The sequence below is a fragment of the Zingiber officinale genome, chromosome 1A, assembly GCF_018446385.1.
Source record: "Zingiber officinale cultivar Zhangliang chromosome 1A, Zo_v1.1, whole genome shotgun sequence".
Classification (NCBI taxonomy): Eukaryota; Viridiplantae; Streptophyta; class Magnoliopsida; order Zingiberales; family Zingiberaceae; genus Zingiber; species Zingiber officinale.
The window spans coordinates 89544059-89616147 of NC_055987.1; the positions used below are offsets into that span (position 1 = coordinate 89544059).

Sequence of the window (72089 nt, forward strand, 5' to 3'; positions counted from 1 at the left end):
TCCTGGGAAGTATATTTCGGTTGATATATAGGCTTACCTCTTATTGAGGTATGTACCGGTCGATATTAGGCTACCTCCTTTGAGGTATGTAGATCTTCCTCCTGGGAAGCATATTTCGGTCGATATATAGACTTACCTCTTATTGAGGTATGTACCGGCCGATATTAGCCCACCTCCTTTGAGGTATATAGATCTTCCTCCTGGGAAGCATATTTCGGTCGATATATAGACTTACCTCTTATTGAGGTATGTACAGGACGATATTAGCCTACCTCCTTTGAGGTATAAAGATCTTCCTCCTGGAAAGTATATTTCGGTCGATATATAGACTTACCTCTTATTGAGGTATGTACCGGCCGATATTAGCCTACCTCCTTTGAGGTATGTAGATCTTCCTCCTGGGAAGCATATTTCGGTCGATATATAGACTTACCTCTTATTGAGGTATGTACCGACAGATATTAGCCTACCTCCTTTGAGGTATGTAGATCTTCCTCTTGGGAAGCATATTTCGGTCGATATATAGACTTACCTCTTATTGAGGTATGCCCCGGCCGATATTAACCTACCACCTTTGAGGTATATAGATCTTTCTCCTGGGAAGTATATTTCGGTCGATATATAGACTTACCTCTTATTGAGGTATGTACCGGTCGATATTAGCCTACCTCCTTTGAGGTATGTAGATCTTCCTCCTGGGAAGCATATTTCGTTCGATATATAGACTTTCCTCTTATTGAGGTATGTACCGGCCGATATTAGCCTACCTCCTTTGAGGTATGTAGATCTTCCTCCTGGGAAGCATATTTCGGTCGATATATAGATTTACCTCTTATTGAGGTATATACCAGCCGATATTAGCCTACCTCCTTTGAGGTATGTAGATCTTCCTCCTGGGAAGCATATTTCGGTCGATATATAGACTTACCTCTTATTGAGGTATGTCCCGGCCGATATTAGCCTATCCCTGATGTTTTCGTACTTCCTTTCCTTTCCTCATCGGGGGACCCACAAAACCTAACCCATATCATCATGCTTTCAGAAGATGCTATTCGAAATACATGCTAATGATCATGCTGAAAACGCTAGAACATGGCATATCAACAAATGAGTCATGCTAAACAAATACTGAACACAAGCTATTCAATGTATCGGCAAGCTAACTTATTCCTTACATAAGATAAGCTATTTGTTATCACAATAAGAACTAAACTGAAGCTAAGATGTATTCACGTATCTGGTTTGTGAAGTTTGAAAACTATTTTCATAAGTCGATAAAAATACTAAACATGCTGCTGATGGGCCCGACAACTGTACTTGCTGTGCGCGTATCCCTAGCTAGGCCCGAGGTAGCAAGTCCCGAATCTAGTAGGGTACTAGGTTATCTAAACCTATGGACGACTATGGGAGCCTAACCCAAGGACAACTGAAGTCCAGTATAGTGCCACTGATAAAAGTAAATTATTGTTTATAACTGATTTATCATATCTTGCTTTTACTAGGTTATCTTAACCTAGAGTTAGGTTATCTGAACCTAGAGGCGACTATGGGAGCCCACCCATTGGACCGTAGTCCCATATAACTGAAGTAAGGCTATGTATGCTATTTAAAATGTATCTAGGGCATTTAACTGAGCTATTAAAATGTCTACTGTAGCATTTAACTATACTAAGCATTTTATCGAGCACTTGGTGTGCTCTAATTCTGCATATGGCTAAACTGAGAACATAAATGCGAACTAAGGCATAAAAACATACAATTAGCTACTTATACTGCAAGTGAGGGGTTACTTACATCCTGCGCTAACTTTCCTTACAATCAGATCGCTAGATTTCCGGAGAAGAAGATTGTTTCGATGATCTTCTTACGTCTACGCGTTCTTCTCGCGGAGAGGAACGTCCTCGTGCCCGAGTTGTCGTCGGAAGGTGCTCCTACGATCCTAGGGATGGAACCCTAGGTTTCTTGGGCTTGTGCGCCGAGAGGATGAGGAGAAGAGGGGGCGGCGTCGGGTGAGGTTGAGGGAGAAGAGAATTGCCGATCAAAAATAACAACTCTCCACTTAATTTCCCTATTTATATTAAGTGATTAATACACCCCAACTAGACCTTAAGTATAATTGTTCTCCTCTTTTTTCAGCACACCCCTGCTGGGGCCCCTTGGTTACTAAAATCACCCTATAAAGTCGTAGGGTTCATAGGTCTCGGGTTCAATTCCCGCTTAGGCTATTTTACATATTTATTTAATTTTGCTACTTCGGCTATTCTAAAAATTCCAGAAAAATATCCTAAAATTCCAGAAAAATACTAGAATATTTCTAAAATAAATTTGAGAATTTTCGAGCGTTACAATCCCCTATACCTTATAAAAAGTTCGTCCTCGAACTTTGAATAGCTCTGGGTACTTCTGCCTCATACTAGCTTCGGTCTCCCAAGTTGCCTCTTCTGCTGTGTGATTTTGTCATATTACTTTTACTAATGGTACCTCCTTGTTCCGTAATTTCTTAACTGCTCGGTCTCTTATCTGAATAGGCCAAGTGTCATAGCTGAGGTCTCCACGGACTTGTACCGACTGGGGTCAATCACCTGGGTGGCATCTGGGATATGCTTCTTCAGCATAGAGACATGAAATACATTATGGATAGCTGACATCTCCTGGGGTAGCTCTAGCTCATATGCTACCTTGCCAACTCGTCTAGTGATAAGGTATGGTCCCACATATCTGGGACTTAATTTACCCTTCTTCCCAAAACGCATTACTCCCTTCATGGGAGCCACTCGGAGAAATACTGTATCCCCAACTAAAAACTCTAAGGGTCGACGCCGTGTATCAGCATAGCTTTTCTGGCGGCTCTGAGCTGTCTCTATCCTCTAGCGGATCTGCTGTGTAGCTGCTGTGGTATTTGCCACTAGATCTGTCTGGAGTTCTAGTTCTTTCTGTTAACCACTTTCATACCAGTAGATTGGAGATTTACACCTCCGCCCGTAGAGAGTCTCGTAGGGTGCCATACCGATAGTGGCCTGATAGCTATTGTTGTTTGCAAATTCTGCTAAACACAGATATTTGCACCAACTTCCCTTGAAGTCTAGGGCACATGCTCGGAGCATATCTTCGAGTACCTGATTTACTCATTCTGTCTGACCATCTGTCTGAGGATGGAAAACTGTGCTAAACTTTAACTTAGTGCCCAGTGCTGATTGTACACACTCCCAGAAGTGTGACGTGAACCTACTGTCTCTGTCTGAAATGATGGTTCGTGGGACTCCATGCAGTCTGACGATCTCCTTGAGATACAACTGAGCTAGCTGCTCCATGGAGTAGGATATCCTGATAGCTAAGAAGTGGGCTGACTTAGTCAATATGTCGACTATTACCCAGATGGCGTCAAAACTATTCGTGGTTCTGGGTAGCCCCACTATGAAATCCAAGGAAATATCCTCCCACTTGCATTCTGGGATCTGAATAGGCTGCAGAACTCCTCTTGGTCTCTGGTGTTCTGCCTTGACCCTCTGATAGGTCAGACAGGTACTGACATATCTAGCGATGTCTCTTTTCATCCCCAGCCACAAAAAACGTTTCTTTAGGTCTTGGTACATCTTGGTGGAGCCAGTATGCATCGCATAAGGAGTCCTGTGAGCCTCTTCTAAGATCTTCCTGCGTAGTTGTTGGGTTTTTCGGACCGCGAAAACCGCTTTTCGCGTCGCGGAAACCCCGAATCACCCAAGGCCAACGGATCCGTGCAAGGAAAACCAAAAATAAATACGAGTACGAATTTGAAAAACCTTTTAGATCTACTCCTAGATCTATGTGTTAAGAATATACCTTGAAGCATGCCCTTTCGCGTTCCCGCTCGTCCAAGGAGTTGCCGGATCTCTAGACCGTCAAGCGTCGGTCCTCTAGAAGTATCCACACGAACAATTCTTGATGGAGAAAACCTAAACAAAGGTGTGCTAGCACCTTGATAGGTCACGACAAGGAAGAGGAGGGAGAGCAAGGAGAGAACACAAGGAAGAAGAAGGAGTTACACCACTTGAATGGAAAAATGAATTCATAATTCAAAACAAAGTGGCCGGCCACTCTTCATTGTGTAACTCCCCATTAAATGCAATTAATGTGAAGTTATTATGAAAATGGCTTTGTAATTTCCATGAGGTGGCACCCATGATGATGTGGAACATCATTATTGGTCCACCTAATGCCAACTCACCAATGAGGTGGCAAAAGGTCAAGTCAAAATTGACCTTTGGTCTTCCTTCTCAAGTCAAGTCAAACTTGACCCAATCTCTACCATGGTTGATCTAATCTAACCATTTGATTCGAGTCAACTTAATATAATGAATCTAATTCATTAAATTAAATTAATTCAACGAGTCAAAATCTAAATTAGACTCATTGAACACATGAATCAACTTGAGTCGAACTCAAGTTAGCCCAATTAGGATTACTCTTAATCCAATTTGATTCATCAAATGAATCTAATCCTCTTGGTTCATCATATGAACCTAATCTCCATCTAATTGTCCTAAGGGTGTGACCCTATAGGTTCTTGTAATGTTGGCAATGCCCTAAACCCAGTTAGGAGCATAAGTAATGAGCGGTATCTAGCAACACATCATTACTACCCAAGTTACAAGAATGTCGAGATCCGACATCACCTTGTGACTACTAATTGTGACTCCTCACAATATATGTGACATTGTCCTTCTATCCTAGACATCTAGATTGATCAATATGAGGCATAGACCGTGTCATCATCTAATCAATCTAAATCTTGAACTCCAAGTAGACTCACTCGATCAAATGAGCTCAACATCTAATGTTGACTCATTTGGGCATGGCCATGCACTTAGTGGTCTCACTCTATCAAGAATACCGATGTCGCTCCCGTCATATGGGAGGGATAGATCCCATCTACATCACTCACATCCCTCTACATAATTCATTATATACCCAGTAATCGCCTTTATAGTCCACCCAGTTACGGGTGACGTTTGACGAAACCAAAGTACATAACTCCTTATGTAGGGATCCATGGTGACTTCAGGTCAAAGGACTAATAGTCATACTAATAGCCATATGAGAAAGTATATGACACTCATATAACGATGCATGATACTTTCTCATGGCGGGTCATTCAGTATACATTCTCTAATGCATACCCATGTGTCAGCTTGATATCTCTATATCCATGACTTGTGAGATCAAGTCATCGAGCTGACCTACATGCTAGTCTTATTGTATTAACATTGTCCCTGAATGTTAATACTCGACTAGGAATGATTTAGAGTAGTGTTCCCTATATCATCTCACTATCGATTCAACTAATCGATTGATATAGGTATGAACCTTCTACTCAAGGACGCTATTATACTTAGTCTATTTGGCACTAATACAAATAAGTATAATAACCAAACAAATACCTTTATTAATATACAAGAATATGATACAATGAGTCCATACAATCATCAAATGATTGGCTCTAGGGCTCTAACTAACAGTAGTTCCTCCTGATCCGGAACGCATAGTCTGTCACCAAAATGTAATACCCCACTATTGGACACTCTGAACTCTCCACTTTCTGATTCTGCTAACCCTTGCTTGATTTTTTGAATTTCAGGGTCCTGATCCTGAGCTGTCTGAATGTCACCAAGCAGGGTAAACGCTAATGTCATAATAGAGAGTTGTCCAACTAAAAGTTTGAGACCGAAATCTGTAATCTCCTTTTGTAGGGGTGGTGACATGGCTTCTAGGGATAGTAAGGTAGCACTATACTTCCTGCTAAATGTGTCTACCACCTTATTGGTCTTTCCTGGGTGGTAGAGGATGTCTATGTCATAGTCCTTGACCAGCTCGAGCCTTATGCGCTGTCGCATATTCAGATTCTTCTGAGTGAAGAAGTACTTCAGACTCTGATGATCTGTATACACTCTGCACTGAGCTCCATATAAGTAATGTCTCCAAATTTGAGGGTGAACACAACTGCTGCAAGCTCAAGGTCATGAGTAGGGTAGTCCTCTCATAGTCTTTGAGTTGTCTGGAGGCATAGGCGATCACCTTACCTTCTTGCATCAGTACTGCTCCTAATCCCAATTTAGAGGTGTCACTGTAAATATCAAAGTTGTCTGCGTTTTATGGCAGAGTTAGAATGAGAGCACTGGTCAATCTTCTTTTGAGCTCCATGAAACTATTCTCACAGTCCTCTGTCCACTGAAATTTTCTGTTCTTCCTGGTGAGAGCTGTTAGTGGGGAGGCTATCCTGGAGAAATCCTCTACGAATTTTCTGTAATAGTCTGCTAGTCCCAAAAGCTTCTGATTTCACTTGCGTTCTTAGATCTTTTCCAGTTACTCACAGCTTCTATCTTACTGGTATCTACCATGATACCATCTTTAGAGATGATGTGACCCAGAAAGCATACCTGATCGAGCCAGAATTCACATTTCGTGAACTTGGCGTACAGCTGATTCTGCCGAAGGGTCTACAGTACTATCTTTAGGTGCTCTGCGTGTTCTTCCTGAGTTTTGGAATAGATATGAATGTCGTCGATGAACACGATGACAAACTTATCTAAGTATTCTCTGAATACCCTATTCACGAGGTCCATGAAAGTAGCTGGAGCATTCGTCACGCCAAAGGGCATGACTACGAACTCATAATGTCCGTATCTGGTCCTGAAAGCTGTCTTGGGTATATCACCCTCTTTAACTCTCACTTGGTGATATCCCGATCTGAGGTCTATCTTAGAGAACACTGCTGCTCCCTTTAGCTGATCGAACAGGTTATCTATTCTGGAAAGAGGATACCTGTTCTTAATCGTGACATGGTTTAGTGCTCGGTAGTCTATACACAGGCGCATGCTCCCATCCTTCTTCTTCACGAACAATACAGGTGCTCCCCACGATGAGTGACTAGAGCGTATGAAGCCCTTGTCGAGCAGCTCCTGTAGTTGCTCCTGAAGTTCCTTCAGTTCTGATGGAGCCATGCGGTAGGGTGCTTTGGAGATGGGATTCGTACCGGGGATAAGTTCTATCTCAAATTCAATCTCCCTGTCTGGTGCTAGGCCTGGTAACTCTTCAGGGAAGATTGCTGAATAGTCACGTACGACTCAGACCTCCTCTAGCTTTTAGTCCTTGTCCTAACTGTTATTGACTACATGTGCTAAGAATCCCGTACATCCTGAATCCAATAGTTTCTGTGCTTTCAAAGCTAAGAGAAACTTCTTAGCCTTTCTCTTTGGTTCTCCGACGTACCCAAACTGTACTCCTGCTTCAGGTTGGAATACAACTTTCTGTTTACGACACTCTATGGCAGCACCGTACTTGATCAGAAAGTCCATTCCCAAGATGTCATCGTAGTCAGTCATATCTAGCACTATTAGATCACCAAAAAGCTCTCTGTCTGCTATAATGACTGCACTGCTCGGAGCTAGGGCGTGGATGCCATGATCTCTCCTGACGGTAGTGTTGTCAAAATTTGACCACTGAGTACATCTGGAGGTATTGCTAACTTTTTGGCAAATGTCCTGGATATATAAGAATGGGTTGCCCCAGTATCGAATAAAACATTTGCACTTTGCTGTAAAATACTGATTTGACCTATAACAACTGTTGAGGCATTCGCTACATCCTCTCTGGTGAGTGAGTAGATCCTCGCATTCGTCGTGGCTGAGGGGGCTTCTAGTCTGCCCTGGCTGATGTGTGGACCATCTAAAGCAGCCTGCATCTGGTGTAACTGTGCTGTCTTGTCTCCGTACTGAATTGGCTGCGGTAGAGAAATACTGGTCTTGTTCGGGCATTGCTTAGCCATATTCCCTTCCTGGCCACATTCGAAGCATCCTCGTGTGCCCTTGCGACGAACTCCGAGGTGGAATTTCCCACAAGTAGAGCACTTGGGATAGCTAGGCTGTTTACTAGCTGGTCCTCCTTTTGGGTAACTCCCTGGTTTACGTTTGTTACTGGAGTTCCCTTTCCAGTTAGAGCTGTGGCCCTGGTGTTTCTGAGTGCCTGAGCCTCCTTGGCCTTTTGACTCTAAGAAGGCTTGCTTCTACTGTTTGATGTTGTTCTGGTAATGCTCGATGGTCAGAGCACTACTTACCAGTTCTTCTGTGGTTTGCTGCCTATGAACGCCACTGGTCACATTCATTGCTATTTTCGGCCTTAGAATTTTGAGCATCATCCGGACTCGTTCTCTTTCTGGGCATAGACGAGCCAGTCTGTTGAATTTCTTCATGGCCTCGTCAACTGAAAGGTTGCCCTGACGAAATTCAGTGAACTCGTCATAGTGGCGGTTCGTGACCCGCATGTGAAAGAACTCCTCAAAGAATTCTCTCTCGAAGTCTGCCCATGTCATTTGGTTCACTGGGCGCTTCACTTTAATCCTCTCCCACCACATACGTGCATCTCCTATTAGGCAGAAAGAGGCGCATTTCACCTTCTCATGCTCTGGCTAGTCCAGAAGCTCCATCGTACTCTCCAGTGTTTTGAACCATGCTTGGGCATCCCATGGTTCACTGGTGCCTGAGAAATTCTCTGGCTTGATTTTTTGCCACTAGATCAGATAGGCTTCTCTCCTTGCCCCCGCTGCTAGGGCTACTGGTGCTGCAGGTTGGACTGGTGGGACCTCTATCACTACTGGGGTTGCTAGGTTAGGTTCCGGAGTGACGGTGGGAGTGTTCTGCTGATTAGCCCTTAGGGTGGCTATTTCCTGTTGCTGTTCATCTAGTTGCTTCTGTAACTGAGCCACTACTGCTGCAAGGTCTGGGGGAGGCACTGAGCTGCCTGCCTCATGCTGGGGCTCAATAGCTGGTGTCTTTCTAGCTGGGCGTCCTCGTACCATTTTCTAAGGAAATGAAGGACATACATAACTAATACAATCATAGGTACATGACTACTATTATCACGTTAGATGTTATCATATATCAACAAGCTTTAGTTATCTACAAACATGAAAGCAACACATAAATAAAGTGAGAGGTGTTCTTACTTGGAAGCTGCAGGTTAAATGCTGATGTGTGTGTGAGGAAGTATGAAACTTGCTCTGATAGTACTCTATAACGCCCCGCCTCCTACTGACTAGGCTGTAAGGCCGGGGGTTACAATCATTGTGCTAAGCTAAGCTATTTTGTGCGGAAAAAAACTAAACTAATTAAAAACTCTACTATTTGCTATAAAGTCTGAAATTTATATTCAGAATACACTTATGAAGTTATACATAAGCTAAGGAAGGGAACCTAAACTTTCTATTTGATCCAAAAGCTGAAAGTAGACACTTCTAGCAGAAATAAGACTTTCCAATCGATCGGCTGATCGATTGGAGTGATTTGATTTTTCCACTGGTCGACCCAAGGTGCTACTGTGCATGGAAGTCCCGTCTGGATCGATCGGCTGATCGATCCAGTCTGGCCAATCGATCCAGAGATCGATTCAGAAGCTCTCTGTTTGTGGGAGCAAATTTCCCGATCGATCGGCTGATCGATCCATGGCCGATCGATCAGCTGATCGACTCATCAGCTCTTTGTATGCGGCAGATTGCGTTTCGAACGATCGGCTGATCGATCTTGGACTCCTCAATCGATCAGCTGATCGACTCAATGGCGTTCTGTACGCGGGGACTTCTTCCAATCGATCGGCTGATCGATTGAGGACTGCTCAATCAATCGGCTGATCGATTGGGTTTCTGATTTCTGCAGAAATCAAACCCGACCTCATATAGAACCTTCAGAAATTCAACTACAAACACAACACTAATACTAGGCATGTCATTTCTCATGGTTAGATATCTAATATCCAGACAACGAGTAATCTAAACATAACTTTCGTAATTCAAGACACCCAAATAACTAAAAGTGAGGAAAAGTAACACTATAAGAAATACTGAGTTCTTAAATTTGCTAGTTTCCCCAAAGATCTTCATTCCAAGTTCCTTCTCACACACATTTGGTTACATTGCCCACCAGCCTCCGATAATCCATCTTTCCTTTACCTTTATCTGTGGTATAAGGAAAATGAAACTATAAGCTTGGGAGCTTAGTAAGAAACCATCTATCTCACAAAAACATGCATTCGAAGAAATCATGCTTTCAAAAGATGCTATTCGAAATACATGCTAATGATCATGCTGAAAACGCTAGAACATGGCATATCAACAAATGTGTCATGCTAAACAAATACTGAACACAAGCTATTCATTGTATCGGCAAGCTAACTAAATCAATACATAAGATAAGCTATTTGTTATCACAATAAGAACTAAACCGAAGCTAAGCTGTATTCACATATTTGGTTTGTGAAGTTTGAAAACTATTTTCATAAGTAGATAAAAATACTAAACATGTTGTTGATGGGCCCGACAATTGTACTTGTTGTGCGCGCATCCCTAGCTAGGCCCGAGGTAGCAAGTCCAGAATCTAGTAGGGTACTAGGTTATCTAAACCTAGGGACGACTATGGGAGCCCAACCCAAGGACAACTGAAGTCCAGTACAGTGCCACTGATAAAAATAAAATACTGTTTATAACTGATTTATCATATCTTGCTTTTACTAGATTATCTGAACCTAGAGTTAGGTTATCTGAACCTAGAGGCGACTATGGGAGCCCACCCATTGGACCGTAGTCCCATATAACTGAAGCAAGGCTATGTATGCTATTTAAAATGCATCTAGGGCATTTAACTGAGCTATTAAAATGCCTACTGTAGCATTTAACTATACTAGGCATTTTATCGAGCACTTGGTGTGCTCTAATTCTGCATATGGCTAAACTGAGAACATAAATGCGAACTAAGACATAAAAACATACAATTAGCTACTTATACTGCAGGTGAGGGGTTACTTACATCCTTCGCTAACTTTCCTTACAATCCGATCGCTAGATTTCCAGAGAAGAAGATTGTTTCGACGATCTTCTTTCGTCTACGCGTTCTTCTCGCGGAGAGGAACGCCCTCGTGCCTGAGTTGTCGTTGAAAGGTGCTCCTACGATCCTAGGGATGGAACCCTAGGTTTCTTGGGCTTGTGCGCTGAGAGGATGAGGAGAAGCGGGGGCGGCGTCGGGTGAGGGTGAGGGAGAAGAGAATTGCCGATCAAAAATAATAACTCTCCACTTAATTTCCCTATTATATTAAGTGATTAATACACCCCAACTAGACCTTAAGTATAATTGTTCTCCTCTTCTTTCAGCACACCCCTATTGGGGCCCCTTGGTTACTAAAATCACCCTATAAGTCGTAGGGTCCATAGGTCTCGGTTCAATTCCCGTTTAGGCGATTTTATATTTTTATTTAATTTTGCTATTTCGGCTATTCTAAAAATTCTAGAAAAAATATCCTAAAATTTCAGAAAAATAATAGAATATTTCTAAAATAAATTTGAGAATTTTTGGGCGTTACACGTCAACTCTTGCACACTTAGTTATGCAATTAGATCACAACACTCTAATTTTAATCCATTCATTATTCATCAAAACCTGAATTATATCATTAGTATAAATTGCATCAATAATCTCTCCTTTTTTGATGCAATAACAACCTGGGTTAAAGTTAGAAAAAAAATCATATTGAAAGAAAATATACAACATGCAAATAAATGATCTAAGTTAGTTTTGAAATTGATTTCCTTGATCAAATTGTTTGTTTTTCTACATAAACCCATACCTCCACCTTTGGCATTCATGAAAAAATAAGATAAAAAAAATACGCAAAAGGTGAGTAAAGCCAGACAGTAATGTAGAAAGAGAACTGAAGGTAAATACTTTGTATATGTCAAACTCAGGGAGAGGTTTGCAAATTTATTTATACTTTGTATTTGAATAATGTATTAAAAAACATTCTAAGTATGTTTTTTTAACCTTTTCTGAGTAAATTTATTTAAAAATTTCTAAATGAATACTATTCACAAGATTTTTCAAAAATTATTTGAGTAAACTCTTTCAAAAACTTTTAAGTAAATTTTATTTTTTTCAAAAATTACTTGAGTAAACTCTTTCAAAAATAGGTAAGTAAACTTTTTCAAAAATTTAAGTAAAAGATTTTAGTAAATTTTTTAAAAATCATTTGAGTAAATTTTTTCAAAATTTTTTGACTAATTTTTTTTTTTAAAAAAATTTATGTAAACTTTTGAAAAAAAATTTCAAAGTAAATATATGAAAAATAATTTCTAAGAAAATTTTCCAATTAAAATTTTCAAAGTAATTTTAAATAATTAATTTATAAAAAGGATTTTAAAGTTATTTTAAGGAAATAATTTTTTAAGAAAAATTTTCAAAGAAATTTTTAAGAAATAATTTTGAAAAGGATTTTCAAATTAATGTTTCAAAGAAATTTTGTATATTAATTTTAAAAATATATTTTCAGAATAAAGTAAAAATATTTTTCAAACTAATTGAACTTTTTCTCTCCCTTAAGTTAATACTCCCCCTTAATTCGTACTAGAGTTTGAGTATGTTAAATTATGCAACATATTTTCAAAGCCTTTTCTTCCCCTTAACTTATCACCTTCTAATTATTTTTATTAGCAATAGGAATTTTTTTAAAAATAATTTTTAAAAAAATTAAAAATATTTTTAAAATAATTATAAAAGGATTTTTAAAATAATTTATAAAAGGATTTTGAAAATTAATTTTAAAAGGATTTTTAAAAGAATGTAATATCTTAACTATTTTTATATTAACTTTAATTAAATTTAATTCAATTTTAAATTTAATCTTTTATTCATCTCATGTCGTCTACGTTTTTAGACAAAGGGATCCTATGATTTTGTAAGATGATTTAAGTTAAATTTCAGGATTTGGTTTAACTTGTGTTTGATCCAAGTTTAACTTTGGGTTCAACAAACAAGTATTTTTTGGATAAATTTCTAAGCTGTAGTGAGTCACTTGGACATCATTAGAGTAACCACGCTTTTAAAAATTTTCAAATAGTAGTCCTGCCTGCTAAACTTAGTACAAAACTTTGATCTAAGTAACTAGGATTGATAAAGGATAGCTTCAATTAGTTTCACTAAATCAGATACATTAGGTCGAAGTCATATCTTCCTAAATATGCATTGATAGAGTTTCCTTACCAACTATCATCCAAAAGTTCTCCAGTGTTATTTGTCAAATTAAACTGTTGTCTCTAATTAAACTAATTTTTAATTACCCAACCGGATAAACTATTATTTTGAAGGTTTCAATTAATTTTGTGTCACCTCTTGAATTATTGAACTTAGATTATGTTTTAATTAAGATTAATTAAATTTTAGTTAAGATTTAATTACTTGTAATTTACATTCAATTTAATTTTTTAATTTTAAATTAATTAAATTGATTAAATTGACCTTAAAATTTAAATTTCCTTTTTGTTTTAAATTTATTAAATTATTTGAATTATCTTTTTTAACCTATTATATTTAATATTTAAATTTTTACTAATTTTTAATTTTTAATTTTTAATTATTTAAATTGTTTAAATTATTTTTTAAAGGTTTATCTTTAATATTTAAATTTTTATTATTTGTTGATTTTGAATTAGTATGATTTAGTTTTGGTTTTATCAAATTAGTTCTATCTATATATTTATCCGTAAGATTTAAATTTTTATTAACTTTAATTTTTAAATTGATTAAATTATCTTTATTTAAGATCTTATCTTTAATATTTAAATTATTATTTTGGAAATTTCTAGGTCTATATTACAAAATACTTGACATCTTGACAATCATCTCTTACGAGGTGCGAGTCTGGAATGATTGGGTATAAGTCAATATGCCCAAAGGTGTTAATAGTCCATAGAGAATTCATCACTCCTTTATAAGGTGATGTAAACCTTATGGCCTATTGTCAGGATTATTATTTGTAAATCTTTGTTGAAAGCATTACACATCAAGAGGATGATCTTCATGGACACATGTATGAGTGATTTAAATCTGTAGGACAAGAAACTACTACTTGGGCTAGGTGTGACATAGTCAGCCTAGTGGGGACTGATACATAGGCTATTTTTTGAACCAAGTGGATATAAAATGAGTGAAAAGAACAAGACACTAATAACCATAGCTACTAAAGGATTCTGAATTATTCTAGGATCTACTGTGATTTTTTGATTAATCGAGGATCATGATATACTAGTAGTTGTCATTTATGATCAATTTATAATTAATATTTAATTATGGATGACCAATATAAACCAAGAACCTATTGATGTGCGCAGATTATATACACTTTTATGCATGTTTGGATGCACATCTACTTGTATTTTATTAGCAAAATCTATGTTTCTTGCACCCTATTTCTTTATAATATCATACTTCCATTATATTTTGTTCGGAGATCTGCTCTTTGCTTTTTTTTTTATTGATAGAATGTTATTTGGAGAGAAAATGGAGTAAAAATGCATACAAGAACAACTTTGGAAGAGATCAAGTCAAGGTCGTGTGACTCACACGGCCGTGCTCCCCCACCAGAGGCAAATCAAGCCACGACTGTGTGAGCGACATAGTCGTGTCAACTTCCTCGTGGCCAGGCATCACACGTCCATGCCAAATAGCATGACCATGCCAATGTTCCAGAGACAAAGAAGACCACAACCGTGCCAACTTTCCAAAGGCATGGAAGGCCACGACTGTGTGAATCCACACGACCGTGTGACTTTGGCAGAGAAGAAGAAGACCGCGACCATGTGACTCAACCCATGAGGAAGTTGGGTGGGGCCGTCTGGATTCCACATGGCCGTGTGACGAAGAACATGGAGCCGTGCCATGCTAAAATAGAGTTGTGCTGAATTCTGGGCAGATTGCAGACCAATCATAAAGTGACCATAACTTTACGCTCTGTTAGAGTTTTTGGCTGTTATTTATATTGAAATGTAGCTGACTTCATGATCTACAACTTTGCTTCAGATCCAAAAGAAAGATAGCACTGTATACCCGTGATAAATGGCACGACCATGCTTCCCAACCAAGGGTTCATCTGGACCTCCGCACAGACTGTAGACCAAACTTTGAACCACCATAACTTTCAACTTAGTTTGAGCCAGGGTTCGATCCAAGTATCAAATTGAAGATAATTTCAAGAGATACAACTTTGGTTCAGGGTGAATCATGAGAAAACCTAGTTTAATGGGTGAAAAATCCAATTTACCCGATCCCTGTAATCCTAGTTTTCCTGGACAGTTTAGAGGAGGTATAAAAGGGTCAAGATCCTCATTCTTTTACTCATCTTGGGTTTGGGACTTCGTCCCTCTCCTTGGGGAAGGGTTCCCCCCTTAAGGGGAACCCCTAGAGCTTCAATCACCTTCATCTTTTGACGATCCGTCCATCTCTGGAGCAAGGAGGCATCCCCAAGACATCGAAAACATCGACAAGCATCTCTTCTTCCCCTTCTTCCCGAATCTAGGATTGTAAGTATGCTTTACTTTATATTTTGGGGATGTTCTTTCTTTGCAATGGAGTAGATCTCCAGATCTAGGATGTAGGAAGTATTTATGATGTGATGGAGATGTAAAACTATGTGGATTTGCCATGTTTCTATTCAATGACTTGTTAATGCCTTGTTCATATTTGATGAAGTGTGTGTGTGTGTGTATATATATATATATCTTTTGTATATTTTATCAAATGGTTGTGTAGAATTGTTAATCCCGTAGGGGGAATACCCTAGATCGTATGATCGAGCGACGTCGTAACAGGATTGTCCCGTTAACGAACGTCTAGAATATCACCTTGAAAGGAGAAGCAAATCTCCACAAGGAAGTAGGGGATCAGACATAATCACTATGTATATCTCTATGTTATTGTGTGTTAGTGTATTTCTTTGTTGTATGACCGAGGGGTGTCGTGACAGGATTACCCCGCTAGCGGACTTCATAGGAATCACTTTCATTTAGTAGCATAGGACATGGAGTAGGAGATCATGCCGGCTTATCCACTGCAGGGGAGAGTTGGTAATGCATCTAACTTCTTATAAGAGAATTAACATCGAGGATAGGAACTAAGAAATCTATGTAACATCGCCTAGCATTACAAGGAAGCCAAAATCCTATAATCTATCATCCTCCATCCTCTTAGCTCAACTCCTCACAAGATCCATTCTCTCTCTTCCTTCTTCTCTTTCTTGTACTCTCTTTTCTCACCAACTTACGTTTGTCTAGATAATTCACCGTGCGAAGTTAACTAGTGCTTAATCAACAGTCCCTGTGGATTCGATATTCTTTTATTACTGAAAATGAAACCGTGCACTTGCGATTTGTAATAAGTTTTTGGTGTCGTTGTCGGAGACTATTTTCGATTAACATTAGTTGATTAGCATATGAGTTACTCTAGACATTTTTCTTTTTCCTTTTGTCTTTACTTTCTTGTTTTCATTATGCACTTTCTTTCTTGCAATTTAAATTCTATATTTTCTTTCTTGATTTTCATATAACATTTTATTTCTTGTCTTAAATTCTTCATTTTTATTTTTTTCTCATAACTTTTTCTTAGATATCCATGAGCACTAACATGTCAAGCAGACCCTTAAGAGATTTTTCTGCACCCATTTCTACAAGATTTTTATCTCCCATTGTGCAGTCTCATATTGAAGCAAAAAGTTTCCAAGTAGACTCAGAGTTAATTTTCATGATACAAGGTCACAAATTCGGAAGAGAAGTATCAGAAAGTCCTTACATGCACCTTGAGACATTTCTAGAATATTGTGATATGGTGAACTGTGAAGGAGTGTCAGCGGATGCAATTCGATTGATGGCATTTCCTTTCAGTATCAAGGATAAAGCAAGGACTTGGTTATATTTTTTCTGTCCTCAAAGCATCACAAGTTGGGAACAATTGGAGAAGAAATTTCTGAATCATTTTTTCCCTCCAAGTAGAACAATTTACATGAGGAATTGCATCACAAATTTTGCTCAGGCAGATGGAGAATCATTATTAGAAGCATGGGATAGATTTAAGAGTCTACAAAGATAGTGCCCTCATCATGGTTTGGAAAAATGGCTCACCTTGTACATTTTCTATAGGAGAATTTCTTTCTCAGATGAATGTTATTTGTATTCATCAGCAGAAGATTCTTTTATGAATAAAAGTGTGGACGAAACATATACATTAATTGATCAAGTGATATTGAATCTTCAAGAATGGTCAGATAAAAGTTGGATGAAATCTCCCACAAATATTCAGGAAGTGCAAGCCATAAATGCAAGAGAGTCTGTCAAACAAAATGTAGCCCAACCACCCAAGAATGTTGAAATTCACAAGTCACTGAATGAGGAGTTCAAACATTTGGAGAAAAAGATTGATAGCATAGTTTCAAAATGGTTCAAAGAAGACCTTCCTCCTACGCAGATAAGATCTAGTGTAAATGATAATGATATTAAGTTGAGAAGTGGCAAGAATCATGAAGAACTTCTGTAAAAGGATTTGTTTAGAATTGAGGAGAACAATAGAAGAGCACAAGAACTCAGTTCCATTACTCCAGGAAGTTCACAAAGGCCACAAGTACCCTTCCCTCAATAATTAATCACATCAACACTAGATAAGCAAGTTGGACTTCCTTTGCGAGCTCAAAGGGAATATGGGAAAAAGGAAGTTCCTTTCCCAAGACCTTCACTAAGGGTTCCTTTTCCACAAAGGCTAGTGAGGGTCAATGAAGATAAAGATCCTGGCAAATTCTGTGATCCAAATATGGTTGAGTGCATATTTCTTGATGTATATAAAGATTAAGACTCTTCAGATGAGGATTGAGATGATAATACAGTGGATAACAAGTTTTTAGATCTACCTCCAGGTTTTACAGGATGTATAGTGAAACTGAATTTTCAGATGAGGAAGGAGATGTGGTAAATCATCTTAAGAATGCAAATGAAGTCGGTGATCCTCATATTATTGATTCTCCTTCAGATGATATTGATCTCGGTGCATTATTCAACAGTGAATGTGATGATGATATTGATATGGAAGGAAGTGTAGGGAGTTGTGTTGTGGAAGCAGCATCTCAAAAATCACCTCCTTTATCAACACAACCTTCTGAGATTATGAGAGTTGCAAGGATTGAATATGTTGTGGACCAATGTGTAGGGACCTTATGCAGAATTAGCAGAGTCTCAAGAATCACCACTTTTGGTAGCACCAACGCGTAAGACAGAGCCACAACTATCATTGAAGTCAGAAGAGGTCACATCCACATGTTTAGAACTTTCAGGTATCTCTCAGCAAAGTAAGGGTAGTATTCTTAGTGATCCTTTGGAAAACTTCATAGAGGTACCCATCATTGATTCTATTGGATGTGTTTCATCTTTTGATATATGCACTGTTAAACTTAATATTTTTATAGTTCTTTCTTATATTTCTCTTGTATGGTAGGTGTTTTTTTCTTTGCATGTGCAGATTTTTATGGGGCCTATAATTGGAAGCTCAATCTGAAACTTCTTTGACCACCTGAAAGAACTTTAAAGAAGACGAAGATGGAGAGAGCGATATTTCACTTTTTAACTCCAATATTGAAAGCTTTCTCCATAATAAAAGCCCCTGGTAGGAGGGTTCTAAAATATCTTACGCCTCCAAGAGTGAGATTTAGATTAATCTAATGAGGCGGTCGAGCTAATGACCTTAAACAAGCGTTTCTTAGGAGGTAACCCAAGTTCATTTTCCTTGTTTCATTTATGTCTTTAGTTCTTTCTAGTTTCATTTCTTTCTTTATAATAAACATGTATCCTCTACTTAATATTTGTTGTCTATCTTCTTTTATAGGACTCAAAGATTAGGAGGCGGACAAGTACATGATGGAAAAGTTAATGACATGGGCATTTGTCACACATCATTTGGTAACTTCTCTTATTTTTAATCTCCTCCACATTGTTTTTAGTTTTCATTGGGACAATGAAAAGTTTAAATCTGGGGGATGCATTAGATGCATTAGGTTTAGTTTATCTTTTGTATATTCTTCTTTTTACATAATAAAATTTTGTTTTTGCTAGTTGCATCATTCATCATATCACGATTATTTGTTCCTTATTGCAAAATACTAGCACGTTTATTTTAGATTTTGTGTGGTTTATTGGTTACTTATGGTGCTATTATGTTTAGTGATCTATCTTTTTTTTTTATCTATGATAGTATGAAGTCAGTAATGTTTTTACTGTAAGAGTTTAAGTATTGACCTTGTTTTAGGATATCTTACACTTTGCCTAGTTTAGATGGTAAATAACTCTGAAAATAGTCATGATTCATAGAACTTAATTAGTACTAGTGTTTCTATGATGATTTCTCAAACTATATTTTGGTTACTGGATGATACTCGAATCATGTAAGTTCATTTGAAAAAATCAAAATATCTCAACATTTGCATTTATGTGTATTTGTGTTCAAGTGTTGCATATTGCAATCACTTTAAAAAAATAATGATGAAAAAAAAATTGAATGAATAAGGGATATAAAAACTAATTGTTGTGAGTTGAAACTAGTAAGTTACCCCTTTGAGACCGAGTTAGGTTACTGAGGAAATAATTGCTATGTTTCTCTTGATATTGAGCACGTCTTTGAGATATTGGGTAGATTGACAAGGATGAACCAAGCATCTGGTAGGTAAGTGCCTATCGCTAGGAGTATAAGGAATATGGTTCTATGACGACTTAACTAGGCTTCGGGATTGAAACTTGATAAACATAGATCACCATTGCACTGAGCACAAAGGACTACTACATAGGTCATACTCAAACTACTTTTGTATCTTACTCACCAATGAAATCATTTGATAGGATTAGATTGACTTGCTAGAGATTATGATACACTATTTAACCACATGAGTTTAGATGCAGTTTTACTTGAGGACAAGCAAAGGTTTAAGTCTGGGGGTGTGATGTGCGTAGATTATATACGCTTTTATGCATGTTTAGATTCACATCTACTTGTATTTCATTAGCATAATCTATATTTATTGCACCCTATTTCTTTATAATGTCATATTTCCATTATATTTTGTTCAAAAATTTGCTCTTTGCTTGTTTTTATTGACATGATGTTATTTGGAGCAAAAATAGAGCAAAAATGCACATAAGAACAACTTTAGAAGAAATCAAGCCAAGGCTGTGTGACCCACACAGGCATGCTCCCCCACCAGAGGCAAATAAAGCCACGACCGTGTGAGTCACACGGTCGTGTCAACTTCCCTGTGGCTAAGCAGCACATGGTTATGCCTAATAGCACGACCGTGTCAATGTTCCAGAGACAAAGAAAACCACGACCGTGTGACCCACACGACTGTGCCAACTTTCCAAAGGCGAGGAAGGCCACGGCCGTGTGAATCCACACGACCGTGTGACTTTGGTAGAGAAGAAGGCCACAACCTTGTGAGCCACATGGCCGTGTAACTCAACCCGTGAGGAAGTCGGGTGAGGCCATATGGATTCCACACTGTCGTGTGACGAAGAACATGGAGCCATGCCATGCCAAAACAGAGCTGTGCTGAATTCTAGGCAGATTGCAGATCGATCATAAAACGACCATAACTTTACGCTCCATTGGAGTTTCAGGCTGTTCTTTATACCGAAACGTGGCTGACTTCATGATCTACAACTTTTCTTTAAATACAACAGAAAGATAGCACTGTATACTAGTGCTAAATAGCACGGTCGTGCTTCCCAACCATGGGTTCAATTGGACCTTCGCCCATACTACAGACGAAAGTTTTAACCGCCATAACTTTTGGCTCGGTTTATGCCAGGGCTCGATCCAACTATCAAATTGAGATAATTTCAAGAGCTACAACTTTTGTTCAGGGTGAATCACAAGAAAACTTGGTTTAATGGGTGAAAAATCTAGTTTACTTGACCCCTGTAATCCTAGTTTTCTTGGACAGTTTGGAGGAGGTATAAAAGGGTCAAGATCCTCATTCTTTGACTCATCTTGGGTTTGGGACTTTGTCCCTCTCCTTGGGGAAGGGTTCTCACCTTAGGGGGAAATCCTAGAGCTTCATTCACCTCCATCCTTTGACGATCCGTCCATCTCCGGAGCAAGGAGGCATCCCCAAGACATCGGAAACATCGGCAAGCATCTCTTCTTCCCCTTCTTCTCGAATTTAGGGTTGTAAGTATGCTTTACTTTATGTTTTGGGGATGTTCTTCCTTTGCAATGGAGTAGATCTCCAGATCTAGGATGTAGGAAGTATTCGTGATGTGATGGAGATGTAAAACTATGTGGATTTGCCATGTTTATATTCAATGACTTGTTAATGCCTTGTTCATGTTTGATGAAGTGTGTGTGTGAAGTTTATATATATATATCTTTTGTATATTTTATCAAATGGTTATATAGAATTGTTAATCCCGTAGGGGGGATACCCTAGATCGTATGATCGAGGGGCGTCGTAACTGGGCTACCCCGCTAACAGACGTCTAGGGTATCACCTTGAAAGGAGAAGCAAATCTCCACAAGTAGGGGATCAGACATAATCACTTTTTCTATCTCTATGTTATTGTGTGTTAGTGTATTTCTATGTTGTATGATCGAGGGGCGTCGTGACAGGACTACTATTCCATTTAGTAGCATAGGACATGGAGTAGGAGATCATGCCGGCTTATCCACTGCAGGGGAGAGTCGGTAATGCATCTAACCTCCTATAAGAGCATTAAAATAGAGGATAGGAACTAAGAAATCTATGTAACATCGCCTAGCATTACAAGGATATCGAAATCCTAGAATCTATCATCCTCCATCCTCTTAGCTCAACACCTATCAAGTCACATACACTATGAGTATATTTGAAAGACATAAGAAAAGTTTGACAATTAGATTCTCAAATTGAGAGAGATTAAGTCTTGTTGGACTAGACAAGGAAAAAATATGGAAGATATTTATTAGACTAGAAGTGATGGTGAGTCAAGCCTCTTTTAGACAAGGTCAGATCCCTTTTGGTCTAGTTATGCACCAAAATTAGATTAGTTTAATAATGAACCAAGAGTAGTTTGGTTTTGAACCAAGTTGGTTTGATTTTGAACTAAACTTAATGATAGTGAATCATGTTGCTATTGGATTTTATGATTAGGAGATGACTTACTTCCCAAGTCATTGTGTGTTTGTATGTGTGTGTGTGTGTATATATATATATATCCCTCCATGAGAAAAAGAGATTAATTAATTATTGATTGGAAAAAGCCTAATAGCGATTAGGTTTCCTCTCCTATCTTCCTCTCTCACTCTCTCTCACTATCACTGGCTACACAAGATGTAACAACCCAATTTTCCCTATCTCGAGTCTCAAATGTCCATAAAAATATTTAAAAATACTTTTAAAATATTCTAGAGATTTTTAGAAATTTTTAGAGTATTTTTACGCAATTTTTGGAGGTCGTTTAGTATGTTTACAAAAAGAAAGAAATTTTGACAAAAACTGTTGAAGATGAGGTTCGAACCCATGACCTCGGGTCGGACTGACCCAAGCAAAACTGGCCCAACCAGCTGAGCTACACGGTTTTATTAACCTTATATGGAGAGAATTAAGTTTATAGCATAGTTTTGATTAAGCCGGATATAAGAAAGGAATTAGGTTTTGATTTTTTCGGAAAAAAAACAAAACAATACCTCTCAACATTCCTCACCTCTCTCTCTCGCGCGACAGCGGCGGCTCGGGAGGAAAACACACCAAGAGACGGCGGCTTCTCTCTCGGCGGAAAATCGAAGAAGCAAGCATTAGGGTTTGATTTCCGGTGGCCGGCCAAGGTCCAACCCGAGGAGCTCTATCCATCTTCACGGGTTCTTCGTCGAGGAGGGCACGGGGACGCAAGGGAATCGCCGGAGGATTGAGCTGCCCGAACCCTGGAAGCCTCCTTCCTCTCCTTTCCGATTGTAAGTGCAAGAATAAGGGGTAAGTACTACTCACCTGTGGTAGGAGTTGTTCTGAGCTTCGATTTTCTTCCTTGCTCCGAATTTAGGGTTTCCGTTTCCTTTTGTTGCGGATTTTGCTGTGCCGAGTGGATTTATAAGCTAGGGCTTTTATTCTATGCTCTGTTTATCTAGCCGAATTGCTAAGGTTGGTTTGAGTTGTACAGGGTGCTTGCTTAGACTTGTTGATTTCGGTATGAATTGTAGGTTGTTTATTCTGTTCGGATTTTCTTCCTATGGTTTCCGGATCATGCTTTACAGAATAGGGTAGCTAGGGAATCAGCTTTCTTGTTTCTGTTTTGGATTAAGCTATGTAGAAAAGAGAAGTTGCCTGCTTAAGTTCGGTTATAGCATGCTTAAGGGATTTATTGGCTAGCTGGTTGTGTTATGTTATAACATGCATGTCCTGAATTTAGTCCTGTACATGTGCAGATTGATACGTCGTTTATATCATTGAAACAAGCGTTATAAGGGTTTTAATTTCAGCAGGTATTAGGGTTTTAATTTCAGCAAGTATTAGTCTTGTTTGTGTTAATTTGCTGGTTATGAATAAGCATGTTCTTAGCAAATGCAGAATTTAGTTTGAGTACCTTTCATTACCGTTTAGTATTCTCTGATGAAGCATGATTAAAGAGATTAGTTAGCTTCTATGTAATCCTGTTATAGCATGATTAAGGGAATTAGCTGGTTGCTATGTATTTCTGTTGTAACAGGTGTAGAGTTTATAGAAATATGTTCGGAACCATAGAAGCTTGGGACCTTGTTAGAGGATTTAAATGGATTCTTATTAAGAATTTTTTAAGAGTTTATTAGGAGTCTTTCTTTTAATTGCTAGAGAAATTAGAGATTTCACATGATATTTATATTGCTAGGTTTGAGTTAGTTGCCTTTTCTTTAAGCATGTGCAGAATTTCACAGCTTTGCTTTAGGTAGGAAAGTTCTTAAATAAGCATGAGTAGCTCCTTATCCAAGAACATCCCTTTTATTTAGTTAGAATAGGGGTAGCATTGTCCTTTGCTACTCAAAAGAAGACAAGAACAACCCTTTAATTAGTTAGAATGGTTTAGCATGAATAGTTTTCTTTGTTTTGCTGTTTATAAGCATGAGAAATTAGTAGTTTTATAATCTACCTTTGCTGTTTCGTCTTCCTTGCCGTTTACCAGCATGAGAAATCCATAAGCAGTATTGAATTATAGTTCAGTTTCTAGTTCCTTATTTTGATACACATGCATATATGTGTTAGTTAGCTTTTAACAGCCCCTTTATTTTACAGCATGTTTAGTAAGTCCAAATTAGCTCTCTTTTGCTCTATTTTACAGCATGATTAGTAAGTTTGAATTAGCTTCCTTTTGCTCTATTTTATAGCACGATTAGAAAGTTTGAATTAGCTTTCTTTTGCTCTATTTTACAGCATGTTTAGAAAGTCCAAGTTAGCTTTCTTTTGCTCTATTTTACAGCATGTTTATAAAGTTTGAATTAGCTTTCTTTTGCTCTATTTTACAGCATGTTTAGAAAGTCCGAATTAGCTCTCTTTCGCTATATTTTATAACATGATTAGTAAGTTCAAAGACGCTTTCCTTTGCTTTGTTTAATAACATGCTTAGAGAGTTCAGATCTGCATCCCTTGTGTATTTTCATATAGCATGCTTGGTTAGTTGTAATCCTACACTTGTTGGATATATCTACAAGATTCTAATAACCTCTAATAAAGGATTATGAGAAGTGTGAGTAAAGAAAAAGACTAAAGTCTAGTTAAAAAGAGATAACAAGTAAATTAAAGTAAGAGGCTAGTACCCGACTTCCGAGGTTGTCGTTAAACAAATACAGGTGACCAATTCCGAGTTCTTGGCCCTGGTAATACCGAGGTCTTTATCCTCATAGGGCTGGAGGCTCGCTACCCCAGTCACTATTAGAGAGCGCGCAAAACAAAGATGGTACTAGCCCGGGCCCAAAGAAGAAGAAAAGAAAGAAGAAAATAAGAAAAAAGTAAAAGAGAAATTAAAAGATTAATTTCTAGTATAAGAAAAGTTAAGAAAAAAGAAGAAAGAAAGAAGAAGAAAGTAAAAGATAGAAATTAAAAGATTAATTTCTGTTACAAGGATATAGGAAATTGATACAAGTTTTATGCTTAGATTAAATAAAAAGTTAGTTTCTTTAATTCTAAGCTTACTGTGTTAATTTCTTATTATCCTGTTAGATAGTGAGCATGTTTAGTATCCAGTTTCATTTTCTGTATACCATGAGCACATGCAGATTTGCTTTAGCATTTCAGTTTCAGTATTATTGCATTACTTTTTATGCACTTCGAGTTTTTGTGAGATAGATTAGTACTTACTAAGCGTTTCGCTTATAGATCTATTTTCTTTCCTCCAACTGCAGATAAAGGAAAAGCTAAGATATGAAGGGAGACGATAGGATGGTGGTGGTGATGAAGGTGTGTGATGACTGGGACTATGGAGAGATCCAGAGAGTGCTAGCAAACTTGCAGGACCTAATGATTAGAGTTTATGCTTTAGTTCTTTTCTTTAAATACTGTTATGAAGTTTATGTGATTGTGATTGAGTTTGATTCATATTGTAGCTTATTTATGTCCTATTCTGGGAGTTGTGTTTAGTTCTGGTTGCTAGTCTAGTCTTTTGGTTATAGTATGAATTTATTACTGCGTGGTTGTGAATAAAATGTGTCCCAGCCACATGTGGCTGCGTATATATCTTGTGTATTATAGATTTGGTCACCGGTACAGGAGAGACTTTGTCGAAATTTTTCGGTAGGAATTCCTCTGAACCGTGATAAATCTAAGTATTGTTAGTAATAGCTTCAGTGACACTAGTAAGTAGAGTAGTAGTTAGGTAACGGTCGCCCTTAGAGAGTAGTAGTAAGAAGGGTGGGTTGTTACAGTTGATATCAGAGCAGTGTTCCATTCTCCAGCATCACACACACATCAGCATCATCCTCGCCGTCTCCAAGTAAGAAAGTATTTAAATCATTTCTTTATTCTGCTTTCCTTATTATTAACTGCAGTATAGAGTACTTGTTTTTTTTAGTACTAAAGTAAGATAGAAGATTTAGTTTCCCTTTTCTTTATTCATATTTATGTATGATTAGAAGAGTTAGAGAGAGGATACCAAGTCTTTTTCTTTGCATAATTAGATGTTAAGAAAAAGGATGTCCCCGTACCGTTCGTACTGAGAACCAAGATCAGGAGAACGAAGAGCTTAGATCAACTGAGCCCAATCTCTCTGAAGTTGTTGCCTAACTCCAGAGACAAGTAGCAGAACAGCAGCAAGTGATTGCCAATCTGATGGCAAACCAGCAAGCAGTTCCTCCCCCTCCTCCAACTATCACTGCAGAGGCTCCAGTGGTAATTGAGACTCCACCAGCTACCCAGGGAGCCGTCACAGCACCCCAGAGACCAGAAGCTTATCTTATACAGTGGCTGAAGCTGAAACCAGAGAGCTTCTCAGGCACGACTGAGCCCTGGGATGCCCAGGCTTGGTTTAAAACACTAGAGAGCACTATGGAGCTTCTTGACTGGCCAGAAGTCGAGAAGGTCAAGTGCGCCTCTTTCTGCCTGTCTGGAGATGCTCGTATGTGGTGGGAGAGGATAAAGACCAAGAGAGCAGCCGATCAGATGAGCTGGGCAGATTTTCAGTTAGAGTTCTATGAAGAGTTCTATCACCAACAAGCACTATAGTCAAGATAGAAGACAAGACAGTGGGGAGCCAGAGCCCCAGTCAAGTAAGTAGAATGGAAGGAAGAAAGAAAGAAAGAGGGTTCGGGTGGTCTGTGAATATCCCGAGGTATTCCCAGCAGATCTACCTGGACTACCTCCCAATAAATGAGTGGATTTGAGATTGAATTGGTTCCTGGAACCGGTCCAATTTCAAAAGCTCCGTATCGCATGTCTCCAACAGAGCTGAAGGAGTTACAAGAACAACTACAGGATTTACTTGACAAAGGCTTCATTCGCCCTAGTCATTCACCCCGGGGAGCTCTAGAGTTGTTTGTTAAGAAGAAAGACGGATCCGTGCTAATGTTCATAGATTTCAGAACACTGAGCAAAGTAGCAGTTAAGGACAAGTACCCCCTTCCCAGGATCGATGACTTATTTGATCAGTAAAGAGGAGCAACAGTGTTCTCAAAGATAGACCTACGCTCTGGGTACCATCAGCTGAAGGTGAAAGAAAGAGATATACCCAGAACGACGTTCAGGACCAGATACGAGCACTACTAGTTTGTAGTCATGCCTTTTGGTGTGACTAATGCACCAGCGGTCTTCATGGACTTAATGAACAGAGTGTTCAGAGAATACCTTGACAAGTTTGTCATTGTATTCATCGACGACATTCTGGTCTATTCAAGGACCCCAGAGGAGCATGACACGTACTTGAGGATGGTACTGCAGACTCTGCAGCAAAAGTAGCTTTATGCTAAATTCTCAAAGTGCGAGTTCTGGTTAAATCAGGTGGCGTTTTTAGGCCACATTATTTCTAAAGAAGGTATTCAAGTGGATCCAGCCAAAGTGGAAGCGGTCAATAACTGGAGTAGACCCAAGAACGTCAGAGAGATCAGAAACTTCCTTGGTTTAGCTGGGTACTACAAGAAGTTCGTGGAGGACTTTTCCAGGATAGCCTCTCCACTAACAGCCCTCGCCAGAAAGAACAAGAGATTCAAATGGTCAGATAAATGTGAGCAGAGTTTCCAAGAGCTAAAGAAGAGATTGATCAGTGTTCCCATTCTGACTGTTCCATAGAGCGACAAGAGTTTCGACATATATAGTGATGCTTCCAAGATGGGCTTAGGAGCTGTACTCATGCAAGAAGGAAAAGTCATAGCTTATGCTTCCAGACTACTCAAAGATTATGAGAAGAACTACCCTACTCATAATCTTGAGCTGGCAACTGTGGTTTTTGCACTGAAACTCTGGTGACATTATTTGTATGGAGTTCAGTGTAGAATCTTCACAGATCATCAGAGTCTTAAGTACTTCTTCACTCAGAAGTACTTAAACATGAGATAGCACAGGTGGTTGGAGTTGGTCAAAGATTACGACTGTGAAAACCTCTACCACCCAAGCAAAGCTAACAAAGTGGCAGATTCACAAAGCAGAAAGTCCAGTGCATCCCTGATGTCTCTGTCATCATTAGCCCTGCCACTGCAGAAGGAGTTGTCAAATTTTGGACTTGAAATTATTTACGGACAGCTCTCCGCATTGACCTTAGAGTCTACCTTGCTTGAGGACATATAGAGAGAGCAAAGTGAAGATCAGACAGAGGATTGAGACTGCCCAGAGTAGACAGAAGAGCTATGCTGACACACGCCGTAGGCCATTGGAATTCCAAGTAGGAGATTCAGTTTTCCTCCAGGTCGCTCCTATGAAGGGAGTGATGAGATTTGGCAAGAAGGGCAAATTAAGTCCTCGCTATGTAGGACCTTACCTGATCATGGAGAGGATTGGGAAAGTAGCTTACAGGCTGGACTTACCACAAGACATGTCAGCAATACACAATGTATTTCATGTCTCAATGCTAAAGAAGTGTCTCCATGACCCGAGCCAAGTGATTCAGCCTCAGTCAGTGCAGATCCAAGAGGATCTTAGTTATGAGAGCAGACCTACACAGATAGTGGACATAGCAGTCAAGAGATTGAGAAACAAAGAAGTACCATTAGTGAAGGTCGTCTGGTAGAGCCAGAAGCACGAGGAAATCACTTTGGGAGCGGGAGGACAGTATGAGACAGAAGTATTCAGAGCTATTCTAAGTTCGAGGACGAACTTTTTATAAGGTATGGAGGATTGTAACGACCCAATTTTCCCTATCTCGAGTTTCAAATGTCCATAAAAATATTTAGAAATGCTTTTAAAATATTCTAGAGATTTTTAGAAATTTTTAGAGTATTTTTACTCAATTTTTGGAGGTCGTTTAGTATGTTTACAAAAAGAAAATTTTTTTGACAAAAACTGTTGAAGATGAGGTTCGAACCCACGACCTCGGGTCGGACTGACCCAAGAAAAATCGGCCCAACCAGCTGAGCTACACGCTTTTATTAACCTTATATGGAGAGAATTAAGTTTATAGCAAAGTTTTGATTAAGCCGGATATAAGAAAGGAATTAGGTTTTGATTTTTTCGGAAAAAAAAAAAATACCTCTCAAAATTCCTCACATCTCTCTCTCGCGTGACAGCGGCGGCTCGGGCGGAAAACACACCAAGCGACAGCGGCTTCTCTCTCGGCGGAAAATCGAAGAAGCAAGCATTAGGGTTTGATTTCCGGTGGCCGGCCAAAGTCCAACCCGAGGAGCTCTATCCATCTTCACGGGTTCTTCGTCGAGGAGGGCATGGGGACGGAAGGGAATCGCCGGAGGATTGAGCTGCCCGAACCCTGGAAGCCTCCTTCCTCTCCTTTCCGGTTGTAAGTGCAAGAACAAGGGGTAAGTACTACTCACCTGTGGTAGGAGTTGTTCCGAGCTTCGATTTTCTTCCTTGCTCCGAATTTAGGGTTTCCGTTTCCTTTTGTTGCGGATTTTGCTGTGCCGAGTGGATTTATAAGCTAGGGCTTTTTTTCTATGCTCTGTTTATCTAGCCGAATTGCTAAGGTTGGTTTGAGTTGTACAGGGTGCTTGCTAAGACCTGTTGATTTCGGTATGAATTGTAGGTTTTTTATTCTGTTCGGATTTTCTTCCTATGGTTTCCGGATCATGCTTTACAGAATAGGGTAGCTAGGGAATCAGCTTTCTTGTTTCTGTTTTGGATTAAGCTGTGTAGAAAAGAGAAGTTGCCTGCTTAAGTTCGGTTATAGCATGCTTAAGGGATTTATTGGCTAGCTGGTTGTGTTTTATTATAGCATGCATGTCCTGAATTTAGTCCTGTACATGTGAAGATTGATATGTCGTTTATATCATTGAAACAAGCGTTATAAGGGTTTTAATTTCAGCAGGTATTAGGGTTTTAATTTCAGCAAGTATTAGTCTTGTTTGTGTTAATTTGATGGTTATGAATAAGCATGTTCTTAGCAAATGCAGAATTTAGTTTGAGTACCTTTCATTACCGTTTAGTATTCTCTGATGAAGCATGATTAAAGAGATTAGTTAGCTTCTATGTAATCCTGTTATAGCATGATTAAGGGAATTAGCTGGTTGCTATGTATTTCTGTTGTAACAGGTGTAGAGTTTATAGAAATATGTTCGGAACCATAGAAGCTTGGGACCTTGTTAGAGGATTTAAATGGATTCTTATTAAGAATTTTTTAAGAGTTTATTAGGAGTCTTTCTTTTAATTGCTAGAGAAATTAGAGATTTCACATGATATTTATATTGCTAGGTTTGAGTTAGTTGCCTTTTCTTTAAGCATGTGCAGAATTTCACAGCTTTGCTTTAGGTAGGAAAGTTCTTAAATAAGCATGAGTAGCTCCTTATCCAAGAACATCCCTTTTATTTAGTTAGAATAGGGGTAGCATTGTCCTTTGCTACTCAAAAGAAGGCAAGAACCCTTTAATTAGTTAGAATGGTTTAGCATGAATAGTTTTCTTTGTTTTGCTGTTTACAAGCATGAGAAATTAGTAGTTTTATAATCTCCCTTTGCTGTTTCCTCTTCCTTGCCGTTTACCAGCATGAGAAATCCATAAGCAGTATTGAATTATAGTTCAGTTTCTAGTTCCTTATTTTGATACACATGCATATATGTGTTAGTTAGCTTTTAACAACCCCTTTATTTTAAAGCATGTTTAGTAAGTCCAAATTAGCTCTCTTTTGCTCAATTTTACAGCATGATTAGTAAGTTTGAATTAGCTTCCTTTTGCTCTATTTTATAGCATGATTAGAAAGTTTGAATTAGCTTTCTTTTGCTCTATTTTACAGCATGTTTAGAAAGTCCAAGTTAGCTTTCTTTTGCTCTATTTTACAGCATGTTTAGAAAGTTTGAATTAGCTTTCTTTTGCTCTATTTTACAGCATGTTTAGAAAGTCCGAATTAGCTCTCTTTTGCTCTATTTTATAACATGATTAGTAAGTTCAAAGTCGCTTTCCTTTGCTTTGTTTAATAACATGCTTAGAGAGTTCAGATCTGCTTCCCTTGTGTATTTTCATATAGCATGCTTGGTTAGTTGTAATCCTACACTTGTTGGATATATCTACAAGATTCTAATAACCTCTAATAAAGGATTATGAGAAGTGTGAGTAAAGAAAAAGACTAAAGTCTAGTTAAAAAGAGATAACAAGTAAATTAATGTAAGAGGCTAGTACCCGACTTCCGAGGTTGTCGTTAAACAAATCCAGGTGACCAATTCCGAGGTCTTGGCCATGGTAAGATCGAGGTCTTTATCCTCATAGGGCTGGAGGCTCGCTACCCCAGTCACTATTAGAGAGCGCGCAAAACAAAGATGGTACTAGCCTGGGCCCAAAGAAGAAGAAAAGAAAGAAGAAAAGAAGAAGAAAGTAAAAGAGAAATTAAAAGATTAATTTCTAGTATAAGAAAAGTTAAGAAAAAAGAAGAAAGAAAGAAGAAGAAAGTAAAAGATAGAAATTAAAAGATTAATTTCTATTACAAGGATATAGGAAATTGAAACAAGTTTTATGCTTAGATTAAATAAAAAGTTAGTTTCTTTAATTCTAAGCTTATAGTGTTAATTTCTTATTATCCTGTTAGATAGTGAGCATGTTTAGTATCCAGTTTCAGTTTCTGTATACCATGAGCACATGCAGATTTGCTTTAGCATTTCAATTTCAGTATTATTGCATTACTTTTTATGCACTTCGAGTTTTTGTGAGATAGATTAGTACTTACTAAGCGTTTCGCTTATAGATCTATTTTCTTTCCTCCTACTACAGATAAAGGAAAAGCTAAGATATGAAGGGAGACGACAGGATGGTGGTGGTGATGAAGGTGTGTGATGACTGCGACAATGGAGAGATCCAGAGAGTGCTAGCAAACTTGCAGGACCTAATGATTAGAGTTTATGCTTTAGTTCTTTTCTTTAAATACTGTTATGAAGTTTATGTGATTGTGATTGAGTTTGATTCGTATTGTAGCTTATTTATGCCCTATTCTGGGAGTTGTGTTTAGTTCTGGTTGCTAGTCTAGTCTTTTGGTTATAGTATGAATTTATTACTGCGTGGTTGTGAATAGAATGTGTCCCAGCCGCATGTGGCTGCGTATATATCTTGTGTATTATAGATTTGGTCACCGGTACAGGGGAGACTCTGCCAAAATTTTTCGGTAGGAATTCCTCTGAACCGTGATAAATCTAAGTATTGCTAGTAATAGCGTTAGTGACACTAGTAAGTAGAGTAGTAGTTAGGTAACGGTCGCCCTTAGAGAGTAGTAGTAAGAAGGGTGGGTTGTTACACAATAGGCTGCCACCTCTTGTGTTGCCACAAGGACCCATCACTGGACTTGCTGCCATTGATTAGCCTCCCACCATCAACCTTCCCTCTGGCATCCTTGTTGTCAACCTCCAAGCAACTAGACAAAAGTAGAACTGCCCGAATAGAAACTCTAAGTTACTATCCCCAAGCTTGATGTCGTCTTCCTCCTGACCACAGACCACCCAACCATCAGATAGCTCTAGCTGCTTGCCTCACAGCTACTAATAGTAGCTATTGTACCATAGGGTAGCAAGCTGAAAGGTTGATTCTTTTCTCATTTTGTGCCATTGGGTTGCCCTCGCTGTCGGGCACAAAAGTGAGCCAGGGTTCTCTCTCGGATTCTATCGTCTCTTCATTTAGCTAGTACTAAATTAGAGAGAAAAACTTGTGGTTTAGCTAAGTCATCTCGAAGATATCTCGGTATGAATATCAATAGAGGCAGTCCTTGTGATGATTGCTAACTGATGCCATTTCCTCTACACGCCATCCGATAGGTGTAATTTCTTTAAGAAATTATGTTCTACAGCTATATATCCGCATGTGTGTATCCTATATGTGTGTGATACTTGTGCTATAATAATTTATAAAATTATTTTTCTTCCTTTGCATTTTTTACGAAAACAAATTTAAAATGCACATAGAGACACCCAATAGAGGCATCGTCTATCTACTATTACCTCACTGTCTTTATTCAGCTACGACAGCTTATAAGGCCTAAAATGATGTTCCATTATCAATTGTAATTTCTGGATGACCTCCTTGGATACTACATTGTCACAACTATCGTTATCGATGATCAACTTGCAGACTTTATTTGCGATGGTGTAGATAGTGTGAAAAATATTAGTTCTCAACCACTCATCCCTTGAATTGACATTGGGAGTCAACAGACTCTTGCGAATGACCAAATTCTCATAGCCATCACCATAAAGCATGTCATCAGCTTCATACACTGGCTTGCCAATTGTTATTACCTCTTCTTCCCTGTCTCCTTTGATCAACAAATTTTTACCTTTATGTTTTATAGTATCAGGTTTCCTGCATTGGTTTACCCTATGTCATTGTTCACCACAACGATAACACTTAAAATGGGCATTACAATTAGCCTATGGTACTTTATGAATGCTACTAAGGTGGACAATGGGGTGAGTTGGCCAGCTGTTCTTGTCGCCTCTACCCACTGATTTTCAATTCTGCTAATTTTTGGCCTGCCAGTTTACATAGTAGTGTTGGTGAAGAGAGCACCATAATCGAACCTATATTTTGATGATGCCAAAGGTTTAAGTTAAGTCTTGTTTTGATCTAATGGATTGATCAAGCTTGTTGGATGCTCAACTTAGAAAAGTCCTAGTAGGTCATCTAAACTAGATACTAGGTAGCAGAAGTCTCGAAAGATCGTGGAAGTAAGTTATAAAGCCTAGATAGGTTAGTAGACCAAACATCTTGCAAGGTGAATTTGATAGGTTAGGAAACCTTGATAGACTCATCAAATGCTAAGCAGATAAAGTCCAAATACGTCTAGACAATTAGATGTTTGGCTGGTAAGTTAAGGTAAACTACTTTACTGGAGTTGTGAGTTTATATTCTAGTCAGGACAAACCTTAGACGTTGATCCAACTAAAGAAACCAATGGAGATTTCGCAGTCAGGATAAACCTTAGAAGTTAATCCAATTGAAGAAACCAATAGAGGTTTCTAAGTTGATATCAAGATAGTCTTAACTGATATACTCGTGCCTCTATTTCATCTCTTATCTAACTCTATTTTGTAGGACTTCTATTATTATATATTATCTATGCTAATTTTGTTTTGTAGATAAACAAAGTTCTAGAATTGACCAAAGGTTCAATCAACTGATAGTTGAGATTTGTTGATTGATACAACCAACTTGGCATTGATCAGATCGAAGTCTAACAAATATGCACTACAACAAAAACCTTCATAGACATCGGTTTTCCACCGGTGTCTATTTGATTTTCGACCGATGTCTATGAAGCCGATGTTAAAAGTCTGCCATTTTAGACATCGGGTTAAAACCGGTGTAGTATCATTTAATGACACCGGTTTTTGAATCGGTTATTAACCGGTGTAGTATCACTTAACGACACCGTTTCATCAACGGTGTAAAACCGATGTAATATTGTATGTTAATAACACCAGTTTTGACAGCGGTAAATGACCGATGTAATATTACTTTATAACACCGGTTTTACATCGGTGGAAAACCGATGTAATATGTATATTTTTTAACAGCACAGATTTGATTTTAAAACCGATAATAACAAAAAAAAACACAAATATTCACAAATTGTACAAATATTCTTCATTCAATAATATCCATAAAATACACAAATATTCACAAATTATATAAATAATCTTCTTACAACAATATCCATAAAATACCCAAACATTCTTTTTACATCAAAAGCTAGCTAATAGATATCAAAATCAAGGTAGAACATTCTTTTAACACATCAAGGTAGAACCGCACTTCAAATGTAATCTAGCATGCATTCAGCCCACTCGAACTGCACTTCATCAATTTCAACTCTGGAGTACTTGAGATTTGTAAACTGTAAAAACACATAAATCCACCCTATGTCAAATAACTAAAACAAATGTGTACATGTATCAAATAAAAAATATAAGATCACAAGTGCTTGTCATAAACATGCTTACCAGTGTGTTGAAACCTATTCTGTGAATGGTGGCTTCGAATGAACTTCACGAGCAAGGCCAAAATTTGCTATCTTCACAAAGTCCTTGGTTACCAATAAGTTCTCTGCAAAGGTCATAATCTAGTTTAATAGAATGCTAACTTCACCAGAATAATTATAGGTGCATAAATCACATTTAACAAAATAAATGCTAATCCTAGATAACAACGTTGTAGGAATAGATATGTTAAGAGCACACAAATGAATCTTTATAGGGATATTTGGTTAAAAGCGGAACTAAAGAGGTACACCTACCTCCCATGTCAATAAGTCACTTCCTCGAGTTGGATATGGCTTTTGCAAATCTAGCTCCATATAGAAGGTGTAGAGTTTGATATCTTGAAGCTGCAAATCCAATCAGAAGTAGGATTAGCGTGGTAAGCAAGACATTGAAAATCCCATTAATAGACACATATTGGCCATGAGAACCCTTGTTCTTGTCATTGAAATAAGGTGACTAGGAATAAAATAGGCACTAGGAATGACTAAAAATAAGTACAACTAAAATTCATAATTAGGATATCACTAGGAACGACAGTAGTGAAATAGTCTCCTTTCCGATGCCAATCAATTTTTGTCACAACCTGCAAAGCAAAAGAATGAATAATAGAAAGGTAGTGGCAAAGAACATTATAAAACTAAAATTATTAATAGGTTGCAGCTTAGGAACACACGCAATATAATTAAAGAAGGAATCAAATATAAAACTGCTTTATTGCATAAATTCCTCAAGCCGAACCTTATTTTCTCCCCCATTTTCTTTGGCTTCATTTTAGAACACTTGCCGTGCCAATCACAACCTTCCGCAATGATCCAATGTTTAGAAAATCTTAAAATATCATCTTAAGCATGTTTTCTTAGGCTTCATTTTAGACCTGTCTTTTGTCGGCCTACTAGCAATGATCTTTAGCAAAAACAATAAACTGACTGCAAGCTGTGCACCTAATCTCATTATATGATAATGCAACAATCAAGTTGGAAAAAATTATACTAGATGCCATATCTGTATGACAAAACATTTCAAAGATATTTTTGTAAATCCATTTAGGTACATCAGTACATATTTGCTTTCATCCACATACTGAAATGTAAAAAGGATGAAGCAAAGCTGTCAACCTTTGGTCATATTGTTTGTTCTTATAACTGAATTGTAAAGATCAAACTTGTTAACAGATAGTGGAGGGAAGAAAGTGAAGAAAGCTTGCAGAAGCTACAACCAAATTCAGCTACAACACACACAGAAACATCAAACAATGAACAGGACAACTGGGAAAATTCCACACAGAAACATCAGTATAAAGAATGAGTCACGACTCCAACATCTAAGACAGCATCATCTATGGAAACATGATACTAGTGGAGTTGAAACTTACAGGATAGAAAATTCAACAAAAAAAATAAAACAAAGCCATCATGTGTCTCAAAGTCAAGGTTCAACATCATAAGAAATATGCATACCAAACTTATAAGTCGTTGATAAAATTAATTCTTGACAATAAGGATACTAGTTGGTGCTTACAGGTAAGGGGTTTGCGGAAATGAATTGGTCAAAAAAGAATAAATTATCAAGCAAAGAACATGAACTTGCTACCGTATTCATGTAGGATCAGCAAGTACTCACGTATCTTGACTCGAGGAGATTCTTCAAAGTTTCCTGGAGAATCTATCATTAGTGGCAATACAGTTTAATGACAGAATCTGCTCCAGCTGTGAATAGCCATGGCTGCCTCGGATGAAATTTACAATCTAAAACACTTGTTCAATTAATAAGTTAATGCTAGGTCTAAGATAGGCAGGAATTGCAATTTTTATTTGAGTTAGAAAGCCATAGTTTCTTAATCTAGACGCGGTAAATGAAAAACAAGGAAAACAACAAAGTTTGCAACACAACTGACCTCTGTCATTAAACTGAGAGAATTTGGTATGCCTAAACTTTTCAGGGCACTTTAGGTTTCATCCTGATTCCAGCCTCAAAGGCTAGGTAACTAGGTATAATGTCATGATTTTTATATATTTCCAATTTGTCAGTGTGTATTAGAAAAAAGAAAGAAACAAAACTGAGATATAAAATAGGCACTAGGAATGACTAAAAATAAGTACAACTAAAATTCATAATTAGGATATCACTAGGAACGACAGTAGTGAAATAGTCTCCTTTCCGATGCCAATCAATTTTTGTCACAACCTGCAAAGCAAAAGAATGAATAATAGAAAGGTAGTGGCAAATACTCTACCAATTAAAATAAAGTAATCCAAAGGATTAAGTCTATGTCTAGAAACAATTAAGGTAATTTGATGTGCCTATATTGAAATTAATTACTATACAAATACATATGTACTCTGAAGGGGGGATACACAGTGAATATAGCTCACCTTGCAATGCTTTAATCGGATGCAATCATATTTATCATCTCGAACCCATCTCACTGCTGAAGTGGTATTTTCTAGAGCACAGAATCGAGTGCCAACTGATCTGAACATAAACTAAAATAATATTATGAGTAAAAACACTTACCCTCATCCTCCTCTAGTTTTGATTCCTCCACATGAAGCAACTCCTTGACCCTTGCTTGATTCTCTGCACTTCCCAATCCAGTATCTAAAATAAGCACATCGCATCCTCTGAAACAATGTGTAAATGTATGTCAGAAAGAAGCAGGGTGGAATTAGGCATCGAAAACTGAATTAAAAAAAAAACCCTAGAGGGTGGAAATTAAATTACAAAAACCTGGAGGAAATGAACATACAAAAGAAATGCTAACCATAGGTACGGCTCCCTTCTTTTAACATAACCATATTAAATTTATATTCTAACCTAAACCATCCAATATCTAAATTCCCATTAGATCTTCAAGGTTACAATCTTCCATAATCACCTAACATGAAACCTAAATGTCACTGAAACCATTTCAGATTCAGGTTAATCTTTATTTACAACATTCAATTACCCAATATAACAACTCTTATCCTTGTTAACTAGTAACACATCATACCCTTAACCTCCAACACCAGAACAAACAAATTCTTATTGACTCTGCCGTGGATCCAGCTCAAAACACACAGGATTCATTAGGTAACATCTACTGCAACTAATGATCGCACAAGGGTAAGGAACAAGAACTAAACCGTACCTCAATCCCCTACAAACAGAACATTACATAGTGCATCTTCACTAGCCGGATCAAGAAGAAAGAATAACAAGAAGTCATCAAAACAACCTGTTAACAACAACAACAGATCGACCTCATTACCTCTGCACCCTTCAATCACCGGAGACGATCACTGATACGAAGAAGAGATCGATCCAACAGAGCTGTGGTGGCCGGGACCAAAATACCAGTCTCTACTTCCCAGAAAGAACCACCTGAATCAACACTAGAAAGGATCAAGGTTCGAATTCACAACCAAAACCAAACCCTTACCTCCAAGATCGAAGTTAGGGCAATGACTTGTTCTTGCCGACGAACAGGGACAGAGATCGGGAAGGAACAATGGTTGTTACCTCCTCCAAACAATCGATGCTGGCCTGATCCAACGCCGATGCACTTGGTTCCCTCCCGACAGCCGGCGAAATCCACCGATCGAGATCCGTCGCCGTTGTTCACCGAGATCAGAGAAGGGAGGAAGGGATCGGGGAGAAAGAAGGTTCGGCTGTAACTAACCTCTCTTCCTCTCAACGCTCCAAGGTCCGCTCTTCGCCGGCGCCACCGAGAGAAGAAGAAATCGCCGGTCTCGGTCGCGTGAAGTCCGAAGTCGCGAGAAGGAGAAAGTCGGGGGAAAAGAAAAGGCTTCGGCGCTTTATAGAGAGGTTAACCCCAAACCCCATCCTCAACCTTTAGCAATCAGACGATTAAGAAGAATGAAAAGAGGAAACGAGAGGTTTTGACCGTGTACCCAGCGAGCGAAGAGGTCGAGAAGGAGAAAATGAAGCACGGAGAGCCTTTATGCCTGCAATTTTAGGGTTTTAACAGGCAGACATACTTCGTTATTCTTGTACTGCACTCGATCTCTCTGCTTCAGAAGAAGGAGACCCCTTTACACAAGATCAAAGATCTCGGTGTTGTTCTCTCTTCCTTCGGATTCCCTCATGTTGCCGACCAACCGTGCCATGGTGGTCGTGGGCGTCCTCTAGCTGTTCGGATCTTGTCGGCCCCTACCTTAGCCGGGAAGAGCGAAGAGAGGAAGGAGGAGGAGGAGGAAGAGAGGATCGGACGAGGAGGCAGAATAGAACGATTTATACTGCGATTTTGCTTAGGATCGAAGCAGGTGGTTTTGATCCTAAGGGGCATCGATCCAGGAAGGGGAAGAGATCCAGGAAAGGGAAGAGGGAGATGAGGCTGAGAGAGATGGTCGGAGGTTTAGGTTTAGGTTTAGGCTGAGAGAAGGGAAGCGATATTGGTTTAGGTTTGGAGGGAACTTTGTGAAGTGTTATAAATTTTGCTGGTGGAAAAATTAAATTATTTTTTCTTGGTTCATTAACATCGGGTTTTAAAAATCGCTGTTAAAACCGATGTCTATTAACAAAAAAAAAGGCGCTCATAGACATCGGCTAAAAAACCGATGTCTATGAGCGAAAATCTGCGCTTATAGACACCGATTTTTGAAAAAACCGGTGTAAAATACTCAAAGACATCGGTTTTTGCTTAAAACTGTTGTTGTTCCACCGATGTCTATGAGGCTTTTTCTTGTAGTGATGGTATATAGTGTTTTTAGTCAAAGGATACCTAGGATTAGTCCAATAATCCAGCCAGCATGTTAAAGATCAATTAAAGCTCAGTAAATATGGTATACACCTTATGTTGTTGACGGATTAGTGGGATCTATCGATAGATCCATAAAAGGTAATGATAGTCGATTATATTGAATCACGCAGAAAAGGTATACTCAGGGTTCTATTGATGGATAAGCTTTATTAGTCGACCGAACAACGAAAATTATGGGATCGAGCATAACAAATTAGGGTAAACAAGGAAGGGTGTAGTGTTAAGTTGATAGATAAGATGTTTAATCGATGAAAAGGTTTAGTCGACAGATTGTGTTTCCAGTTGACTGAATGATGCCTATAAAAGAAGCCCTTTGGGTTTGAGCCAATCATTACTTCTCTGTTCAAAAAGAAATTCTCTGTTCTCTATCTCATCTATGCTACTACTGCTCATGCAAGCTTCAACTACTATAACTCTTCGACAACCTAAGCTTCATCTAGTTCATTTGTTGTCGGTATATTATTGTACTTACATTTCTATATATCCATATGCTGTAGTTGTATATACGTGTATGAGGTAAACTATAGGTGTTACCATTACTATATATGTTGTTTAGTAGACACCTGTGATCTTTTCATACATATAGATACACATGATCATTTGCACATATGATGCATGCTGCATATCTTGGATAAATACTACTGTGCATATGTCTATGATTTGTTGCGTTTGTTGAGCTATGGTTGTTCCATATACCTGACAATAGTTAGACATTTTCATTTATCATATATGTATATTACTAAGATCTGTGGCCTTATATCCAACTACCATATCACCAGTGGTATTAACTCTTGTTACTACCAGTTGGTTGAGAGTTAGAGTCGTATATCCTTGTTGACTTGGTCACTAGAGGATCGATTTACACTAGTTGGTTTGGTCAGTAAGGAGCCGACTAACTCTATTTCATAGAGTTTTCGACCTTTGTGTTGCTCGTGCCTGGTTAGATAACCTATAAAACACATTTTAGTACATGACTTGTATCGACGTAAAAAGGACTGAATTAGATGTATACTATTATTGGCTTGACCAGTATTACGAACCTTAAGTGCACGGTTACGTCGTCAGTAATACAAAATATATCGAATCCACAGAGACTATTGATTATGCACTAGTTAACTTTACACGGTGAGCTATCTAGACAATCGAAGGTTAATTGGAAAAGAGAGAGTGAAGAAAAGAGAAAATGTAAAGAGTTGAGAAAGAGGGTGAGTTGGGTTTGGGGATGGATAGATATTAGGATTTCGGTTCCACTATGATGCTAGTTAATGATCCTATGCATTATTCATCTCCTTACCTCCATTCTTATGCACATGTAGAAAGTTACAGGTTATCCCCTACAGTGGACAACTAGTAGGGTAGTTAGATTAACATCCCTTGCAATTAAATAAGAATGATTCCTATGAAGTCCGTTAGCGGGATTTGCTAGTCACTAGCGTCCCTCAGTCATACAACATAGGAACATATGCATTACTTAATGAACATAGAGATGAGGATTGCAATTGACTATGACTACCTACTTCCTTGTAGAGAATTGCTTCTCCTTTCAAGATGATACCATAAACGTCCGTTAGCTGGATCTTCCTATCACTAGCTCCCTCAGTCATACGATCTAGGACATCCCTCTATGGGATACACAATTAATCCACATCTACATGTTTGCACTATTCACACACTTCATCAAACATATAGAAGGCACAACACAAATAGAACATGACATAATACTTCATTGAATAAGTAAATATCCAAATACGTAGTTCATACATCCACAATCACATCATAGCTACTTTCTACATCCTAGATCTAAAGATCTACTCCATAACAAAGGAGAAACAACCAAAGATGAAGAAAGAAGCAAACTACAACTCAATACAAAGAAGTAGAGAGAGGAGAGTGCTTATTCTTGAAGCGTGGCGTCCTTAGAGGCATTCCCTTGCTCCGGAGGTGGATGGATCGACGAAGATGTGGTTTCTAGGGTTCCCCCATGAGGGAGAACCCTCCTCCAAGGAATGGGGGTGAGCTCCAAGACAAAAGATGCATGAAAAGGGGAGAAACCCTATTATATAGAGTAGGGCACGGGTACCACATGGCCCATGACACGACCGTGTGGCCTTCACACGTCCTCACCCGACTTTCTCTCGGGTTGAGTCACACGGTCGTGTGGCTCATACGACCTAACCTTCTTCGTCTCTCCAAAGTCACATGGTCGTGTGGAATCACACGGTCGTGGTCTTCTTCGCTTCTGGATTGTTGGCTCGACCATGTCATTTGGCACAGTCGTGTGCTGCTTTGTCACAGGAGATTGATACGATCGTAACAGGATTTACTTCGGGATGGCCAAACATCCATGTGGCCTACACAACCCAAGCTTGATTTCTTCTAACACTACAACAAAAACCCTCATAGATATCAGTGGAACAACAACGGTTTTAAGTGAAAATCGATGTCTTTGAGTATTCTACACCGGTTTTTTCCAAAAACCGGTGTCTATGAGCGCAGATTTTCGCTCATAGACATCAGTTTTTTAGGTGATGTCTATGAGCACCCTTTTTTTTTTGTTAATAGACACCGATTTTAACAGCGGTTTTTAAAACCAGGTGTTAATGAACCAAAATAAAATATTTTAATTTCCCCGCCAGCCAAAATTTGCAACACTGTGAAGTTCCCTCCAAACCTAAATCTATATCGCGCCCCTTCCTCCGACCATTTCTCTCGCCTAAACCTAAACCTAAACCTTCGACCATCTCTCTCAGCCTAAACCTAAACCTAAACCTAAACCTCCGACCATCTCTCTCAATCTCATCTCCCTCTTCCCCCTTCCTAGATCGATGCCCCTTCCTCTCCCGATCAGGATCAACACACGACACCCTTGCTTCTCCGTCCAACCACACAGCATCAACACACGGGCTGCTGAGATCACGCTGCTCTCGTTCGCCACTCATCCAGTCCGCCATTGAATTGGCTTCGTCAACCCTTTATTATCTAACTTTCCCCTCTCCTCCAGTCCTCCCATTCATCCTCTAAACCCTATCCTCCTCGGATCTCTCCCATTTAGGATATTTTCTCAAAAACCTCGTCGTCCTGCTTTCTATTTTTCTCCTGATTTGTTTCTCTTGCAGACTCTATCTAGCTCCACTTTCCACTTTTCGTCTGCCAAGGTGATTATTTTCGTTTTCTTTTTAGTTTTTTGGTGTGATTGATGCGTTTTCGTTGTATATTTTGATATTATCTTGTCTTGATCTTTTTTCTCTTGATTCAATATAGTATGGGGGGAGCCAAGGATAATGATGTTTACGAGAAGGAGCTCCTGGACTACGAAGAGGAGGAAGAGAAAGCTCCGGATTCGGTCGCTACCAAGGTTTCTGGTGAAGCAGTGAAAAAGTAAGAACGGATTTTTATCAGTCTTCCACTATTTTTTTTGTCTTTTTTTTCACTTCATATTCATGGCGTGGTTCATACTGTATAAAGGGTTTTTCTTTGTTGAGGGTTTTTTTTGTCATTACGATTTCAATCAATTAGTTGCTTTTTTGTTGTTTATTTATTGCACGTTTATATCTATGGTCTGCTTAAAAATTTCCTCATTCCAAGGATTTCTCTAGTCAGAAACTTCGTTTTATTCTAGATCTAGTGCTGACGTTCTTTGTTTTCCTTTTTCCCCTCCTCCTGTACATATTTTCATGCAAAGCTAGATTTTTTTAATCAAATTGAATTATTTAATAAGTTTATTAGGACAGAAATGCTCATGAATCTAACAACTTAGAGTTTTTACTATTCCTGTGTGGCCGCTATGTTATGCACATACTTTCTTTGAAGCTGGAGTAGAGGAATTTTATTTTTCAACCTCACTGTACATTATTGGATGTGATAAATTTTTTTTTGTTTTTTTTTCTCTTCCCTTAACTGAAGTTCCATTAGATTTATCTTCATGTTTTTTCTTCCTTATATCATTGTGTAGCGTCTATTTTATTACTGTCGCATAATTTTGTTTTCTTTTTTAGTCTGGGTTTATTTCCATGAAATTTATACAAAAGGTGAATACTGTTTACTAACTATGATAAAACGTACAGGGGTTACGTTGGGATTCACAGTTCCGAATTCAGAGACTTTCTGTTAAAGCCAGAACTCCTTCGTGCTATCGTTGATTGTGGTTTTGAGCATCCTTCCGAAGGCAAGATACAGTATCATTTTTAAATGTACATATTTTTAATTTTAGAGAGATGTTGATATGGGAAATTTTGATTGGTTTCGGAACCACTGTTGAATAGCTCAGCATTTTAGATTTAGTTTTCTGTCAGATGTTTGTACACTCCAATTCACTTAGTAGTTGCATCTAATTCGTTAAAATCAATTTTGGTCTTTAAAGTTTGTTCATAATATAAAATATCTTCTGGTACAAAAGAGAGCATTGTGTTGGCAATAGTTCAATTTCCTCTTAGGCATATGAGGTAATCATTGAAATTATATGGAAGTGGTTTTTTTCAATTAAAGTACTAGAACTATAGACTTGTCCTCTGCTCATTTTACTTTCTTAATTTGAGAGAAAATCAAGAGAACCCTATTTAAATTTAAATAGATATCTCGTTTCATCATCGAGTGGATAGATGCATAAATCTTTATGGTATTTTGCAGGTAAAGATCACTAGCATGTTTCTCAGTTTGGTGGAGAATAGGGTAAACCTTTCCATTAAAGGATCCAGAGGATTATTTTTTACTTACTGGGGTACTCCTCAATTTTCATCAGTACAACATAAATGTATTCCACAAGCTATTCTGGGAATGGATGTTATTTGTCAAGCAAAGTCTGGAATGGGTAAAACGACGATTTTTGTACTTTCTACTCTTCAGTAAATTGAGCCAACAGTAGGCCAAGTTGCTGCACTTGTGATGTGTCATACAAGAGAATTGGCCTTCCATGTTTGACTTTATTTTTAAAGAATGATTTCTGTTGATTTTGGTGGTTCTAGAATTTTGATTCATATTTATATTTGTGCAGATTTGCCATGAGTTTGAGCGATTCAGCACGTACTTACCAGACATCAAGATTGCTATATTTTTTGGGGATATTTTCTAATTGTAGGCATCTATATAGAAAGATGCAAGAAAAGATGTTGCTGCAGGATTTCAGATTGATGGATCCAGTGCCTGTGGAGTATGTACCATCAAGAAATCAGAATAAAAATTCCATCCAAGAACGGTTGAATAAAAGGGCTTCTTACTTAAGCAGTAGGCTAATTGGTACCTCAACTGGCCAATTGGTTGTTGTGCCATGCAATGTTGGGTGAGTAAGAATAACATTATATATCACTCTCACTTGCATATTTTGAGAACTTGCAGTAAGAATAACATTGACTATCATCAATGTTGAGAAGGAGATTAATTTTTTGTTGGATCCTCTTGGTCACCGCATTCTTGATCAAGATTAGAAATATGTTGTCAACATGTAAGTTTTTTGGCTTCTTTTCTTACCTTTATTGAAACATGGATGTATTTTGATGTGCCAATATAATTCCCACTGATCATATGCATGAAGGGCCTTGAAAATGTATAATGTGGAGGCGGGAAGGAAAGGGAAAAAACAACCAACATGAGTAGTTGTCAAGGTATGTCCTTTTGATTAGCAACTGTTTCACTATCCTCGAAGGAGTTATTCCAATATTTCTTTTCTAACATAGGCTCAACAACTGGATGCGGAGTAATGTGGTTTTTATATCATGCGATATATGAAAGATATAATTAAAAATTTTGGAGTTGACTACAAGGATTGACTTCCAGCAATGGTAATAATACAATATCTTCCATTTTGCATATAAGCCCTAAATAAAATTTGTTGCATTTTCCAACACTACTTCAGTATCATATTCGTTGCTCTAGTTGTTGCGCTTGGGGTTTATGAATCCAACAAAAAGTGTTTTGGGATTTTCTTGATTTTTTTTAAGAGACCTTACCGTTCAAAGATTCCATTGATCAGTTGCATGCACTAAAGACAGTGGGACAAGAATATATATCCTCTCTTGTTTCCCTATTTCAAGTAATTTCTATGTGATTAATTACCACTTCATTCTTTTATGATATGATCTACACATGCACATTATAAACAATATACAATAAGCAATGATGATATATGGTGAATTTTCTTCTTTACTTATATCTTGTTTTACTTGATGTATTATTGAGCATCCTCATCCATATATTATAGGCCTTGGAAATTATATACAGTTATATATTGACCACAATATTAGTAATTTGATTATCAGGTTTATCTCATAGTTCTGTTGGTTCTAAAGGAAATTTATTCTTTGTCACTTTTAATACGTACAAGAGTTTTGGATTGTTTAGGGGAGAGAATTACAAGTCAGAAAAGCTCAAGTTCTTTAGTGGATATATACAGTTGTTTGTTTCACCTTTCTTGATCTCAATGCACACCAATCCCTTAGTTTAGGGAGGTAGTTCATTTTGTTGAGTTGTTGTTACAAATTAATCCCTTATATTTATGTGATAATTGATGAATGTTTCTTTTTTTAAGCATTTCAGTTAGTCATCTTGTTATCTGGTGCCCTTACTACTTTTTCAACTATGATTTTTGGTCTTGGTTTACTAATATATTATTTAAGTGTTTTTACAATTTACAAATCTCAAGTACTCCAGAGTTGAAATTGATGAAGTGCGGTTCGAGTGGGCTGAATGCATGCTAGATTACATTTGAAGTGCGGTTCTACCTTGATGTGTTGTTAAAAGAATGTTCTACCTTGATTCTGATATCTATTAGCTTTTGATGTAAAAAGAATATTTGTGTATTTTATGGATACTGTTGTAAGAAGATTATTTATGTAATTTGTGAATATTTGTGTAATTTGTGTTTTTTTTTTGTTACTGTCGATTTTTCATTGTTTTGGAAATCAAATTTATGCTGTTAAAAAAATACAGATATTACATCGATTTTTCACTGCTACAAAACCGGTATTATTAACTAATTTTACATCGGTCGTAGACCGCTGCCAAAACTGGTGTTATTAACATATAATATTACATCGGTTTTACACCATTGATGAAATAGTGTCGTTAAGTGATACTACACCAGTTAATAACCGATTCGAACACCGGTGTCGTTAAGTGATACTACACCCGTTTTAACCCGATGTCTAAAATGGCAAACCTTTTACATCGGCTTCATAGACATCGATCGAAATGTAATAGACACTGGTGGAAAACCGATGTCTATGAGGGTTTTTGTTGTAGTGTAAAGTTGCTCTCATGTGCGTTTTTACTCCATTTTCACTCTAATATGCGTCCTATCAATCAAAACAAGTAAAGAGCATATCTCCGAATAGAATATAATGAAAGTATGACATTATAATAAAATAGGGTGCAATAAACATAGATTATGCTAATGAAATCTAAGTAGATGTGCATCATAACATGATTAAAAGTGTATATAATCTACACACATCACACCCCCAGATTTAAACCTTTGCTTGTCCTCAAGCAAAACTCACAATCTAGATTTATGTGCATAGATGACAGGTAATAATCCCTAATGAATCAATATAAACCTATCATATAGTTTCATTGATGAGCATGATACAAAAATTATTCGAGTGTGGCCTACGTAGAAGTTCTCCGTTCTCAGTGTGATAACTTTCTTAAGTGTCAATCTGTAAGTCTAGTCAAGTTTTCATTTAACCGTATTCCTCATACTTCTGGCGATAGGCACTTACCTGCCACACGCAAGGTTCATTCCCCACAAAAATGCTATGCATTGTTTACACAAGGTTTCAAAGGAATACTCAGTATCAAGAGAAACATAGTATTCATTTCCCCAGTAACCTAAATTGGTCTCAAAGGGGTGAATTACTTTGAATGTTTCCACTCACGATAACTATTTTTTTCCTTATTATTTTATTTCTTTGAATGTTTTCAAAGTATCAAACTTGAACAAACCTTTATTTATTTTTTTTTTAAGGATGATTTTTCCAAATGAACTTGCATGATCTGAGTTTATCCAGTAACCAAAATATAGTTGAGAGGTCACTATAGAAGTAAGAGTACTAGTCCAGTTCTCTAAATCATGACTTTTTTAAAAATATCTACTATCAAAGACAAGTATAATGTGAAGAGATCCTAAAACTAGGCCAACATTCAAATTCTTCTAGTAATAACAATTCTCATTTCATGCTAATATGGATAGAAAAACATAGGTCAATAGACATAGTAGCATACCAAATCACACAACATAAATATCTATATAAAACGTACTAGTATTTTGCATTAAGGAACAAACAATCATGATATGATGAATGATGCAACTTGGAAAATTTTCAAAAAGAAATGTGCAAAAACTAAGAAATATGACAAACATTAACATAAACTCAAACATCCTCCCAGACTTAAACTTTTCATTGTCCCAATGGTTGACATTCATGTTTTGACATTCATGGAATGTGGAGGAGATTTATGAAGTTTAGAGAAGTTACCAAGTGATGAGCTCCAAATGGTTGACATTCATGTTTTGAAGATACTTCCCTATATGTGATTTGCAGTCCTCCACAACTTTGAATTCTACAAAAATAAATAGACAATAAAATTTAAGTAGAGCGATTATAGTTATTATGAGCGAAGTAAATAAATTAGAAAGAAACTAAAACTAAAATGAAGTAAGATTGAGCTTGGGTTGCCTCCCAAGAAGCGCTTATTTAAGGTCATTAGCTCGACCCCTTATTTGCTACACTTAAATCGTGATCTTGCTGGAGTGAGGTATCTTCAGACCTTCCGGCTAATAGCCCAAAATGTGGAGAGAGCTTTCATCGTAGGAATCACATCTTCAGAAATTGCTCTCTCCTTCTTCTTCTCCTTAAAGAATCTTCTTGACTATAAGAGAAGGTTCACTTGAAGTGCCCAGGCTAAGAGCGCGGTGATCACATTTGATGTTGAGGCCTTGTTCTGATGAAAATGAAGTATAGGCAAAGGTGGAAGTGTCTAGCCTTGGGGTCTCCGGCTTTCCACCACTTCCCACTTGGAGGGCTGCACATAAATATTAACATCTGCTTCCTCTATAATCCCATCATCACTCAAGCATATACTATTAGAAGTTGCAGCAAGAACAACAACAAGATTGTTGAAGATGCATCAATGGTCCTATCAATGTTCGGAGTATCATCAAATACATCATCAGCATGCAAAGCAGTAGAGGAGTCCTGTAGAGCTGCAGAATCATGATCACAGTCGTCTTCAGCTTTACATTCCATCCCCTCCAAATCATCCTTCAAGTAAGGCTCCGAATTTAGACTTGCCACATCATCTTGATTAGGGATCGGAGAAACAAGATCCCCTCTTACATCAAGAGCTCTTCTAATTATGGTATTTTAGTCTTCATCTGACTGGGAGTAGGAATATCTGAGTCTTAGTCAGTCAGCTCATAATGTTACAACTATTGTGGTCCATCTAATAGTGAATCATCTTGAATTTTTGATGGACTCTGATTTACTTAAGAAGATTGCTCAACACTTTGAATGTTGTTGCACTCAAAATCCTGATAATTTATTCCATCTTGATTGTAGTGTTGAGGTGAGTTAGAGTTATGCTGCTATAATAGTAACTAATCATTCTCCTTTGAAGTATGCTGGGGTTGAATGTTCTGAGTTTGTTGATCACCCCAGTCATAACTAGAAGTACTATGAACTGAATCATACATATCCTGATGCACAAGTTGGAATAGATTCTGAAGTTCCATAAAGGAGGTAACAACATTTTGGAAGAAGTGACATATAGCAGCTAGATGGGATAAGCTACCATAAACCATGCAGATATCATCAGTTGATTTTGTGGAAGGCCAACTTCATTTTGGAATAGGTGGCATATGGAAAATGGATGTGATGGACTACCACATGCAGTGCAGTATTTCACATTTTGCTCGTCATCCGAACTATCTCTTGCATTGAGCTCTCTAGGTTGCTAAGAATACCGATCCATGTCTAAAGAAAATTTTTGGTCTCACCTGAAACAAAAGCAATAAACTCACAAGACACGGTAAGTAATCATCACATAGCACATGGATATAAGAGATCTAAAAAAAATCAAGGCACTCAATCAATTTTTGTATTAATTTTTTTTTAAATGTAGAATTTAAAAACAAGAAGGAAAGTGCATAATGAAAATAGGAAAGAGAATACAAAAAGTAAAAGAAAAAGAAAAAAATACCTAGAGTAACTCATATGCTAATCAACTAATGTTAATCGAAAATAGTCCCTGATAACGGTGCCAAAAACTTGTTACAAACAACAGGTGCACAGTTACGTCGTCAGTAATACAAAATATATTGAATCCACAGAGACTGCTGATTAAGCACTAATTAACTATAGCATGATACAAAGAAGTAGAGAGAGGAGAGTGCTTATCCTTGAATCGTGGTATCCTTCGAGGCGTTCCCTTGCTCCGGAGGTGGACGGATCAGCGAAGATGTGGTTTCTAGGGTTCTCCCAAGAGGGAGAACCCTCCTGCAAGGAATGGGGGTGAGCCCTAAGCCAAAAGTTGAGTGAAAAGGGGATAACAACTCCTTTTATAGAGCAAAGCACGGGCATCACACGACCCATGACACGGTCGTGTGACCTTCACAAAGTCTCACCCGACTTCCTCTCGGGTTGGGTCACATGGTCGTGACCTACTTCTTCTCTGCCAATGTCACATAGCTGTGTGGATTCACACGATCGTGGTCTTCTTCTCTTCTGGATTGTTGGCACGGCTGTGTGCTGTTTGGTCACAGGAGATTGACACGGTCATGTGAGTCACACAACCGGAACAGGATTTACTTCGGGATGGCCACACCGTCGTGCGACCTACACGACCCAAGCCTGATTTCTTCCAAGGTTGCTCCCGTGTACATTTTTGCTTCATTTTCGCTCCAATATGCATCCTATCAATTAAAACAAGCAAAGAACAGATTTTCGAACAGAATATAATGGAAGTATGACATTATAATGAAATATGATGCAATAAATATATATTATGCTAATGAAATATAAGTAGATGTGCATCAAAACACGATTAAAAGTATATATAATCTACGCACATCAACCAGTCTATTGAGGATTGATGTATTCTATTCCATCTAGATTTCATCTAGTCTATTGACTATGATGGAACCTTTTCTCCAATAGCAATGTTTAAGTCCATTCGGATCATGCTTGCTATTGCAGCATACCATGATTATGAGATTTGGCAGATGGATGTCAAAATTACATTTCTGAATGAAAACTTGCTCGAGGATGTGTACATGACACAACCTGAGAGTTTTGTAGATCCACTGCATACTGGTACAGTATGCAAGCTGCATAAGTCTATTTATGGACTAAAGCAAGCTTCTCGAAACTGGAATCTTCGATTTGATGATGCAATCAAACAGTTTGGTTTCATCAAGAATGAAGATGAACCCTGTGTCTATAAAAAGGTTGTTGAAAACACAGTTGTCTTTCTTGTATTGTATGTGGATGACATACTACTCATTGGAAACGACATCCCTTTGCTGTAGTCTGTAAAGACTTGGCTGAGGAATTGTTTCTCAATGAAGGACTTAGGTGAAGCAACCTGTATTGTAGGCATAAAGATCTGTAGAGATAGATCTAAGAGATTGCTTGGCCTAAATCAGGGTACATATGTTGACAAGATATTACTACTGTTTGCCATGTAGAATTCCAAGAAAGGATTTCTGCCGATGTCACATGATGTGAGTCTTTCGAAGACTCAAAGTCCCTCTTCTAGAGAGGAGAGAGACCGCATAGATAAGATCCCTTATGCTTCAGCCATAGGATCTATCATGTACACCAGCTATGTACTCGTCCTAATGTTTGTATGCCTTGAGTATGACGAGCAGATACTAGTCAGATCCAGGTGAACGTCACTGGATAGCGGTCAAGAATATTCTTAAGTACTTGAGAAGGACTAAAGAATATTTCTTGATATAAAGAGGCGATGATGAGCTAGCGGTAAAGGATTATAGTGATGCTAGTTTTCAAACTGACCAAGATGATTATAGATCACAGTTTAAGTTCGTGTTTTGTTTGAATGGTGGTGCTGTGAGCTTGAAGAGTTTGAAGCAGCACACAGTTGCTGATTCTACAACAGAGGCAGAGTATATTGCTGCATTAAAAGCAGCAAAGGAGGTAGTTTGGATCCGCAAGTTCATTACTGAACTTGGGGTGGTTCCTACCATAGCAGACCCTATAGAGCTCTATTATGACAATAATGAAGCAATTGCACAGGTAAGGAACCTCGCTCACACCAGCGGACCAAACACATACTACGGCGCTTCCATCTCATTCGAAAGATCATCGATAGAGGAGATGTGAAGATTTGCAGAGTACCCACAGAGGCTAACGTCGCTGATCCCTTGACCAAGGCTTTGGCACAGAGAAAGCATGATGGTCACACTAGTTCATTGGGCCTTAGAGCCTACACTGATTGACACTAGTGCTAGTGGGAGATTGTTAGTTAGAGCCCTAAAGTCAATCATATGATGATTGTTGTATGGACTTGATGTATCATATTCCTATATACTTATCATATTGTTATTAGTGTCAAATAACTAAGTATAATAGGATCCTTAAGTCGAATGTTCTTATCTATATCAATCGATTGGTTGAATCGATAGTGAGATGATATAGAGAACACTACTCTTAATCATTCCTAGTCAAGTATTAACATTCAGGGACAATATTAATGCGATGCGACTAGCATGTATGTCAACTTGATGACTTGATCTCACAAGTCATGGATATAGAGATATCAAGTTGACACATGGGTATGCATTGGAGAATATATACTGAATGACCCGCCATGAGAAAATATCATGGATCATTATATGAGTGTTATATACTTTCTCATGTGACTATTAGTATGACTATCAGTCCTTGGACCTGAAGTCACCATGGTTCCCTACATAAGGAGTTGCATACTTTGGCTTCGTCAAACGTCACCTGTAACTAGGTGGACTATAAAGTTGATTACTGGGTATGTAACAAATTATGTGGAGGGATGTGAGTGATGTAGATGGGATCTATCCCTCCTATATGACGGGAGTGATATCGTGATTCTTGATAGAGTGAGACCACTAAGTGCATGGCTATGCCCAAATAAGTCAATATGAGATGTTGAGCTTATTTGATTAGAGTGAGTCTATTTGGAGTTCAAGATATAGATTGATTTGAGGATGACACAGTCTATGCCTCACTTAATCAATCTAGATGTCATGGATAGAAGGACATTGTCATATATTGTGAGTGTCACAATTAGTAGTCACAAAGGTGATGTTGGATCTCAACATTCTTGTAACTTGGGTAGCAATGATGTATTGCTAGATACCGCTCATTGTTTGTGTTTCTAAATAAGATTTAGAAACATTGCCAACGTTTCAAGAACCTTTTGGGTCACACACAAAGATCAGGTGGATGGAGATTAGGTTCATATGATGAACCAATTGGATTAGGTTCATATGATGAACCAAAATTGGATTAAGAGTAATCCAAATTAGACTTATTGAGTTAGACTAAATTGGATTCAATTGTTGAATGAGTCTAATTTAGAGTTGATTGATTGAGTCAATTTATATTAATGAATTGAGATTCATTAAATTAAAATTGACTTGAATCAAACATTGGATTTAACTCAACAAGGAAGATGTGTGGTCAAGTTTGACTTGACCAAATGGGAAGTTGAAACATCAAGTTTGACTTGACTAAATGTCACTTCTAAAGGATGACTCATCCTACATGGCATGGGCAACAAATACATTCTTGCCACATCATCTCCACATCATCAAGGGAGAGCAAGAGGCATGGAATGTCAAGAGTCATAGACCCTTGGCATTCCATGTGTGGCCGGCCATATGAATGCAAGATTCATTGACATTGAATGAAATTTTGAGTTGCATCTTCTTCCTTGGTTTTTCTTCTTCCTCCTTCTCTTGAGTTGGCCTGAGTTCCAAAAGCAAGGTGAAGGTGACTGAGTTTAGTTCCAAGAAAATAGGGTGGAGTGAAAGTCACAAGGAGGGTACTTAGAGGAGTGTATGAGATTCATTGCTTCTTCTTACGTTCTCTCTTTTTCACCCTTTCAATCCTACCTGAGAGCCCTAGGGAGTGCTAGCACACTTGTGGTGCTCTCTTCTCCATCTAGAGTGGTTTGAGAATCACTTCTTGTTCGTGTGGATACTACTAGAGGTGTGTACGTTTGAACACACTTGAGATCCGAAGAACCTTGGACTTACGGGATTGCGAAGGGCTTCGCTTCAAAGGTATACTCCTGATCATGTAGATCTAAAGTAGATCTAGAGTAGAAAACTATGTATATGAAAATTTTTATCTTCACACGGATCCAGTGGCATGGAACTTCGGGGTTTTCGCAACGCAAAAAGCGGTTTTTGCGGCTCGAAAGTTCCAACAGTGGTATCAGAGCCACGTATGAAGCATATACTTGTTTTATTTGCATTTTTTAGATATAAAATTTGAAACCTGTAAATTTCTATAAATTTACTAAATTTTAACATTTTATGAGTATATTTTCTCTTGGGAGCGAAACAACAAGTGTATAGTCACTTGGAGGTTTCGACCACTAAGAGAAACATTTTCGCAACAAGTTGGTCTTGGCCAAATTGGTGGTCTAATTGATTTTAGGTGTTGTAAGGTCTATGTAACACTCACAAAATTAATTTTTTGAGTAGGAGTGCTGCCCCTAACCCCGTAAGGGGAGTTGTTACTTGACCTCGGCCGAAAAATCGACAAGCGAGACCGCCGTGAAGTTGCGGATCATAAAGGGTTGTTATAATAGTAGTAAATTTATGAAAATTTATGAAAAATACATATTTTGAATATGTGTGTGATGTGATTATGGTTATGGCCCAAAAGACCAATTTGATTGGAAATTGAGTGTTGTATTTTGTTACACGACCTGCGTGTCGTGCCCTTCTTTTCTTTTTTTTTTAATATTCCTATTGTAAAATAGTTTTAGACTCGAATGTAACTCGAGTTTCTCTTTTGTAATGTACAATTAAAGATGGACTTAAGGAGAAGGAAGTTGACAACACAAGGTGACCAAAGGAAGACCTTAGAGAAGGTGTTATCCTTAGGTTGACCATTAGATCTTCTCATTGGCTTGAGAGGATCATAGTAGGGTCATAACCATGTCACATTTTCTTTATATATATTGATATATTTTTGTGTGTATGTGATGCATGCTAGATTATGGTATTTAGTGCCTTGATGCATATAAGATACGAATCCACGATTAGATTAGATCTTAATCAAGTCAACTCGATATGCCTACCAAGTTTTTGTAAAATACCGGAAAATAGAGAATATTAATAAGGGAATTCTCCGGAATTTTTGGACATTTTTCGGGAATTTTTCGGAGCTCGTATGGACGAGTTCACGGGGATAAAAACGGGGCCTCGAGAAAACCTGTTTGGGCTACCCATTTAAGAGAGGAAAAGATTTATTTATTTATCTCTTTTTTTTCCTTTTCTTATTCATTTTCTTATTCTCTTTTTATTTCTTCTCATTCTCGCCGTGCTCTCTTTTCTCCCTGACACCGCCCGAGCCATCTCCTCCTCTCTGCCCTAAGCGCCGGTCGGCGGTTCCTCCTCCCCGAGTGCACAAAACCCCTCGGCCACTTCTTATTCTTGCTTCTTCCTCCTCTCCTCTGCCGACGCCGGCGACCATCCTCTTCCCTAGTTTCTGCTGTCGACGACGAGAGCCACCGCCGACCCTCTGACGCCGCTTCTCCACAGGCGAGCACGCCGACGCCACAGCCGAACCACCGCAAGCACGTCTGTGCCCTAGGGCCGGCGCCACCGTCGACCACCCGGAGCCCTAGCCCTTGCCGTGGAGTTCCTAGCGCCGGCTGCTACTTTTTGTGCCCTAACCGCGCTGGCCACCCCCGATTCCGGCACCCGAGTACACTGTTGGGGTTCTTCCGTGCCGTAGCACTGCCTCCGACCATATCTTTTCTCTGGTTTCTGGCGATCAAGAAGGTAAAGGTTAATTAGTTGAAGTTTGGGATCTAGTTGTTTACTATGGTTGTATTCCTAATCTTCTTCCGTTTTGTTAAGTAGGGTTTCGGTGAGTGAGGAGGTTTGCCAGCATCTACTTCTTCCGGCAACAATCCACTTTGACTGTGGGTTGAGGTAAGTGTTATCCCTAGTTGCTGAAATAGGGGATGGGTAATGGATTTCTAATTTTTGGGCATTTAACCATGATTGGACAGCGGTATCACAGCGTATACCTCCGACCTTGATCAACTGAGGAATCCCTATTTCTTGGTGAGTTTTTGTGTTCATTTTGATGGTTGAATAATTAGGGATATTGACTTCAATGTAGGAGCCATTGCTATGAGTGTGTTGATCATTTTGTCGATGATTGACAGATAGGTTAATAACTAATGTTAACCTAGGTATATGTGTTGAATTAAGGAATGGATATGAGTATTAAATAGTTTTGGAGATTTTTATTTAGCTATATAGCTAAATACATTGTCTGTTTGATATCACAGGATTGTGACTCGAGACGGTGTCTCGACGAGGGATCTGTTTCGGATACGATCTTTTCTATTTTCGGAGGCGGGTACTTTTGACTTATTGTCTTTGATATGCTTAGTAATTAAATTAACAAGATGCATTAATTGTGTTTCTTACTTGTTTCGGTTAATCACTGCCTAATACTTGCTACCTGTTGATTGATTGTTTGTTTACATCTTGTATGGATATGTACCTGATTCCACATGCTCATGGGTAGTGATATAACCATATTTTACCATGTCAGGACCTAGGTTTGATACCTTATAGGATCAGATACCTTGATATGATTCATTCGGTTTGGTGCACATTATGATATATCCAGAGATTGGTTTAGTATATTACCATGTTTAGTGACATGCACCATTCGCATGATTGCATGCTGAGTGATTGATTGCTCCTTTATTGTCGAGCACTTTGCCAGTTTCATCACTGTTCGGTGCTCCGTTGTGACGCTCATGGGTAGCGGGACACAGCGTGGTAGCACGTCAGTTTGGCTCTTCCGGTGCTCCGTTGGTCCGCTCATGGGTAGTGTGACGCAGCGTGTAGCACGTTAGAGATCCCTCCCCGTCACAGCGTACCGGGAGTTGAGAGCATTGCGCTCCCCCATTTATGATTTGGGGTAGGAGTACGTATGTACTCCGACAGCATCCCGTCCACTCGATCACTCATCAGGAGTAGTGTTGCAGAGTGCACGGTTGTCACAGCCCTACCCACTCGGTCCCACTGTTGATGTGAGTCGGCTGACTGGCGTCAGGGGTGACCATGACATTGGCATCATATGCATGATGCATTTATTGTTTGTGTTTGTGTTTGTTGCACTTATATGTTACACATTGCTTGGATACCTTGATTGACATGCATACAGATCTTCTATACCTTTCGGACTGTTTGTCCTTTTACCGGGTCCTGGTTAGTACATATTCTCTCCTGTCTTCTTCAGTTTGTAGTTACCTTTATCTTTATCAGGAGACTGTACGCATGATTAGTGCTAGGTGTTATTTCTTTACTTTGCATATCAACTGTACCTACTGAGTGTTGGACTCACCCCGCCTCCATTGTTGTTATTTTCAGGTTGATGCTGTCCGGAGGGGGTTCCAGTGGCTAGTCCTCACTGCACGTAGTGCTGGTCCTGCAGACCTCCAGCTATTTGCTATCGTTTGTATTGTTTTTGATTCTCACTTGACTATATTTGGATTTGGATGTTGAATACTTAGATATTATATACTTTGTCTCGTTGATGGATTTGTTTTCGATTTTATACTACTACATGCCTGCCTGAACGGCAGAAGAGGTAAGAAAAAAATCGGATTTGGGATTTACGAGTGTAGTTGAGTAGGGTTGATTTCGAGTCAGAGTATTACTATGTTGTTTATTTTATTAACTGCGTGGTTGTGACAGGCAGAGGCTGAATACTTATATAAACTGCGTGGTGATTGGTTTTTATTTACTGTTATTATTCCAGCCGCCTGTGGCTGAGGTATATGGGTTATGTAGGAGTTTCAGATTGTCCGTCGTACAGGGGAGATGCTGCCGAAATTTTTTTCGGACGGGGACTCCTATGGGGCGTGACAATTTAGTGGTATCAGAGCATAAGTTTTACGATCTTTGTTTTCGTATTTCGGGATATTTGGGATAACCTGATACCAATTTATTTGGTATCAGAGCGCCAAAGTTTGGCGATACTTGGTGGGTTTCCGTGTGTTGGATTTTCGAGATTTATCTGATACAAATTTATTTGGTATCAGAGCGCCGAGGTTGGCGATACTTGTTTGATTTTTCATGTTACGGATTTTCGAGATTTGACTGATACCAATTTAATGGTATCAGAGTGGATTATGATACCTGCTTTTGGTATCCTGGATTTTTGGGATTAGCACAAGTTTGCGAGGCAAACTGGGTAGTTATTTTGGATTGCATGGATTTTTCCATTACGATTGTGTTTGGACTTCCGTTTCGGATTTATATGGATTTCCGGTGTTGTTCTCGATCGAAACTTTTGAGGTCAAGTTGGGGACTGACAGCGACGGAACATCTCCCGACGGCATATAGGTATGATGTTTAATTTCTTAGTTTATGACAGGTATTAGCATTCTTTATTTAGTACCTGTTTGATTGTTGTAGCACATATTACATGTGATGGGTTAGCCATTGAGCATGGTTGATCTTAATAGAGATCAAGGATTATAGTCTCTGGTGATTTTTCTTATCATACTACCAGTAATTTTAGCTTCTACTACTACTAGTAGGAGATGGAGGCACATACCAGCCTCTGCTATTGTTAGCTAGGTAGTGGATGATACCTAGATATTCCTGTTGACTTAGCAAGTAGAGTTTTTATACTCATATCTTTTGGATATTAGGGTACCCGATACGATGAAAATTGTTCATTGGGGAGTTATCTTGTTTGATCATTGTTGGGAATGGTTTGAGGTTGAGGGATATTGTGAGATCAGATATTGTGATATGTTGATTTCTAATGATTTATGAGAGTAAATGTTATGTGGTTGTCTGATGATCAATTATTAGATAATTGTTTTGATGATCTATTAGTGGATAACTATTCTGATGATTTATATTTGGGTTGTCGTTGATGGTGACTTAGTGAGTGTCATTTATGATATTCACAGGTTTGATGATTATGGTTGGTAATCAGATTATAAATTGGGTGCTGGAGAGTTTACGGTTGAATGTGCCTATGAGATTTTTAATAAATCTGGTTGGATAAGGATAGTTAACACGATGATAAAATTGATATTTGCTTCCTCTGATATGGGACTATGTGGAAAAATAATGATTGATATTTTGAATGCTAACTTGCCCTCATGGGGAGTAGAGATTTATTCATCTGATATAGTGTGGGCTGATGTTTTTGAGGATGAAGATGAGAGTGTCTTGATGTTCTTAAATTCTGACTTTTTCTTTTGGGTTGTACACATTTATACATATGATATTATGTGGTTGGATATACCTTAGTTGCTTGTGGAGGATTAAGGTATTCTTGATTAGTTAGTAGATGAATGATTTAGTTTTGTTGGTTGATCAGTAGAGGATTGTCATACTCTATTTTTAGAGGTTTGAATCTTTAGGTTATTTGTGCTTAGTTATGTATCTAGAGCATCTTTGAGTACATGTTTTGTACTGACGTGGGAAGGACTGATTTAGTCAGAAATCATTTTCAGCTTGGATAGTTTATAAAGGATCGATGTATCCTATTCCATGAAGACTTTGACCGTGGACTGTATATACCTGGTGGGATAACTTAGAGGGTGCGTTGGGATATGTGACCCCGCTGGTGTAAGGAAGTGTAGAGCTAATTGCTTAACACTTGTGGGATACAATCGTTACTAGTGTATACTGGGAGAGTACATTTGGATTTATGATGATAAAATTTTTCCCATTAGATATAGTCTTGGTAGTGTATGACATTGACTGACAATGTTATACCATGGTGTGTATATCTTTCTTGTCCGATACTAGTTCCTTTGAACCTATAGCAGGATTGTTACTGGATGATTAGGCTGCTCTATTTTGGGTTGCTTTTGATTAATGTATTCATGCTTGATCATATGCATGAATTTTGTTTAGATTTACCGTTAGCCCATGAGTGTTGGTAGAATAAGGTTGGTCTCTTTGATTGAGCTGGTGTGCTGATTTTGCATGTCTATGTTACATGTATATTATGATTGTTATGTGTTGTAGGAGTCATGTGGTAGATTGCCCATTGGCAAGTAGTATATGTATCCATGTTCTGATATGATTTGAAGGTTCCTTGTGGATCATAGATATGTAGTTCAGTGTATGTATCTGGATTTATTATTGAAGATATCTCGTCAAATTAAATCCGAGTTGTAGTATAAGTACATCGGTGGTGTTTTGATGGAGGCATTTTGTCGATATAATCTGAGTTATGATATGTACATATGTGTTTGGTGTGGTATCTGAGGTATCTTTTTGATTATGTTTGATATGTGAGTGCACCTGGGTTTAGTATGTTTTATTGGAAGTATATGTTGGTTATACTCTTGGCATAGACGAAGATATGTCATGTGAGTGTTGTTTGAGGTGTATTGTTGATTTTACCTACTTTGATTTTGTACACGTGTTCGGTATGTATTGTTGGAGGTATCATACTGAATATACCTGAGTTGTGAGTATGTTTGGTGTGTAATAATTGGAGGTTTTTGTTGATCATACATATGTTGTGTGAGCATGTGTACTAGGTGTATTTTTGGTAGCAGTATGATGATTCTACTTATACTGAATGCAGAATGTGGAGTGACTGCATTATGTCATTTGTTGGATTAACCCATCAATTAATTTTCCTATCAGTGGATGACCCACTAGGTTGCTGATAGAGTTGGTGATGGATTTGATTAGTTACTAGGTTGTTATAGCCTAGGCTAACCACAGTGAATTGTGGTAGAGATATCTTGTACAGCCTCTAGCTGGATAGTTAGGTGCCTTGGGGTACTTATGTATTATTTTGTGGTGGAGCGTTGCTCCCACATATCACGGATTGCTGGTAGCGGAGCATTGCTCCTATATTTATTGCAGATACATATTTCAGATTATTTGTGGTGGAGTGTTGCTCCCACATATTGAGGATTTCTTGTGGTAGAGCGTTGCTCCCACATATGTGGTGTTTCCTGTGATGGAGCGTTGCTCTCACACTGGAGGATTTATTCTTTGGTGATTTATGTTTTTGATGATAAGATATTTCGATTTATTATCGGAGATCTTATGGATAGGAATGTCTATGATACGGACATTATGTGTCTTGGTTTTTGGCCATATAGACTTACAGTGCCTTAGATGTGTTTAATGACTTGATGGTTTTGGTATTCCCAGGATGTTTGGATCGGTTTCCGTTGTCTTTGGGGACGATGTTGGGATCTATTTCGGATCCACGGTGAGTCACGCACATCATCTTTGCATGGTTCTAGAGATGTTTCAATGGGAATGTCTAGGTGCGAAGATCAGTAGTGCTTATTTTGGTTGTCTTCTGTGAGATGTTTGAGATCCGGTCACCAGTAGGAGTATATCGTGATTCCACAGGAGATCGAGGTTGTTATCGTTGGGAGTAGACGGAGTCTATAGAAGAGGCTTGTAACTTCCTTTGTTTGGCTTGATATTTCCGGAGATACGTTGAGGGTTTCTCACGGATTGCCATGCTACTTACCCGCCTGACCATGAAAGGCGTGAAGTTTACTTGGACTGAGGATTTCAAGACTGGCTTGTAGGAGCTGAAGCGGAGACTAGTGTCGGCTTCGATTTTTGGTTTTTACCTTCTAGAGAGGACGGATTTGTCCTCTACACCGACGCGTCTCTACAAGGTATCAGTGTTGTTCTGAAGCAGCACGGTAGAGTATTCTTTTATGCTTATCGATAGTTGAAGGAGCATGAGAAGAAATACCCAGTTCATGATCTGAAGTTGGCCGCTATTATTTTTGCCCTAAGAATTTGGCGGCATTACCTGCATGATATTACATTGAGATTCTCACTGACCATCAGAGTCTCAAATATTTGTTCACTCAGAAGGAACTTAATCTTCGACAGAGGAGATGGATGGAGTTCCTGAAGGATTATGATTGTACCATTAGCTATCACCTGGGAAAAGCTAATGTGTTTGCTGATGGACTTAGCTAGAGGTCCAGAGGGACTTTAGCTTGCCACCGAATTGTGGTCACAGACTTGATTCAGGGTTTATCCGAGTTAGACATTGAGGAGCAGGGTTAGACCGAGCAGGGTATTCTTGTTACCATGGATGCTCAGTCGTCGATCAGGACGAGAATCCGTGAGGCCCAGTTGTTGGGACCTCATAGAGCTCAGCATGAGGCAGAGTTGATCCGTATTATCAGACGGAGGATGATAGAGGTATAATATTGTCAGAAGTGTTATGCTGACCGGAGTCGGAGACTCTTAGAGTTCTCCATTTGTGACCATGTATTTCTACGAGTTTCACCCAAGACAGTGGTGAAGAGATTGGTCGCAGAGGTAAGCTAGCTCCGCGATACATTGGACTTTTCCGGATCTCGGAAAAATTTGGAGCAGTAACTTGCCGTCTGACACTACCACCGTTCCGGACAGGTGTTCACGACATATTTTGTGTATCTATGCTGAGGAGATACATAGTAGACCCAGCTCGCGTGTTGTCTGATAATCTCAGTTCCTTTCAGCCTGACGTCGCCTATGAGAAGGTTCCGGTGCGGATTGTCGACCGGAAAGAGCGTCAGTTGCGGAACAAGACAATCCGGCTGGTTAAAGTCGGATGACAGTATCATTCGGATGAGGAGGCTACTTCGAAGCTCGAGGACACTATCCGAGCTCGATACCCCCATATTTTCACTTGAGATATGTGATTTAATTTACCGTTCAGCATTTTATACTTTATATCTGTTGTTAGTATTCGCTGATGGTAGATAACGAAATTTGGGGACCAAATTTTTATTAGTGGGGGAGAATGTAAAATACCGGAAAATAGAGAATATTAAAAAGGGAATTCTTCGGAATTTTTGGACATTTTTCGGGAATTTTTCGGAGCTCGTATGGACGAGTTCACGGGGATAAAAACGGGGCCTCGAGAAAACCTGTTTGGGCTACCCATTTAAGAGAGGAAAAGATTTATTTATTTATCTCTTTTTTTCCTTTTCTTATTTATTTTCTTATTCTCTTTTTATTTCTTCTCATTCTCGCCGTGCTCTCTTTTCTCCCTGACGCCGCCCGAGCCATCTCCTCCTCTCTGCCCTAACCGCCGGCCGGCGGTTCCTCCTCCCCGAGTGCACAAAACCCCTCGGCCACTTCTTATTCTTGCTTCTTCCTCCTCTCCTCTGCCGACGCCGGCGACCATCCTCTTCCCTAGTTTCTGCCGTCGACGACGAGAGCCGCCGTCGACAACGAGAGCCACCGCCGACCCTCTGACGCCGCTTCTCCACAGGCGAGCACGCCGACGCCACAGCCGAACCACCGCAAGCACGTCTGTGCCCTAGGGCCGACGCCACCGTCGACCACCCGGAGCCCTAGCCCTTGCCGTGGAGTTCCTAGCGCCGGCTGCTACTTTTTGTGCCCTAACCGAGTCCCTTCCAGTTGCGGCTGTTACCCTTTTTCCTTTAGCCGACGCCAGCCACTCGAGTAGCGCTGGCCACCCCCGATTCCGGCACCCGAGTACACTGTTGGGGTTCTTCCGTGCCGTAGCACTGCCTCCAACCATAACTTTTCTCTGGTTTCTGGCGATCAAGAAGGTAAAGGTTAATTAGTTGAAGTTTGGGATCTAGTTGTTTACTATGGTTGTATTCCTGATCTTCTTCCGTTTTGTTAAGTAGGGTTTCAGTGAGTGAGGAGGTTTGCCAGCATCTACTTCTTCCGGCAACAATCCACTTTGACTGTGGGTTGAGGTAAGTGTTATCCCTAGTTGCTGAAATAGGGGATGGGTAATGGATTTCTAATTTTTGGGCATTTAACCATGATTGGACAGCGGTATCACAGTGTATACCTCCGACCTTGATCAACTGAGGAATCCCTATTTCTTGGTGAGTTTTTGTGTTCATTTTGATGGTTGAATAATTAGGGATATTGACTTCAATGTAGGAGCCATTGCTATGAGTGTGTTGATCATTTTGTCGATGATTGACAGATAGGTTAATAACTAATGTTAACCTAGGTATATGTGTTGAATTAAGGAATGGATATGAGTATTAAATAGTTTTGGAGATTTTTATTTAGCTATATAGCTAAATACATTGTCTGTTTGATATCACAGGATTGTGACTCGAGACGGTGTCTCGACGAGGGATCTGTTTCGGATACGATCTTTTCTATTTTCGGAGGCGGGTACTTTTGACTTATTGTCTTTGATATGCTTAGTAATTAAATTAACAAGATGCATTAATTGTGTTTCTTACTTGTTTCGGTTAATCACTGCCTAATACTTGCTACCTGTTGATTGATTGTTTGTTTACATCTTGTATGGATATGTACCTAAATTCCACATGTTCATGGGTAGTGATATAACCATATTTTACCATGTCAGGACCTAGGTTTGATACCTTATAGGATCAGATACCTTGATATGATTCATTCGGTTGGGTGCACATTATGATATATCCAGAGATTGGTTTAGTATATTACCATGTTTAGTGACATGCACCATTCGCATGATTGCATGCTGAGTGATTGATTGCTCCTTTATTGTCAAGCACTTTGCCAGTTTCATCACTGTTCGGTGCTCCGTTGTGACGCTCATGGGTAGCGGGACACAGCGTGGTAGCACGTCAGTTTGGCTCTTCCGGTGCTCCGTTGGTCCGCTCATGGGTAGTGTGACGCAGCGTGTAGCACGTTAGAGATCCCTCCCCGTCACAGCGTACCGGGAGTTGAGAGCATTGCGCTCCCCCATTTATGATTTGGGGTAGAAGTACGTATGTACTCCGACAGCATCCCGTCCACTCGATCACTCATCAGGAGTAGTGTTGCAGAGTGCACGGTTGTCACAGCCCTACCCACTCGGTCCCACTGTTGATGTGAGTCGGCTGACTGGCGTCAGGGGTGACCATGACATTGGCATCATATGCATGATGCATTTATTGTTTGTGTTTGTGTTTGTTGCACTTATATGTTGCACATTGCTTGGATACCATGATTGACATGCATACAGGTCTTCTATACCTTTCGGACTGTTTGTCCTTTTACCGGGTCCTGGTTAGTACATATTCTCTCCTGTCTTCTTCAGTTTGTAGTTACCTTTATCTTTATCAGGAGACTGTACGCATGATTAGTGCTAGGTGTTATTTCTTTACTTTGCATATCAACTGTACCTGCTGAGTGTTGGACTCACCCCGCCTCCATTGTTGTTATTTTCAGGTTGATGCTGTCCGGAGGGGGTTCCAGTGGCTAGTCCTCACTGCACGTAGTGCTGGTCCTGCAGACCTCCAGCTATTTGCTATCGTTTGTATTGTTTTTGATTCTCACTTGACTATATTTGGATTTGGATGTTGAATACTTAGATATTATATACTTTGTCTCGTTGATGGATTTGTTTTCGATTTTATACTACTACATGCCTGCCTGAACGGCAGAAGAGGTAAGAAAAAATCGGATTTGGGATTTACGAGTGTAGTTGAGTAGGGTTGATTTCGAGTCAAAGTATTACTATGTTGTTTATTTTATTAACTGCGTGGTTGTGACAGCCAGAGGCTGAATACTTATATAAACTGCGTGGTGATTGGTTTTTATTTACTGTTATTATTCCAGCCGCCTGTGGCTGAGGTATATGGGTTATGTAGGAGTTTCAGATTGTCCGCCGTACAGGGGAGATGCTGCCGAAATTTCTTCGGACAGGGACTCCTCTGGGGCGTGACAGTTTTGATACCCATCACTACCTCGATCATTTGTTGTTGCTGAATCTACCAAAGCAGAGCAACGCATATTATCTTGGTAGGGTGTGGAGGGACAATCTTGGTCCTGCCTATCAAAGTTTGGGTGAGTACAAACTTAATTTGATTGAGTATAACTAGTTAACTCAATTGGATCGAGTATAACTATAGACATTTTTCCAACGGTTGGAAAATAGGATAAAATCACATTTATACTAAATCTTGGGCGATTTAGCCAAAGCTAACTCAAGTTTTAATATAAATGAGGATCTTGATCCTATAAACAAGAGTTACATAGAGATGTAATTGATAATTAGTTATCTACCGATCATACTAAGTCTTGGGTGATTTAGCCAAAGCTAACTCAAGTCATAGTATGATGTGGATCTTGTCTCACGAAAATTATAGTGAATTGGTATGAATCTAGTATTGTGGTTTGACCACATCCATGACTTGATTCTACAAAAGCTCTATAATTTAGTGGGAGCATCATTTAGTTAAAGGCCTAATTAAATGATAAATGGAATATGATATTTATTTTTTGTATTATTTCTATTGTAGATTGCCATGTCGACAAACACGAACACCTTCTCCCTGCGTTCTGTCCTTGACAAGGACAAGCTCAATGAAGGTAATTTCCTGGACTGGTACAGGAATCTTAGAATCGTTCTCACTCAAGAAAGAAAAACTGTACGTCCTGGAGCAGCTCATTCCCAAGGCACCTCCTGCCACTGCCACGCGAGCTGACCAAGATGCTTATAAGAAACATCAAGATGACGCATTAGATGTGTCATGCCTCATGCTCGCAACCATGAACTCTGAGTTTCAGAAGCAATACGAGTTGATGACTGCTTATGACATGGTTGAACATCTTCGTCAACTATATCAAGGACAAGCAGGGCACTGGAAGAGGAACTAGAAAGGATACCTGGAAGATCTTAAGAAGAAGAGAAATGAGATTTCTACTTCAGGTATACATGTTATAGAAGTCAATCTCTCTATTTCTTCATCGTGGGTATTAGATACTGGATGTGCTTCTCACATTTGTACTAATGTACAGGCGCTGAGAAATAGCAGGGCATTGACGAAGGGCGAGGTAGACCTACGAGTAGGCAATGGAGTATGGGTTGCTGCTGTTGCTGTAGGAACTTACTATCTATCTCTGCCCTCTGGGCTTGTACTAGAATTAGATGAATGTTGTTATGTGTCTGCTCTTACAAAGAACATCATTTCAGTTTCTTATTTAGACAAGAAAGACTTTTCGTTTATAATAAAGAACAAATGTTGTTCTGTTTACTTAAACGATATGTTCTATTGTAGTGAACCTCTGATGAACAGACTCTATATTCTAGACTTAGAGAACCCCATCTATAACATAAGTACCAAAAGGTTCAAGTCAAATCATATGAACCAAACCTATCTCTGGCATTGTCGCTTAGGTCATATAAATGAGAATCGCTTATCCCAGCTCCATAAAGATGGTTTGCGGGACTCATTTGATTTTGAATCATATGAGACATGCGAGTCATGCCTACTCGGCAAGATGACCAAGACTCCCTTTAGTGGACACAACGAATGAGCGACTGACTTGTTAGGACTTATACATAGTGATGTATGTGGCCCTTTCAATGTCGCTGTCAGAGCTGGTTATAGGTACTTCATCACATTTATTGATGACTTCAGTAGATATGGTTATGTGTATCTGATGACACATAAGTCACAATCCTTTGAAAAGTTCAAAGAATTCAAGAATGAACTACAAAACCAGCTTGGCAAAAGTATTAAGATACTTCGATCAGATTGAGGTGGTGAATACTTTAGCCATGAGTTTCGTGACTATCTAGCCGAGTGTGGGATTCTATCCCAACTCACTCTTCCTGGAACACCACAGTGGAATGGTGTATCCGAAAGGAGGAATCGTACCCTATTAGATATAGTACGATCTATGATGAGCCACACAGATCTTCCTATATCTTTCTGGGGATATGCTCTAGACATAGCAGACTTCACACTTAACCGTATTCCATCCAAGGTTGTGATAAAGACACCATATAGGATATGGACTGGGAGAGATGTCCAGGTGTCTTTTATGAGGATTTGGGGTTGTGAGGCTTACGTTCGACGTCAAGTCTCAGACAAATTGGGACCCAAATCCGATAAGTGCTATTTTATTGGATATCCCAAAGAAACGAAGGGATATTACTTCTACATTCCCAGTCAGCACAAAGTGTTTGTGGCTAAGACTGAGGTATTTCTAAAAAAGGACTTTGTTTCTAGAAAAACTAGTGGGAGTACGTTCGATCTTGAAGAAGTTCAAGATATGGACCATAGCATTAAAGCCTTGATGGAAGTTGAACTGGAACCATAAAGTGTTGTGGATGATGAGATTATTCCACAAGGAGTTGAGGAACAACAACTAGTTCAAGTAGACCTTACTCTTCGCAGGTCTGATAGGGTACGTCGTCAGCCTGAGAGATACTCATTTCTCTTGTCTGACCATAATGATGTTATGCTCATTGAGAATGAGCCTACCACCTATCAGGAAGCTGTGATGAGACCAGATTCTGAGTCATGGCTAGAGGCCATGAGATCCGAGATGGAATCCATGTACACCAACCAAGTATGGACTTTGGTTAATCCACCTGAAGGCATCAAATCCATTGGGTGTAAGTGGGTCTTTAAGAGAAAGACTGACATGGATGGATTTATTACCTATAAGGGTCGCTTGGTAGCTAAAGGTTTCAAGCAAATTCATGGTATTAACTATGATGAAACCTTTTCTCCAGTAGCGATGTTTAAGTCTATTCGGATCATGCTTGCTATTGCAGCATGCCACGATTATGAGATCTGACAGATGGATGTCAAAACCGTGTTTCTGAATGGAAACTTGCTCAAGGATGTGTACATGGCACAACCTGAGGGTTTTGTAGATCCACAGCATACTGGCAGAGTATGTAAGCTGCATAAGTCCATATATGGACTAAAGCAAGCTTCTCGGAGCTGGAATCTTTGATTTGATGATGCGATCAAACAGTTTGGTTTCATCAAGAATAAAGATGAACCTTGTGTCAACAAAAAGGTTGTTGAAAACACAATTGTCTTCCTTGTATTGTATGTGGATGACATACTGCTCATTGGAAACGGCATCCCTTTGCTGTAGTCTGTAAAGACTTGACTGGGGAATTGTTTCTCAATGAAGGACTTAGGTGAAGCAGCCTGTATTCTAGGCATAAAGATCTATAGAGATAGATTTAAGAGATAGCTTGGCCTACGTCAGTACATATATTGACAAGATATTACTACGGTTTTCCATGTAGAATTACAAGAAAGGATTTCTATCGATGTCACATGGTGTGAGTCTTTCGAAGACTCAAAGTCCCTCTTCTAGAGAGGAGAGAGATTGCATGGATAAGATCCCTTATGCTTCAGCCATATGATCTATCATGTACGTCATGCTATGTACTCGTCCTGATATTTCGTATGCCTTGAGCATGACGAGCAGATACTGGTCAGATCCAGGTGAACGTCACTGGATAGAGGTCAAGAATATACTTAAGTACTTGAGAAGGACTAAAGAATATTTCTTGATATATATGGAGGCGATGATGAGCTAGCTGTAAAGAGTTATAGTGATGCCAGTTTTCAAACTGACCAGGATGATTATATATCGCAGTCTGGGTTCATGTTTTGTTTGAATGGTGGTGCTGTGAGCTGGAAGAGTTCATAGCAGGACACAGTTGTTGATTCTACAATAGAGGCCGAGTATATTGCTGCATCCAAAGCAAGCAAGGAGGTAGTTTGGATCAGCAAGTTCATTACTGAGATTGGGGTGGTTCCTAACATAACATACCCTATAGAGATATATTATGACAACAATGGAGCAATTGCACAGGCTAAGGAACCTCGCTCACACCAGTGGACCAAATACATACTACGACGCTTCCATCTCATTCGAGAGATCATCGATAGAGGAGATGTGAAGATTTGCAGAGTACCCACAGAGGCTAACGTCGCTGATCCCTTGACCACGGCTTTGGCACAGAGAAAGCATGATGGTCACACTAGGTCATTGGGCCTTAGAGCCTACACTGATTGATACTAGTGCTAGTGGGAGATTGTTAGTTAGAGCCCTAGAGCCAATTATATGATAATTGTTGTATGGACTCGATGTATCATATTCCTATATACTTATAAAGACATTTCTTTATGGTTATTATACTTACTTGTATTGGTGTCAAATAACTAAGTATAATAGCGTCCTTGAATAGAAGGTTCTTATCTATATCAATTGATTGGTTGAATCGATAGTGAGATGATATAGAGAACACTAGTCTTAATCATTCCTAGTCAAGTATTAACATTCAGGGGCAATGTTAATGCGATAAGACTAGCATGTAGGTCAACACGATCAACCGTGAACTCTGGAACATCAGATACTCATCCGCGGGTCGCTCACCAAGGTTTGGAAGGAGGCCTGAGTATGCGCTGCAACCATGCCTCCAGGGCTGCTTGCTGACAGCCATCTGTATATGTCCACCGGGGTATGTATGCATTTATCTATTCATGATTTTACCTCCACTCAGCCTTAACACTCTTTGGTTCTGTAGCAGTACTGGGTGGAGAGCATGGTGATGTGCCGACGCCTGAAACTTGTGTTGGATGAGCTCAAGAAGATTAAGATTTCTGGTGGAGCATCCTCATCCCAGGGGCCCTCGATTGCCAAACTGCAGGCCGACCTAGCCAAAACCAACAAACTTCTAGAGGCCGACCGGAAGAAGTCTGCCTATCAGGCCATTATGTTGGGCCAGCTCGAGTCCCAAATAAAAACTTTCGACCACAAGATCGAGCTGGCCACCAACAGGAAGAACCGAGCCATAGTCGACCTGGAACTGAAAAACCAGGATGCTCAGAATCTGGCTCAGAAGCTCAAGGGTCTTGAAGACAATCTTTCCGCCGAACGAGATGGCCAATCAGCCGAAGTGGCTTTGCTTCGAGGCAGCTGAAGACCCTTGAAGAAGCTCTAGAGACTGCCCGCTCTTCTCTGGTAACTTACTAGACACACGAACCGAACTGCTTCGAGACCATGAAGCGGACATACCTCCGCTCGAACTAGTTCCTTGACAAGGAAGTCAAGCGGATCGTCCGGTCGTTTGAGCTGACCATCGACACGATGATTAGCCAGCTGAAGACGAACGACCACCTCCCCGAAGCCCTACCCGATGGTGCCGTTAACCGCATCCAACTCCTTGACTCTATTCCTGATGAAGCTTTTGACTACATTGAGTGAGCAAGGAGTTTGTAGGGAGAAATTTTTTTGCAAGTCTTGAATGTATCCCCACCGTTCAGTGGTGCTCTTTCTGTTAATGAAATGCATGCTCGCTCATTGTAGCGATGCTTCCCTTTTCCATGTTTGCGCGCAGTCTTCCCGACCGGGGGTAGTCATTAGTTATATAATCCCAAACGGACGACCCCTCCTCGGGTTTGAGCCGCCATTCGACCTCAGGAATTTATCAGGTTTTACCTTTGGCGTTTAAGGTCGCCGCTCGACCGTCGATGGAGACTTGAGTTTAACGTCGCCTCTCAACTATTTGACGAAGACTCGGGTTTAAGGTCACCGCTCGACCACCGGTAGAGACCTCGGTTTAACGTCATCGCTCGACAGTCGGTGAAGACTAGGGTTTAAGGTCGTCGCTCGACCGCCGGTAGAGACCTGGGTTTAACATCGCCGCTCGACGGTCGGTGAAGCATCAAGTTTAAGGTCGCCGCTCGACCACTGGTGGAGACTTGGGTTTAACTTCGCCGCTCGACGGTCGATAAAGACTCGGGTTTAAGGTCGCTGCTCGACCGTCGGTGGAGACTTGGGTTTAACGTCGCCGCTCAACGATCAATGAAGACTCGGGTTTAAGATTGTCGCTTGATCGCTGGTGGAGACCTGGGTTTAATGTCGCTGCTCGACGGTTTGAGTTGTCATTCGACAAAGAATTTGGCAGACATTTGCTTTTGATTTCAGTCTTGCACTTCAAAGGGCGCAGGGATATAGAAAATACATTAATTTCATCAGCGCACCTCTCATCCGGCTCGGTATGGCTGGAGATGGTTTGCGCTCCATGGACATTCGAGTTGCCTTCCGTCCTCATCCTCCAAGTAATAGGCACCCGAGTGGAGCACCTCCATGACCTTGAAGGGTCCGACCCACGGGGCTTCCAGCTTGGTGACGTCGCCGACCAGCTTTACCTTCTTCAACATAAAGTTACCGACCTAAAACTATCTGGGGATCACCCTTCGATTGTAGTTCTGCATCATCCTCTGTCGGTAGGCCATCAGTCGGACGACGGCTTTAGCACGTGCTTCGTCCACTAAGTCCATCTCCAGGAGTCTCCGTTCGACATTGTCTTCATCATAGTGTTGTATCCGATCGGACTTTACTCCAATCTCAACGGGGACGACCGCTTCGCCATCGTACACCAAGTGAAAGGGAGTTGCTCCCATTCCTTCTTTG

General features: G+C 39.1%; 2 long non-coding RNA genes and 1 other non-coding gene across 5 annotated transcripts; all 3 read right to left on the minus strand.

Moving 5' to 3' along the window:
- Positions 1-16839: 16839 nt before the first annotated feature.
- On the minus strand, positions 16840-16945 carry LOC122039202. Its single transcript, XR_006128085.1, has one exon. It is a non-coding gene; the product is annotated as a small nucleolar RNA R71 (small nucleolar RNA).
- A 17930-nt stretch (positions 16946-34875) lies between these two features.
- LOC122026779 lies at positions 34876-36659 on the minus strand. The gene is made up of 3 exons (XR_006124170.1): positions 36532-36659; positions 35166-35710; positions 34876-34975 (listed from the first exon to the last, which is right to left on the minus strand). It is a non-coding gene; the product is annotated as an uncharacterized LOC122026779 (long non-coding RNA).
- A 38-nt stretch (positions 36660-36697) lies between these two features.
- Positions 36698-39128, minus strand: LOC122026784. Of its 3 annotated transcripts, none has more exons than XR_006124173.1 (5): positions 38413-39128; positions 38162-38274; positions 37426-37532; positions 37284-37339; positions 36698-37095 (listed from the first exon to the last, which is right to left on the minus strand). It is a non-coding gene; the product is annotated as an uncharacterized LOC122026784 (long non-coding RNA). The 3 variants fall into 3 exon arrangements; XR_006124172.1 differs by having other exon boundaries at positions 37284-37336; positions 38162-38253; positions 38333-39128; XR_006124171.1 differs by having other exon boundaries at positions 38162-38253; positions 38333-39128.
- Positions 39129-72089: the final 32961 nt, after the last annotated feature.